This window comes from Adiantum capillus-veneris, chromosome 27, assembly GCF_014529385.1.
Source record: "Adiantum capillus-veneris isolate H3 chromosome 27, ASM1452938v2, whole genome shotgun sequence".
Taxonomy (NCBI): domain Eukaryota; kingdom Viridiplantae; phylum Streptophyta; class Polypodiopsida; order Polypodiales; family Pteridaceae; genus Adiantum; species Adiantum capillus-veneris.
In genome coordinates, this window is record NC_140957.1 from 57,829,236 (window position 1) to 57,901,324 (window position 72,089).

Sequence of the window (72,089 nt, forward strand, 5' to 3'; positions counted from 1 at the left end):
CGACTGGTAGCGGAGTCAAAGGGTGCCATCATCGCACAGAATGCTTTTGAGAAGTGGGGTCTAGATGCAATAGGCCCTCTCCCAAAGTCTACTAGTGGTAAGAAATACGTGGTGGTAGCCATTGACTACCTTACGAGATGGGTCGAGGCCAAGGGTCGAGGCCAAAGCAGTGAAAGAAGTAAATGCTAGTGTTGTGGCTCAGTTTGTGTTTGATAATATATGTTTCCGTTTTGGTGTTCCATGGGTGTTAGTTTCTGATAGGGGTCAGGGGTTTAGAAGCAAGCTCATGAGCGCATTAGTGGAAAAGTTAAAGATTCAGCATCGGTTTTCCTCACCCTATCACCCCCAATGCAGTGGTCTAGTTGAGAGTGCTAATGGTCAAATTGTCAAAATGTTAATGAAGTATGTGTACAAGCAGGAAGCTGAGTGGGAAGCAAATCTAGAGAAGTGTGTGTGGGCGTATAGAACATCTTATAAAGTGGCTACAAACTTCACTCCATTCGAGCTTGTCTATGGTAAGGAGGCGGTGTTGCCAGTGCATGCACAACTAGGTGCTTTAAAGGGTATGTGGCGTGTCAATGCCACTCAACAAGGGGTTCTACATGATCGAATAGCCAGTTTGGAGGATTTGCAGATGGACAGAGAGGCAGCGGCAGATTACTATGTGAAACAGAGGGAGAAGCGGGTTGCCAAGTTCAATCAGAACATGCTAGACAAGAAGATAGAGGAAGGAGACCTGGTCATGAAGTACGAAAGCTACCTGGATTTCACATTCCAGAAGAAGTTCAAGAAGAAGTGGGCAGGTCCGTATAAAGTGAAGAAGGCCTTTCCGAATGGGACGTATCAACTGGTAAGAACAAATGGAAGGCTTCTTAGGAACATGGTGAATGGTGTGCGGCTCAAACTGTATTTCGAGAGGAGTCTAGTGCTTGAAGTGAGGCAAATTATAGTCAATTGGGGTGGGCAACCCACCTAAAGCATGCAGTGTGCGAGAAAAAAGATGAAACTTTGTACATAGCCTATACATACAGTTATGGTTTTGCGAGTTCTTTTTATCGTCAGTTTGGTGTGCCAGTTTTAAAGTTGTGTACATATGCTTTTGGTCGAACATAAATGTTCGACGAGGGGGATGGGCAATGATGGTGCAACTAAAGTTGGTCGAAGCTAGCAAGTGGTCTATGACAGGCAAAGGGTGCAGTCGAGTGCAGTGCAGAAGGCTAGGGCAGGTGCCAAGGCCCTTGGCAACCAAAGGGTAGCGGGAATGCATGCTTGAAGCGGTTTTTTAGGCCAAAAGTGCTATGCAATGGTCCAGATGGGATGGCAGGTCAAGGTGTCCAAAATGCCAAGTCAGCATCCTGAAATGTAGTGCTCAGCGTGCTCTAGAAGCCGGTCCAGACGGCTCATCAAACGGAGCCCCGGTGCTCTAGATATTGCAGTTTAAAGAAAGAGTGTTTAGCAGATCCCAGACGGGCAGGGCAGTTGGGGACAGGTGGCCCGGGCTGATGTTAGTACATATATGTGTAATTCTCGAGTTGTAGAGCATGCCTGTCTTCTCGGATTGTGAATCGGAGCTCTGGATAGCAAGATATGGTCGGTTGAAGATTTTTTAGGGGCCGGGTCTGAGCTCATTTGCCCGCCTTGGGGAATGTGTCATTTGGCGTTTCCTAGGCCTTGACAAAGTCCAAGCAGATAGGTCACACTGTGTGGAGTCAGCAAGAAGTCGCGGCTCGTGATTCTGAGCCCTGAGCATCGAGTTACAGGGTGGAGGAAAAATGGAGCATTGGGCGGTTGAGTGCATTTCGGTTTTTTGGCGGCCTCGAACGGCGGACTCAGAAAAGTCAAAGGGTTGCCAGGTTTGCATCGCACTGGCCCGATATAGTAAAGATCTAGCATGGCTTTGCGACACGACCATTGGGTAAAAGAGCAGGGAATGGTAGGGTATCCGATGCAAGTAAAAGAGGTTTTTTTGGTTTAAAAATGGGGGGATTTTAGGAGCTTTTGGAGGCATCTCACGGGCAACTGCCACATGGCGCCCTATTGCCCCACATGCGGACACGAAGCTTCATAGCTCGGGGTATAGAAGCTGGGGCGTGAAGCCCATTTGATGTATAGGGAGGCGTGGAGAGCGTGGCTATGCTGTTGAGCGCAGGCGGCGCCAAGGGCGCTGCGCAGGCGGAGATGCCGGAGGTAGAGGCGGTTTTGGCGGCAGTTGGCGGAGCAGGGAAGCGGGGCCGGGCGTAGCAGTACCCTACACGGGCGCGTTCCCGCGGGCCAGATTTTGGAGAGGGAGAGAAGAGGCAATAGCGACATCGCTATTTCCCTTCCCCCCCATATAAGAGGGAGCTCCCACAAGGTCACTCCAAGGGCGAAGGCAAAGAGCAAAGGTCGCCCGGATAGAAGAGGACCAAAGGTGGCCAAAATGGACCAAAGAGGCAGTGAGAGAGAGAGAGAGTCAAAGCTCGAGGGTAGCAGAGGCCAGCCGAGCAAGGTTAAATGGGCCCAAACCAAGGGATGTCCGGCAAAGGCAAGTTCAAATAAAACCAAAGGCCAAAAAGGAGCAAGGAGGAGTCGGATGGATAGAGGGAGAGAGTCAAAAGTCAAAAATTGAGCAGTATAAGGCTAAAGCAAAAGACGATAAAAGGTGAAAAATAAAAAATAAAAAATGAAGAGCCTAGGGGGCAATAGCGACATCGCTAATGCCCCCCTCCCAAGTGCAAAGAGTGAAGAAGAAGTGGTGCCCCCTTTCCAAAAAATGCCAATTCAAGGTGCTAGGTGGACGAATTAAATTATAAATTCCCAAATTAAAGGCCCCCCCTATAAAAGTCAAAAATGGATCAAATCAAGGGTTTTTTTCTTGGCCTTTTGAGGTGCCGTTTGAAGCCTGCAAAGTGGAGTTCTCAAGCAAGCTAGCCCCTTTGTAACTTTTGCTTGGAAATGGCCATGGTGATGGCAGGGCAAGCCTGTGTATATGTTTTTTGAAGTGCAATCAAGCCACAGTGGGCTCCTGTGATGTTGTTTCCCCCTCCCCCCTTCTCTTTCTCTTGCTTTCATGATTCTCCTCGGTGTCGGCTATGTGGAAGTGTGTGCCTCCCCGGACCGACGGTGTTTTGAGTGAGAGAGTGAGATTGAGTGTCTGTATGCGTGTGTAAGGGTGGAGACAGGCAGTGGTAGTAGGTGTACTTTGTGTGGTGGTTTTGTGGAGTGTGTGAGCAGTGACAATTGAGCAGGCGGTGGTCTGCTAGTGAAGAGTGTTTCTTTGAAGGTGTTTTCTGAGAGGATAGGGGTGCTGTGAATACCCTGAGCTATAGAGAGGCCCTTGTGTTTGTGCCGGGTGTGTTCCCCCATTCCCCCTCTCCAACGTTTTATAGCATATAGTGCATCGGATGATTAGTGCAATCTATACATGCATCATGATAGACAATGCAATGGTGTGTCATAGTTCTAGTTTGTGCTAATCACTAGAAGTGTCACATCATGAGAGATAAATCTATCTTATGCTTGGTGCATAATAGGTGCTTCATATTTGAAAATATGAAGCATATGTGACATGCTCGCGGTTGGTGTTGTGATGGTGTGTGTGATTGTGGTGTTTGTGTAATGGAGAGAGGTTGAAGTTCCTTTTTTTTTGGGGTCATGACTACACCATGTGACCGTGGGTCGGCCATCTCTGCTGCATGATGCTTGTGATAATCCATAAAGAGAAAATAGTAGGGAAAGAGAGATGGAGAGGGAGTAGGGTAGAGGGATGGGTGTTTTTACAAGGTATGCTAGTCATAGCTAGCTTATTCGAGAGAGGGGCCTTTACAAGAAGTTGCCGAGGGTGCTTTCTTGTTGGAGAAGATAATTTTCCACTTATAGAGATAGTGGCTCTAATTCAGAGGTTCCTTTACTGGAAGTTACAGAGGGTGCTTTGTTGTTGGAGAAGATAATTCGCCACTTATAGTGGTAGTGGCTCTAACTTTGGCCAAGACCCGATTTAATGTGGTTTTGTCTCTCTCACTCATGCCCTAGATTTCAAATCTAGAGTTAAAAAAAATTACATGTACTGATCTTGTTTTTAATACAAGAAGAGAGAGATTATGTGGGGTGTAGGTGGAGTAAAAAGATGATTACGAGTTTTAATGTTGCCATTCAAAACTAATGAAAGATAGACATGGCCCACCTAATTGGCGCTTTTGTAACTCGATGCTTTGCTTGGGCAAGCCTTTCTTGCATCGTTTCATTGAAACTATTGAGGCAAGGTGCATATGTATGAGAGCGTGCACATATGTGTGAATGATGGTGGCGGTAATTTGACTGTTTTTAGCTTATGGGATGATTTCTGAGAGTTTTTGGTGGTGATTATGAGGGTGGGATGTGTGTTGATGAGTAGATTGTGTGTGCATATGTGTATCTGATTATGTGTGTGTGTGTGTGTGTGTGTGTGTGAAGGACATGGATGCTTGAAGAGGGAGAAGCTACATGCAGAGAGAGAAAGGTTGAATGAGGGAGAAAATGCGTGTTTAGTGTGTGTGTGTGTGTGTGAGTACACTTAGTACTTAGTGTGTATGTGTGTTTCTGTTTGTGTGAAAGGAAGCCATGGATAATGTTTTTTGCCAAGGAGAGAGAGAGAAAGGGAAGCTTGTGGGAAGATAGAGGAGGAGAGAGAGGGAGAGAAATCACCCTAGAAAGAGAGGGAGTGGGGGGGGGGGGGGGGGGGGGCTCCATGGATGGAAGAGGACAAGGTGGGGAGGGTAGTAATGAGGAGGAGCCCCTCATATGCTTTTGTAAGAGTGCTGATGGCCATGGTTGTACAAACCATTGAGTGCCCTTTTATTTAACTACTATATAGCTATAAATAATTTGAAAGCGGAGCCCTATGGGAAGAAAATAAAGGAGAGGAAATGATTGCTAATGGATCTTCCGGTACTTGGAGACAAAGACTCCTCACCATGCAAGATTACCTGCTTTAGGTGAAAGCATTTATGAGAGATTTTATTTTATCATCAAGTGGTCGTTCACATGCAGTGCTCTTGAGAATTTTATAAAAGGGGGGGTTGTATAGAAAAAGGTACCCACCAAGTTCAAAAGGCTGACATCATTAGCCCTCCCCTTTAAGCTAGAGGCATTTATGCCTCTAGCTTCGTGCTTGATACTTCTTCAGTTGAGATGGAGAAGTCTCCCTCCTTAGGAACATCCATCATTGGTGCTTGATCAAACCTCAATAAGTACTGTTTCTCCCTCCATCAATTGACATATATTTAATAAAGCCTACCATCTATATCCATCAATTTGTAATTGCCATTTTTGTAGCGCTTCCTAATGACAAATGGCCCCTCCCATCTGGGTGAAAACTTCTTATAAGTTCCTTGTTGAAGGTAAGACATTGTTGCTCTGCCTGTGCTGCATAATAGTTGATAGCATCTTCTGTGTCTAGTTGAAGCCTCTCTAGAAGGATAATGTGCTTGTGGAGATGAGCATTAGGGCATTCCATCTACCTAGCTAGCACCCCAAGACTAGCCAATTGCACTTCGATGGGTAAAATGGCCTCCTTACCATACACCAAGTTATAGGGTGTGAATCCTAGTGATGTTCTAAATGATGTGCGAGCGATAGGCCCAAAGAGAAACCATGAGATGCTTGTCCCAATCATGTGTGATCATTTATCTGCTTAGTGATGATTTTGCAGATCATATCATTAGCCTTTTCCACCAAACCGTTGCATTGTGGGTAGCAGGGAGTTGAGTGTCCACGTGATATGCACAACTTCTCCATCAATTCTCCTACTAGGTCTCCTCTAAAACCTAGCCCCCTCCTATCAAAAATGATCTCAGGAGGAGTCTCAAAACAACAACAAATATTTTCAAATACAAACTTTGCTACTTCCTTAGCTGTAATCTGGGTGGTAGCTATCACTTCAGCCCACCTAGTCATGTAGTCAACACCCATTATAATGTACAATTACCTGATTGGGTCCTTGGAAAAGGCCCAATAGCATCAATTCCCCATTTCTCAAATGGTCCATAAGAGATTACATCCATGTGCTGCATCACATAAGGAAACACCTCCTCCATTGTTAAGATTAGGAATGGTCTAGAAAGTAAATAAGAGCGAAACTTGGTGGTAGCAAATATTATTGCAAGCACCATGTCCTCCACTACTACGTATCCCTTCTCTGATGGAGTCATCATGCGACTAGGGAAGTAGATAGGATGCATGAAGGAAGTTTGAGGGTCCTTTTGCATCAATACAGCCCCAAGTGTGTCACTTCCCACACTAGGATTAAGATAAAATGGCTCATCCCACTTTGGAGGTGCAATGGTGGGTAGTGAGGTTAAGATTTGTTTTATCTTAGTGAACTGCTGCTCATTCTCTTTACTCTAAGTGAAGATCTCTTGATGGGTAACTTTCTGCAAAGGAAGAACCACTTGGGAGAGCAAGTGACTAAACCTACTAAAATGCCTTACCTTTTGAAGTAATGATACCAATTGTTTGGTTGTCGTGGGCGATGGTAAAGACACTAAAGCTTGATTTTTACTTGGGTTAGCTTCAATACCTTTGGTTGAGATTACATGGCCAAGAAGCATGACCTTACTTTCACCAATGTGGCACTTTTCTACATTGAGTTGGCCACCCAAAGCCTACAGTCTAGCTAGACCTTCATAGAATTTCTCTAAATGAAGAGGGTGGGAGCTATAGATACAAAAGTCATCAGTAAAAACACAAATTGATTTGTCAAAGAATGGCTAAAAAAAAAATGTCGCATAGCATTGACGGAGCATTGGTGAGAAAGGAATAACTATGTAAGCAAAACATCCCCATGGTGTGATGAGGGTTGGATCTTCTTTAGTGATGCTAATTGGGAAGTAGCCTGAGTAGCCATCACATATTGTGTAGCACTCATGTCTTGCTAGCTCATTGAGAATTTCATCTTGGAAAGGGAGTTTCCCCCTCTTCGTGGCTGCAAGCTTGTAATCAACACAAACCCTCCACTTACCATTCTTCTTTGGTGTGACTACCACTAGAGAAACCCACTCTGAGTCTACAACAGGATATATAAAACCTGCTTCTAATAGTTTCCTTACCTCCTGGAGCAAGGTCTCTTGTTGAACTACTCCTAGTTGCCTGAGCTTCTGCACTACATGTTTAATTCCCTCCTTGAGCTTAACATGATGTTGAACTACTATGATGCCAATGATTTTATCATATTCATCAATGAACAATGTGGTAGAATTACTTAGCATCAAAATATAGTCTTCACGCTCTTTGTCAAACAACTCACTAAAGAGCATCCAATGTAGCTTACAGGCTTCTACCAAAGGTTGTATACTTGGTGGCTCCCCTTGGTTTGAGGATGATGCATCAGGTTGCTCCATATTCTTATGATCATTGAGAATGACCCCATCACCTTATGGTGCATCAGGTTGTATACTTGGTGGCTCCCCTTGGTTTGAGGATGATGCATCAGGTTGCTCCATCTTCTTATGGTCCTTGAGAATGACCCCATCACCTCAGTGCTACTGTCACTTTCTTCAGTCGTTGTTGACTCCTCCTTTGAAGTGGTTGAAAAGTCAGTAAACTTATCTTCAGAGGTCTCTAGATCCATGTCACGTTGTTGACCTATCTTCATGTCATAAAGTATTGTCTTTCCTTTGGCATCCTTCATTTGGATTATGTCGGCGTCCTAGTCTTGCTTAGCCTTCATATCCATAAGCCAAGGCTTCCCTAGAATAATAGGATAGCCCTCCCCCTTATGTGGCATGACAAAGATGTACACATCCAGCTCGATGTTGAACGCCTTTACCCTAAATGCATTCACAATGTCAATACATTGAAATTTTACATTATTTTCCATCTTGGCTCAGCATGGTGCCAACTTACTCACTTCTAAGTCCAAATGGTGAATCATTTTCTCACTCATGAAGCATATTTGTGTGCCATAATTGATGTAGATATTGGAGATGTGTTTCCCTTTGATGTGAGCATCCATCATCGATAGTAGATTCCTCCGCGGGGAGAGAGAGAGAGAGAGAGAGAGAGAGAGAGAGAGAGAGAGAGAGAGAGAGAGAGAGAGAGAGAGAGAGAGAGCATTAGGTGTGTAGTCTTTGTACAGTCTGGAGGCTCTAGACTGTGCGAGGCTCATTATAGATCTGTTGTGAGAGTGTCTTGGAAGCTGGAGAAACCCGTGTTCAACAATCCCAAAGGCAGGAGGCAAAGAGAGATGAACGCTACCAGGTGGATCAATGCTCTTCAGAGCATAGTGTCCATTGCACCATTGGACAAGGGCAACGGCGATTAGGAGGCGAGGTTACTGAGGTGACGAGGTCACGACTCACAAGTGGCTAACTATGGGTTGTAGGTAGCACTGCCCGCACGGATTCTCATACTAATTCCCAACCTACCTCCTGCACCTATAACCTTTAAACCACGAAATGATCAACATAGTGCCCCTCATAATGCCGCTTCCAAGCATGCCAAGTCCCCAAAAACACTATCGTTGGCACTGATAGTAGACCACTATGAGCCGCCATCTACAAAATGTATGGTGGATAAGCAGTGACTCAATGCTCACAAGTTGGGCTCTCGCCTCAAGCCTGCTGTCATCACCATTTTGTTTTTTGCCACAGAATTTTGTGATGATGAGCTGCATCATCAGCTCCACGAGAGAGAGAGAGAGAGAGAGAGAGAGAGAGAGAGAGAGAGAGAGAGAGAGAGAGAGAGAGAGAGAGAGAGAGAGAGAGATCCTATAGTGCATTCTCTAGGAAAATTTCATGTGTATGGAGATCCTACTCCTATGCATAGTGACTCTTGGAGTCAATGTATATGCATGACTTCTCCTTCAAGTGCTAACCCCTCGATAGTGACCTCTCAATGCTCTTTTATAGGTGTAGGCTGCTTAGTTTAGTAAAAACTAATTAGGTTTAGGGCCCTAAGCCGGAGAGACAAAGCAAGCAACTGGGTCCCGGATGGTTGACTGGTGCTTTGTTTTGGGAGAAATAAGAAAATGATATTCTCCTAGGTGGGCCTTGGTGACCATCACCTAGAGAGAGGTGGAATATACAAATGGTTTTTTTAACAAAGTTTGGCTTTGGAAAACGGAAAATGAATTACCCTACGGATGTTTACTGAGGAAATGCATCGTGGATGAGATGCTGAGGAACCGCAAGCTTTACGGGCGTGTTGGTGTAGTGCGCTCATCAATTTTGCTGCCGGTTGGGGCATGCCTTTGGCGTCTTTCTTTGAATTTTTGTCGCCATTGCATGTTTTTGGTGTCGTTTGTCGATGCGGTAATGCCCATTTTTGTTGCTTCTTTTCCTTCTTGTGCATGCTGTGTGTGTGCATTGTTGGTGCACATGTGATTGTGTGCGTGTGCTTATGCATGTAGGTTATGTATGTTTGTGTATGTGAGTGTGTGTGTGTGTGTGTGTGTGTGTGTGTGTGTGTGTGTGTGTGTGTGTGTGTGTGTGTGTGTGTGTGTGTGTATGGAAAGAGAGAGATAGGGCTGAATTTACTCCTTGCCAACACATAATGAGAGAGAGGGAGAGATAGGGCTGAATGAGAGAGAGAGAGAGAGAGATGGAGAGAGAGCTAGAGATGGTGAGAGAGGTGTGTGTGTGTGTGTGTGTATGGAAAGAGAGAGAGATATATATTTTGTCATGCTTGCTATCGACACACACACATAGAGAGAGAGAGAGAGAGAGAGAGAGAGAGAGAGAGAGAGAGAGAGAGAGAGAGATGGGTGGTGTGTGTGTGTGTGTATGGTAAGAGAGAGAGAGAGAGCTCTAGCGCTTATGATAATGGATGAGAGAGAGAGAGAGAATTTTGTTTTGCTGATGATGAGAGAGAGAGAGAGAGAGAGAGAGAGAGAGAGAGAGAGAGAGAGAGAGAGAGAGAGAGAGAGAGAGAGAGAGAGGGTGGTGCCAAGGGTGGTGGTCCCTCTGTGAGCGCAAGGACAAGGAGAGGGGGGGGTATGGTGGTGGCGGTAGCCTGCAACAGGAAAAAAACATGTTTTCAATTCATATTAAGCTCCCCTCTTGAGGCTAGTTCCCACGGCCAAGGTTTTTGAAACCTGGCCATCATTAGCCCTCTCCTTCTGGATGCCTCTAGCTCTGCTTCTGATTTTCTAACAGCGGAGTTGGAGGGTTCTCCCTCCTCTAGAATATCTATCATGAACTCCGGATCAAACCTTAAGAAGTACCTTTTGAGCCTCCATCCATTGACTCTGGTCTTGTGAATTTGACCATCTACCTCCATCAATTTGTAGCTACCATTGGCGTATTGCCTTTTGACGATGAATGGCCCTTCTCATCTGGGCTAAAACTTCTTATCTTTCCCAATGTTGAATCTGTTGTCGTATCTCAATACTAACATGCCTTTCTTCATACCCTTTTCCTTAAGCCCTTGATTGAATGTGAGTCGCCATCGTTCTGCTTGCGTGGTATAGTAGTTGATCGCAACTTGCCTATCTAGCTGAAGCCTTTCTAGATCCAAGGTGTGGTTGCATAGATGGGCAATTGGGCACTATAACTGGCTAGCCATGATTCACAAGTTGGATATCTGCACCTCGATGGGTAGAATGGCCTCTTTTCCATATACCGGATGGAAAGGGGTGAAACCTAGTGATATTTGGAATGTCGTGCGGTAGGCCCAAAGAGCGGCCATGAGATGCTTATCCCAATCACTTGTGTGGTTATTCACCTACTTTGTGATGATCTTACAGATGATGCCGTTTGCCTTTTCCACTAGACCATTGCACTGTGGATAGTATGGAGTTGAGTGTCGGCGTGTGATGCCTAGCTTTTTCATCAATTCTCCCACCAAGTTGCCTTGGAAACCTGGCCCTCTATCAGATATTATCTCCAGAGGTGTGCCAAAGCGGCAACAGATGTGCTCAAGTATGAACTTCACCACTTCTTGGGCTGTAATGCGTGTGGTGGCTGCTGCTTCCGTCCATTGAGTCATGTAGTCTACACCAACTAGAATGTACAGTTTACTCGACTAGGCCGTTGGTAAAGGACCAATCACATCTATTCGCAAATGGGCCATATGAGATGATAGGAGTCTATGGATCATAGGTTAGTGTTTGATCACTGGATAGTTGACAAGCTCTGCATGTTTTACACCAATGATAACATCCCTGTTTAGACTAGGCCAAGAAAATCCTACCTAATCTTCCCACTAGTAATATCTAGAGCAAAGTGGCCACCACAAACACCATCATGGAAACTTGAGATCACCTCCATGATTTCACTAGAGATTGGTAGTCGCCTGAGGGCATTTTTTATAAGGTGGTATCTTGTTGCCTTTTGGACAAGCCATTGTTTCTAGACCTTGGCATGCCCTTTAGGACATTCTTCTGTATCTAAGAAGTTGATGATATCAGGCATAGCATCGCTACCCTGAAAGAGGGGCAGCTTCAGTTTGATTGCTCCTATGGGAACATCTTGTATTCTTTCCTTGGCTAGAGCATTTGCTTCTTGAGTTTTGTCCTAGGGACATGAAATAGCTGCACCGCTTCAAAGTTTCTTAAAAGATCCTTAACTTGGCGTAATTGGCCAAGCACAACCTGATTTTTACAAACCCAAGCGCCATTTATCTACTTTATTAAGAGCATGGCATCACCAAACACATTAGGCGCTGAACCCCTTGTAAAACACATTGTTCTAATCCAAGAACTAGGTCCATGTACTTTGCTTTGTTGTTGGAGTGGGAGTGTAGTAGCTGCCCAATATAGAAGACCTTTTCCTTTTGCTATTGACAATGACAATGCCAATTGCAGCTTGGTCCATTGTCCTTTTGTAAGCTCCATCAAAGAAAAGAGAGTGAGCTCCTTCTAGCTTAGGAACTTCTACCATTGGTGTCACTCCTTTTCCTTCTGTGTTGACCTTTAGCTTCTTTTCATAGTGATGATGAGTAGGAATACTTTCTAGACTAGCTCTGGTGGAGTTCTCCACTTGCATAGTGTAATCAAACTCTTGTTATCTAACGAGCCACTTAACGATTCTAGACGAGACTTCCATGTGTTGCATCACATACGGAAAGACTTCTTCCATTGTTAGAATTACAAAGGGTCAAGGGAAAAGATAAGAGCGGAACTTTGTAGTGGCAAACATTAATGCAAGCACCATGTGCTCTACTGTGGTGAATCCTTTTTTTGGTGGGTTCATGACACGACTAGAGAAGTAGATAGGACGCATGAAAGAGGTTTGGGGGTCCTTCTGCATTAGTACCGCCCCAAGTGTATTACTGCCTACAATGTGGTTAACGTAAAATGGCTCATCCCATATGGGGGGTGCAATGGTGGGAAGTGAAGCCAGGATCTGTTTCACCTCACTAAACTGTTGCTCATTTTCTTCACTCCATAGGAAGACATCTCTATGTGTGACTTGTTGTAAAGGGAGAACCACTTGAGAGAGAAAGTGAATGAACCTGCTCAAATGCCTTACCTTCTAAAGGAAAGAGACCAATTTCTTAGCTGTTGTGGGTGATGACAAAGATACTAAAGCTTGAACCTTGCTTGGGTCAGCCTCAATCCCTTGGGCTGAAATTACATGGCTGAGAAGAGTGACCTTGCTTTCACCAATGTGACACTTATCTATGTTAAGCTGGCCACCCAAGGTTTGCAGCCTAGCCCAGGCCATCATATACCTTGCTCAAATGGAGGGAACGAGAGCTGTAGATGCAAAAATCATCTATGAAAACCTGTATTGACTTACCAAAATATGGCTGGAAGACAAAATTTACATAGCGTTGGAATGTGGCCGGAGCGTTGGTGAGGCCAAAAGGCATCACTCTGTAAGAAAAACATCCCCATGGTGTTATGAAGGTTGTCTTTTTTTGGTCTCCTTTTGCAATGATAATCTGGAAGTAGCATGAGTAGCCATCACATACTGTGTAGTGCTCATGACCTGCTACCTCGTTGAGAATCTCGTCTTGGAGTGAGAGGGGAAAATGATCCCTCATTGTTGTTGGATTGAGAGGTTTGTACTTTGCACAAACTCTTTACTTACCATTCTTCTTTGGTGTGACCACCACTGGAGAGACCAACTCTGAGTCTTCAACGGGGTAAATGAAACCTGCCTATAGCAAATTTCTTACGTCTTTGAGCAATGCCTTCTGCTGAATTACCCCAAGCCTTCTGAGATTTTGCACTATAGGCTTACTTCCTTCCTTGAGTCTTATGTGGTGCTGCACCACTGTGATGCCTGTGATCTTGTCATAACCATCAATGAAAAGTGTGGTGAAGTTACCCACCAGCAGAGAGATGTACTCTTCTCTCTCTCTCTCTCTCTCTCTCTCTCTCTCTCTCTCTCTCTCTCTCTCTTCACAAGCTAACTCATTGGAGAGCATTTGATGTAACTTACTTGTATTCACCAAGGATTGCGTACGTGGTGGTCTCTCTTGGTCCTTTGATGGTGCTTCAGACTGTGTCAATCTCTTTGGATATTTGAGGATAACTCCGATCACTTTGATGCTACTGTCGCTCTCTTGAGTTGTTGTCGTCTCTTTTCCCGAGGTGGTCAAAGAGTCTCTGACAACAATACAGTGCACCAGAGAGAGAGAGAGAGAGAGAGAGAGAGAGAGAGAGAGAGAGAGAGAGAGATGGAGACATAGATGGAGGAGATGAAGACTCTTTGGAATGTGCAGGCAAACTTGATTCAAGATGGTATTTACAAAACCCCTCGTTTTGGTGAGATGGAGACCGCGGGGGGAGAAATAGAGAGAGAGAGAGAGAGTCTATAGTGCGTTCTCTAGGGATATTTCATGTGTACGGAGATCCTACTCCTGTGCATAGTGACCCTTGGAGTCAATGTATGTGCATGACTTCTCCTTCAAGTGCTAGCCCCTCAATATTGACCTCTCAGTTCTCTTTTATAGGTCCAGGCTGCTTAGTTTAGTACAAACTAATTAGGTTTAGGGCCCTAAGCTAGAGAGACAAAGCAGGTAGCTGGGTCCCGGATGGTTGATTGGTGCTTTGTTTTGGGAGAAATAAGAAAATGATATTCTCCTAGGTGGGCCTTGGTGAACATCACCTAGAGAGAGGTGGAATATACAAATGGTTTTTTTACAAAGTTTGGCTTGGCAAACGGAAAATGAATTTGTAAATGTAAGTGTAGCACATGAGTTTGGCCGAATGGGTTATTTTATATACCAAAGAGTTACAAAATTACATGTACAAGAGGGGTTTAAAAATGGAAAACTAAAAAAAAGTTATAGGTTTATGAAGGAAGAGGGGTCTTTTACTTCATGAGGAAGTGACCTCTTGAACACAGTTGCTATATGCATTTTTGGAAGGTGAACCCCTCGGGATTCTTCCTAGGTCGAATAGAATCTTCAAGTCCTTCCTTGTTTCCCCAAACTCATCCTCGCTATGGCCCCTCTGTTGGAATTGGTATTGTCTTCTAGAAGAAACTGAACTTTATGGTCCACTATCTTTCTGCAACTCTCAAGTCGAATGAGGAATTATTTAATTTGTACCCTTATATCCTTCAAACAAACTTGTATGTTGGCTTATTTCCTATTAAACATTATTTCCAGCTCTAACCCAAGACATATGAGATCAATTGTTGAAGGGTTTTGTAGATGAGGGTTGACCATTAGATCCTCTTTTGTAACACACCATTCAAGGAATCTTTTCAAGACTAGAATGCAACTTGGATGTGGAGGTAGCTAACATAGTTGCTGATTGTGGTAGCTGATTGATTTTTGGTCATTCACCATTCTCCTAGCTCCCACAAACAGCATTTGAACGAACTCTAGATCCGAGTAGGCCATGTCATCATGAAAGAAATTTTGAATCTAAAGTGTTTTTTGTTGTCTCAGAGTCTTATTTAAAGCTAGTAATTTGGTTGAATGGCCTTGGGTAGATTTTGAGTCTCAATTAGACTCTACTAGCTTGCATTTGCCTTTGCTTTGGTTCCCTGCTGTATATGGCACAATGGCCTGCTCTATTTCCACCCACTAGAAACCAATATGGCCTTGTGTTTTAGAGAATTCATGAGTCTACTATTGAACACGCTAACTCTGATGTTTAGTCTGGTCCTGATTTTGGTCAACTTGACTTGCTGACCTAGTCCCTTGTGTAGATTGTCCTCCAATTGCTGAGTCTAGAGGTGACTGGTCATCCTCATCCTCATCCTGATGACTAGCTCCTATGTCTTCCTCTTGGTCTTTTTCTTTGTCTTTGTGGTATTCTTTTTCATCTTCAATGTCCTCATTCTTCATGTATTCAACCAGAACTTGATTGACAAGTTCCCTTATATATTGTTTTAATTTTTCCTCGAAGTCCAATTTTATAGATTCAAGTAGATTCTGCAAATCTTCGATATTCAACGTAAGGTTCCCCTTTGGATCAACAATGTCAACTAAAGATTGATATACACATTTTTTTGTTACTTCTTGCATTAATTAGCGATCATGGACTTAAGGGCTAACTTCTTTTCTTCTAGTCGGACCTGCATCTTGGCAAGTGGCTTCTCAATAACTATGATTTTGGCATCATGATTATGCTGAATAGCATTCTCCAACATTTTTTGGCTGAGCTTTTTCAACTCACTCTTAGCCTTTTCTAACTTTGTTTTGGTCTTTTGCATCTCCATCTGGAGAGCCACAACTACTGAGCGTGGGGAGTTCTAATGGGCTTCGACCAATTGTCCCATAGCATTGACCATCGTATCACAACCAGACATCATCGTTGCCACACATCCATCTATTATGGCATACAATTCAATCTGATATGTTTCATATGCTAATAAAGTTGTAGGATATGACATGATGGTCTTATTTGGTTGTTGTACTACAAGCCTGCCATGCAGAGGCCTTTGTTACAGGTTTTTTAGCTGATCTAGCTGCCTCAACTTGACTGGGGGTGCTGGTAATGTGAGCTAGGTTTGAGGCACACTTGATACTTGTGTACTTAATTGTAGGGCTTGTGTGTCAGTAGCCTGCTCCTGTGTTTTGTCTAGAGAGGTCTAGGCTAGATCAATAGGTTGATATGCATAAGCCCCATGGACCACTGGTATGTACTGAAGGTTTGTTTGATGTGTTTTGTTTGAGCTTAAACTTAGTGAGTAGGGCTATTGTATTTTTCTTCTTAGATGGCTGGCTGGTGTCACTTTTTTCAGCTTCTGGTGTTCCTAGACCATCTTATGTTGTTGTTCTCTTACCAAAAGTGACAATTTCTAGTTCAACTTCTTTAGTGGCCTTGTCTTGCTCCTGGTTCTTGGTGGCTGATTCTTGTCCAACGACTTGGCTGGTGCCTGCTCCCATCCCTATTGCCTTAATCTCGATTTTTTTAGCATTGGGGTTGGGTGGGATGTAGGTTGCCCAATACAAAAAATGCCATCCTTTGAAGATGTTCTGGTTTTGAGTTTTTACCTTGGCCGTTTGCTGAACAAGACTACCCAAAAGAAAACTTGCCGAATTAATCTTGGATTTGGGGTCTTTCAATCTTTTCAGTAGCATTCCACATAGCTTTTCAATGACAAATGTGGGGTTGGTTTTTAAACTGATGGCTTTAGTGATGAACTTGTAAAATGATGAAGGTGAAGGTATGTGTGTAGGATAAGTAAGGCGTGCGACATCTTGAGTAGTATAGCTCAATTTCAAATCCTCTTAATAGAAATTCCATTCAGCGAAAGTACAAGCCACAACATCAACATGATTGATATCACAACTCATAAGACAACATAGTTAAGGAAGAAGGCTTGACTTCTAACATTTGTGCATCACTATTGAATTGTGTGAATGGAAAGAGTACTCTTTGAGGATTTTGGCACGGTCTTGTACAAGAGAGTTAGTGTGCAAAAATAACAAAATACTAAAAATTATAGGTTAGATCGGAAATTTGATTGTGTAACAAGCAAAGACACTATCCTAAAATCTAATATGATGTTGTTAGTAAAACTAATGCTCAGTTGGAGTCAGTGCACATGGTCTGCATGTCTCCCCTCCCACGCTCCCGTCCATCCTGCCCCGCTCTGCCTCGCAGTCTTGCGACATGTCCAAAAACCCAATTCCAGTCTGACAGTGGTCATGCCATGCTCTCATGAGCGTCAGCTCATCCTCGTGCCAATCAAAGCCACAGTCTGCACCCACACACACACACACACACACACACACACACACACACACACACACACACACACACACAGAGAGAGAGAGAGAGAGAGAGAGAGAGAGAGAGAGAGAGAGAGAGAGAGAGAGAGAGAGAGAGAGAGAGAGAGAGAGAGAGACCCATTGAGACCTCTTTCTCCTCACTGGCTCCCCTTTCACCCATAGCTTTTTTGTCTGCGCTGAGCCACACCCACATTCCCTCTACTGCTTAATATATTTACTATTCCCTTGCAAACTCAATACAAAACACACTGGTTTCTTGTGTCGAGAACAAGCACCATGTCCAATAGCAGCATCACCTCGTGATGTTGCCCTTTCTTCAGCTGGATACGTGCAGACGATGAGGGCACTTACGCTTTGCTTTTCTTGCGACACCCAAACATCAGCCTCCAAGAAGCGTAAATTCCTAGTAGGATGAGGGAGACAAGACACCCGAGAAAAAAAAAATCTTCTCCTCATTCTGAACGGCCACGTGCCCCCTTGCCTTCCCTTTCCCCCCTCATTCAAGAAAGGATCTTTCTTGATTCCTATGAAAACAAATGAGAAAAAGATTATAGGGACATATTCAACCAAGTTTTCTAAATGATTTTGAAAAAACAAAAGTAACTAAAGTGAGGAGAGAGCTTACCTGACTACTCTTTGTAAATCATTAAACTCTAAACAAGCTAAAAGAAAAATGAAGACTATCATCGAAATCATTTGGTTAAGCTCGATCAACTATATTGCATTAATACTTGAGTAAGCAAAATAAAGGTAATGATCTTAACCTTTATTGTTAAAAATTGTAATTAACAACTAGAAGAAATATAACAATGATTAATTTAAACAAGACAAAAGTGCGACAAATTTTAGGCCCTACAGATGAGTACATGACATTTTACAACCTTAGTTGATGAAAGAAATCACAAAAAGACCATGCAGTAGAGTGTAGCAGTAATTATAAAAATTGCAAAAAGTGGTCACAAACTAAGGGTACAATAGGAGCATTTGTAGATATGATCAGATAGAAATTTGCACTTGTCCTAAGTAAAAGCATTACCCAACTTCAAATATAATGCTAACAAGATTGCTAAAATGAGCAAAGGATTGGGGAATGTCATGCTGCATACTCATTGAAAAAGAAAGTTCAAACCTAAGACTCGATGGAGGAGTAGACTCCCTTACCTTGTTGATTGGTTTGCATCGTGTGGCTAGATCCTTTGATTCTTCTTGGTTTTCTTTGTCCCTCAAGGCTTGTTGTTTAGAAACTCTCATCCTGTCATAAAATCTAATATCTAACCAACCCAAATGATTTTCTCATATTAAATTGATCACTTAATGTGGGAGAATAAATGGGAACAAGTGTTAAGATATAGATATGTGCTTATAGATCTATCTCAACACGGGGCCAATAGTAAAGGGGCCCAAATGGGAGATGGTCTATCAAGAGCAAGGCTAACCAATGGAGCATAAGACCTTAGGGTTAGCTTCATTGAAGACCTCCAATAATGTGTGTAAAAGTCCTTTGACCATAGGTAAGCTAGGGCTGAGCTTGAGGTGGGAACCCGGCCCAAGCTCGAGGTGCTTGTCGTGCTTGAGGTGCTTGTCCTGCTTGAGGTGCTTGTCATGCTTGAGGTGCTTGATTAAGATGCTTGAGGTGCTTGACTTGGTGCATGATTAAGGTGCTTGAGGTGCCTTGAGAAGCTTGCCTGAGATGCTTGTGGGAACACCCCCTACTTCAAGTGCTTAGTCATGCTTGATGACTAAGGGGCTTGCTCATCCAAAGTCAAAAATATCCCTACAAGGAGGGGGGCGAGCCTACAAGGGGGGGGGGGGGGGGGGGATGAGAGAGAACACACACACACACACACACACACACACACACACACGCACACACACACACACACACACAAGGGAAGCCCCAACTTGAAGAGGCAACAAGGATACTTGTTAAGTTCCTCCCCATGTTGCCCTCATGGTGTGCCTGAAGCCTATTGGTTGGTCACCCAAGGGGTCCAATGATAATTTAGGATATTTAATTAATTGATTTTGCATTTATCAAGTCCTCTCTCTCAAAGGGGAAAGGGGGACACTTGTCCCAAGGCTACCCATGTTGCTTGTAATGGCTCCTGCTTGTGATTGGCTAGGCCTGGAGGGGTCCAATGAGCTTCAAGCATGAGCTACAAGGGGGGGTCGACCCAAGCAAGCTAGGGGGTGCTTAGGGGGTATACTCACCCACACACACTCACAAACACTCTCATTGTGTACTATGCAAAGTGCAAGAGCTCCCTCTCCTTCTCCAAGCAAGTAGAGGTTGAGAGCCTACACCAACACTCTTGGCTATGGAGTGCAAATCCATCCAAGAGCCATGCTTCAATGCTTGAGCTTGCCATCTATTTCTTCTTCATTACTATGCTATTATGTATGCTAGCACAAGAGTTATGATAAGTGAGGAACTAGCTCTTTCTCGTATGAAATGTTTCTTCTTCCTCTTCCCTACCCTCATTCCCTGCTAGCTCTCTCCACCTTTGAAGGTGTTTGAGGTCTTGGGACTGAGGCTTGGTATAGTTAAAGCTTTCTTCAAGTTTAGGTTATGCTATGATGGTGATGCATGAAGCTTTCCATCTTCATTGCTTCACCTAGGTCACAAGGAACACAAAGAATGTATTGTAACAAGTCTCTCTTTATGGGAGAAATCATAATACAAATGCCTATTGGAGGGGGGACCGGCTCCACATAAATCCGGTCCTCAACTGTTGTCATGTTCTCTAAATTCTCTCTCTTGCAAAAGTATTGTCCATACCAAGTTAACTAATTTCTATAATTATGTTGCTATCTTCAATTATGTCTACCCGCTATGCTCACAAAATCATTTCTTGAAAGTACTCTCATTAAATTCCGCTACTCTCAAATTGAATAGGCAAATTCCATTACATTGGTATCAGAGCATTTGGTTTCTCTTTTCTTGCTTAAGAAGAGAGGTCCTTAAGTAGCCTATAAATGGTTGATGTTGTTAATTATAATAGAGTAAGTGGAACTGGGATTCAATATCGGTTTTGTTAAGCCCACTATGTGGGGGATGGTGCACACCTCGGGAGCTTTGGACTTAATAATGGAGTCTTTTTAGACTTGCCTACGGCTTTACCATTATTGAGCCATAAGAAGTCCGAAAGGAGCTAGCCCTTGGCAACTCTTCTATGTTAGACCTACTCCTCTACTCTCTATAATTAACCACTTTGAGCCGTGGGTGTAGATACTTAAGAGCCGATTTTCAAAGGCTAAGAGGAGTGGCAACTAAGGTTTTGAACTGCCAAAGCATACACTAAGTATAAACATAAATTTTGTAAACATGGCTGAGAATAATCAAGAGAGTAGAATGAAAATTGATAGCTTTGATTTTGCACATGAAGGTGCTAATGATGATGCTCCCATGTTTGTGAATTATCTCGTCGCTAGGTTGCAGCAAGCTATGGGCAACCCTGCTTTGCAAGTCGAAGTTACTCAACAACTTCGTGCTTATGGAATTTCCCTTCCTCTCCCAGAGGAGAGAGAGCTTAGGAGGCCTCTTGAAGAGACCCCCAAAAGAAGACTCTCTCCCATTCGAGAGGAGGAATCCAAAGAGCAAGAAAGCAATGAAAGTTTAAGTTCCTCTGAAGAGGTGGCTCCACGAAGACGGCGGTCTAGACGATCGCCTACTCCTCCCAAGAGGAAAAGAGCAACCTATAGTTCTTCTCCTCATCACTCTGAAAGGCAAGAGAGGAAACAAAGGAAGAAAAGGGCTAGGAAGAGGTCACCCTCTTCTCCTTCTTCTTCACCTTCCTCCTCTTCCGATGAAAGTTATGGCTATTCTCCTAGAGAATACAAGAGGGGAGGACATCGCAAATCATTTCCTGCATGGCGAAGGTCACAAAAGCTAAAGAATTTCAAGGAGGGAGGAAAGAGTATCTCTTTTCTCACCTACGATGGCACCTTTGGTGCTACCGACAAAGTGTTGGCCTTCATCCAGCAATTTGATGCGGCCTTTGGGGACGAGGGCTTCACAGAGTCGTCCAAGCTATGCCATGTAGCTATGCACTTCCAAAAATCAGCTCGTCAATGGTGGGCTAGCCTTCGTGGCAATGGAGAAGCCCCAAAGACATGGAAAACTCTACGAGTTTCCATCATGAAGCAATTTCTTCCAAGCGATACTAAAGATAAAGTTCTTACCGAATGGCGCGGCTTGAAGCTTCTCTCTCATGAGTCTATCAACAAGTATGTAGACAAGTTTTGGGATTTACATCTCAAAGCTAATGTCTTTCAAAAGATATAATTTGTCGAGCAAAGACAGCAATTCTCTGCGGGATTACCTGAAGAGATGGCCGAATACATCAACTCTCAACGGCCTGGTACTATTACCGAAGTAATCCATCACACCATGGTTGCTTCACGCATCAATTTCCATCAAGGGGCTAGACGTAATGTCAAGCCCATGGAAAACAAAGATAAAAATGATGCAAAGGGGAAATCCAATGCACAAAATAATTCCCAAGGCACTTCCAAAAACAACAATAACAACAACAACAATCGGTCCAAGGAGAAGGAGGTAAAAACAAACTCTCTCCTGAAGAGCTTGAAGCTTTTCGCAAGGACCATAAATGTTTCAAGTGTGGGGAGCAAGGACATGGCTATCGTTCTTGCCCCAAGAAGAATACTCGCAATGAGACTCCTAGGGCTTCCACCATCGAAGCTCCAAAAGAGGATGCTCATTGCAAAGGATCATCACTCTCCTATGCTTGGGAAAGGTAAGAGAGCATGATGCCTTCATCTTGTTTGACCCTGGCTCTACTCTCAACTTCATATCAATAGAGTTGGCCACCAAGTTGGGCATTCAAGCTTTTGAGATGGGAGATATAGTAATAGCTGATGCAGCTTTCAAGGGACAACAAGCCTCCGTTACTCCCTTGATTGGGAATTTGAGGCTTCATGTCCAAAGCTATGTCGACAAAGAAGACTTCTTCATCCCTCCTCTCCAACATCAGGATGTTATCCTAGGGGCACCATGGTTTGATCGCATGGCTGCCAACATGAAGTTCCCTGAAAGGAGAATTTACTTCACCTACAGGGGAAAGAACATGTATATAGATGCTAGTGAGCGTGGTCGCACTATTCCACTTGTAAATCCTCTTTCTTTTGATAAATCAATGAAGAGCTCAGTTTCTGCATACATGATTTATGTCAAAGAGTCTCTAAATGCTAATAATGTTTCATCAAATGAAAATGATAGGAATCAAGAAGAGTTATTATAAGTGAGGAACTAGCTCTTTCTCGTATGAAATGTTTCTTCTTCCTCTTCCCTACCCTCATTCCCTGCTAGCTCTCTCCACCTTCGAAGGTGTTTGAGGTCTTGGGACTGAGGCTTGGTATAGTTAAAGCTTTCTTCAAGTTTAGGTTATGCTATGATGGTGATGCATGAAAATTTCCATCTTCATTGCTTCACCTAGGTCACAAGGAACACAAAGAATGTATTGTAACAAGTCTCTCTTTATGGGAGAAATCATAATACAAATGCCTATTGGAGGGGGGGCCGGCTCCACATAAATCCGGTCCTCAACTGTTGTCATGTTCTCTAAATTCTCTCTCTTGCAAAAGTATTGTCCATGCCAAGTTAACTAATTTCTATAATTATGTTGCTATCTTCAATTATGTCTATCCGCTATGCTCACAAAATCATTTCTTGAAAGTACTCTCATTAAATTCCGCTACTCTCAAATTGAATAGGTAAATTCCATTACACATCCACTATATTCACTAGCGTCAACTTTGGTGACATCCATTTCTTCTTCTACCTTGTGATACTATTTTCCTTGTTCTCTCTGGATGCTTCTTGTTAACAACACCTCATTCTTACTTAGAGAAGCAAAAATATGAGCAACAAAAGTGAGGGGGTGTCATCGATATAAGGATTCTACACCACAAGTGAGGTGCTCACACTCACTCACTCCTCTTGTTTACTAATTCCACATTATTTGACACATACAACTTGTATTCCTTCATTACTTTTTCTCATTGGTTTGTCCATACAACCCTTAAAAAAATGCTTAAACAATATCTTCTCAAATAGGGTCCAATGAGACAGTCCTGACTTTTGACTAAACATCTTATCCAAAGTTATAAGATTGGTACTACATGCAGAGTTTCTCTATCTAACTAATAGAGCCTTTGCAAAGGTTTCCTTACTTTCTAAATGGGAATAAAAAAATCCCCCCCTTTTCCTAACCGCTAAGGAAACTTGCAAAAGAGCAAAGACGTGATCGTATCTATTGAGAAACACAAGAACATTGAGGGGTGGAAATAAGCAATAAAAGGCATGATTGTTTTGGTTTCAACGAGTCTAAAAAATGTAACTATTGAAGTAGCTTTTGTTTATCAAGGGCTATAATAATATAAGCTAACACGGCGCAAGCGGCAAAGGTAGAAGGTGAGAGGAATGCAAATTAATGCTTGTCTTGCTTGCTACCCTCCTAACCACGTTGTTGTGCACAAAGCGCTCGTCTAGGTAGTGCCATTCCCTTGAGGTGATCACCTCAAACAAGGCGGCCATTTGCTCCAAGAAGCAATCCATTTACCATCCATGGAATGGCCATCATCGTCTTTTGCTTGCCATGTCCATCTGTTATTTGCTACTCATCGACATTCCATGACCTTAGACCTTAAGTCAACACCAAATAAAGAATCTTCGTGACAAATATAGATAGCAAGTGATTTTGGATGGTGTTTTTTTGCCATACTCACAATTGTGAGTTGAGATAATTTATATTAACCCGATAAAAATACAACAGCCCTCAAGCACAACATGTGCCTTGAGGGGGCTAAGGTTCCATCAGAGACTTGTACAGAGAATACCTATCAGATGAGTAACTCCTAACCTCTTGGGTGTTCTAAACAACTCAAAGTATGCATCCATCATCTTTGTCTTCTACCTCTCTTCTTGCTCCTACCATGTGAATGAGCTCAATACTTGATCGCACAATATCATCAAAGAGAGCTACCTCTAGTTTGCCCTCAAAGACTTGAAGGATCCTGGACTTCCATACTTGGTTCAGGTAGCAAAATTTGATCGTTTGAGTGCATATCATACCGGCCTTGCTTTGGATACCACGCCCTCCCAAGATCAAGTCATCCGCAAAAAAGGTGATCTTTCAAGTCCTCTTAACCACTTGCACACTCTGGTGGCTAGACTCCTAGCTTGCACCTTAACCCCACAACACCTTTATCATGTTGTGGCTGAACTAGAGAGGAGATTTTGGATGGTGTTTTATTAGAGGATATTTAAAGAGATACTCTTTGGAAAGGGAAAAGAAATTGGAAAGAAAAAGGCAAAATCGCTAGATGGTGGGGCAGGCAGCGAGGCGGGTTTTTTTATTTTGTACATGCAAAATGGCAAAGTTAGCAATGCACACAAGTGGCAGTAGGTGGCTAGCCCATAACATTCCCAACAAGGTTACCTGTGCTTGAACATTGCATTGGCCTTTGACATTTTTGAGTGGAGGGTTGAGAGCGTACAAAATTTGAGAAGATTCTGATTAATAAAGTGAAAACGAGGAGGTCATACTAAAAGTGTTATGGAAAATCTTCTCGGATTCATGAAGACTCTATTGGTTATGGAAGAAATTGTTTGCAAAAATCTTGATATAGGTATACAGAAGAGGAACTCATCATGGCACGTTCAGAAAGAGTCATCTTAGCCAAACCAGTTCATCATATGTCCATACGAGCTTTGGGTGTGAGACTTTAAGTATTTAAAAAAAAGAATGTTGTTGGCCTTCCACTCCTGCATTCTTGGGCTTTTTATATGTTCCCTCAGTTTTCCGAGCACATGCATGAATTGTTAACCCCCCCTGTCTTCCATCCATCCCTGCTTGCATTTCGCGTGACTCCGTTTTTGTCCTTGCTTGCCCCACAATTTAACTTTTACTTTTTAACCAATTGAAGCACCATCAATTCTCTATTTCTTTCTTTTTGTAAAGTCGTTGGCACATCACTAAAAGTGTTATCATATTATGTATTGCTTTTTTTTAAAAAAAAGCTCACTACTTATGTAGTGCAAGGACACTAAGAAAATTCTAAGACACTAAGAAAATTCTAAAAGGAAAATGAAATAGACAAAAACACAATTGTATGATTGTACACTCTATAGACTCTTTTATATGGACACAAAAAGTCTTTTGACTTTCCACTTTCAGGGTCTTTTCCTTTCAGATCTCACCTTCACTTAATATTTTCCAAGATTGGGAGACCTAATTTTCTTAGCAAGAAAACTTTTAATCAATAAGAAAACTTTTAATTATTGATTAGATATCTAAGTAACATACTATGGCGGAGAGGGGTGCACTTTACACGTGGTGCAAACTGTGACCTTCCAAAAGAGGGAGAGAGAAAGAGAGAGAGAGAGAGAGGTGCCCTCAGGCACGAGCGTGCTCTGCATCAACACTGTGTGTGTGTGTGTGTGTGAGAGAGAGTGAGAGAGAAGAGAGAGAAACACGATTCAAAGTTCAACGGTTGCGTGCTCTTTTGTCACGACGGCAGAGCCTCTGCACCGCTATCAATGTTTGCTGCTTGCCCACTCCACATGGAGAAGGTCACCCCCTCTTTCCCTATGCCACCACGGTACAGCTCATCAACCCCACCCAAAAAACTCCTCGCTTTCTTTACAGCTCTAATGCGGATGTCTCCTCTTCTATCTGAGCTCATACCTCCAATAGCTCCCTCCAATAGCTCCCTTCTCTCCTCGTAGGATCATCAAAGCTCATCTCTCCGACGATGAAAAATCCTCCTGCCTCATCGGCAAAGCTCATCTCTCCGACGACGATACCCGCCCTCCCTCCACCAAACTTCACAGCTCCAATGGAGAGCTCAGATGAAGAAGTGGGGTACTTTGAATTGATGATCAAGGTGTGCTTCAAGGTAGTTTATTCCAAGTTTCCAGATGGCAGCTTGATGTCTCACAGCATTTAGATTCATTTGAAGTGGGGGTAGGTGCTGTGGATGTGAAGGGGCCATTGGGACACATTGATGAATACATGGGGAGTGTGCAATACCATATTGAAGGGAAACCCTCCTATATGAGGAAATGTGCAATGGTGGCAGGAGCGATAGGCATTGCCCCCATGTACCTGCTCATAAGAGCCATATTGAAGAACCTCGACAACCAAATGGAAGTGCATTTGTTGTTTGCGAACAGAATGGAGGAGGATAAAATGTTGAGGAAGGAGCTAGATGAGTGGGCAGCTATGCACAAAAGATTGTAATAAGTTGTCTATACTATAGAGTGCAAGGGGATTACTTCATTATTGTCAAGCATGTAAGGCATGGTCACCTATATGTAGTTCCGATCCCTCTCCTTCCTGAGCTTACCTGTGTGAGTGCAATGTGATGGCTAGCAGAGTTGTTGACATGAAGGAGTACCCCAATTCACAGCTGGCCTCAAATCCTCAGACATTAAGGTGATTGTGGAGAGTGGAAATCTGTTGCTACTCTCATGGGAGCGGAAGGACGAGGAGCAACCAGCAGATGTGAAGGTGAAGTACTTATTGCTGGAGCGGAAAACTCTCAAATACATGAGGAAATTCAATTTTCCAAGTAATGCAAATGTGGAGAACATCTCAGGTGCATGCCCGCTCTCAAGGGAGTGAAAGGAGGAGGAGGAAGCAGCAGATGTGAAGGTGAAGTACTTATCGATGAAGCGGAGAACTCTCAAATTCATGAGGAAATTCACTTTGCCAGGTGATGCAAATGTGGAGAACATCTCAGCTGTGTGCCAGGATGGAGTCCTCACAATGATGACTGCCCCTAAATCCTTCCACCTGCTCCACGAGTCATCTCTATCAGTGTCAAGTAGTAGTTGTCTGAAGGCCTCCTTTTATCAGCTTAAACACCTAGAAGATGGCGTTTGTCTAGGCCTTTCAACTTTGTGGGTTCCTTTCACCAATGTTGTCTGGGCTGTTTTCAACTGATGCAAAGCGAGGGTGTCTCTCTAGATGCAACATTGTCTGATGGAGTGCATTGATTGGCAGATATTTCCAGCAGGGTCGGGTCAAGAAGAGAGTTGTTTTCAGCTGATGCAAAGCCTGATGCAAAGCGAGTTGTCTCTCTAGATGCAATGGAACATCTGCCAATGGGATCCTAGGACGTAGCTACATTCATGTGCGGACCACCTCCGTTGATTCAGTTTGCATGCTTGCCCAATCTCGACAAGATGAGCTCAGATCAAGAGGTGGGGTGCTCTGAACTGCTGATCAATGTGTGATAGGGTGAAAAAAGCTCCAGAGAATTGGAAGTATAGGGTTGGATTTATAACAGAGAGCATTTTGAGGGAACATTTACCAATGGGATTGCCGGACGTAGCTGCATTCATGTGCTGACCACCTCCGATGATTAAGTTTGCATGCTTACCCAATCTCGACAAGAATGTTATGACAAGAGCCGATGCTATTAGTTTTGAGATTTTTTTTTGCCAAATTTCTAGACGATAGATTGGGGCTTCCAGATTCTTGACTTGCAATTTGAAGAGCTCTAGATTATAATAGAGACTGTGTATGTGGCATACGCTCATGTGGACCTTGCAATTATAGCCATGTGTGATGATATGGTCTCTTACAGTGTATGCACAAAAGACTGCAATAAGTTGTCTATACTAGACAGTGCAAGGGAATTACTTCATTATTGTCAAGCACGTGAGGCATGGCCGCCTATATGTAGTTCTGATCCCTCTCCTGCCCAAGCTTACCTACGTGAGCGCAATGTGATGGCTAGCATAGCTGTTGACATGAATGAGTACCCCAATTCATAGCTGGCCTCAAATCCTCATACATTAAGGTGACTGTGGAGAGCGGAAATGTGTTGCTGCTGTCATGCGAGCAGAAGGATGAGGAGGAACCAGCTGATGTGAAGGTGAAGTACTTATTGCTGGAGCAAAGAACTCTCAAATACATGAGGAAATGCAATTTGCCAAGTAATGAAAAGGTGGATAACATCTGAGGTGCATGTCTACTCTCAAGGGAAGGAGGAAGAAGCAGCAGATGTGAAGGTGAAGTACTTATCGATGGAGCGGAAAACTCTCAAATTCATGAGGAAATTCACTTTGCTAGCGATGCAAATGTGGAGAACATCTCAAATGTGTGCCAGGATGGAGTCCTCAGGATGACTGTCCCTAAAATCCCTCCACCTGCTTCACGAGTCATCTTTGTTAATGTCAAGTAGTAGTTGTCTGACGGCCTCTTTCATTCATAGTTACAGGGGAAGGGGGGGACGGGCCCTAGGACCGGGAAACGGCCGTAACCGGGCCGGGAACGGCTGGGAACGTCGAGGGACGGACGGAAAACGGGCCGGACGGGCGGGTCGCAGGGGGGACCGGACCGGGGTCGGACGGACCGGACGGGGACGGCAGAGGTCGGCCGGGGTTGGATTCAAAAAAATGGCCGTTTTTGACCGTTTGCAACGGCTCTGTGCAGCCCCAACTGCCATATTTTTTAAGCCTTGGCCCTTGGGAGGCTATAAAAGGCTCCCTTGGGCCTCTTAATACTCATAGTCTCAATGCTCAATGCTCATTCCATTTCCCTCAAGCTCAAGGCTCAAGCTCATTCCATTTCCCTCAAGCTCAAGGCTCAAGTTTGAACTTTGAAGCTCTCCTCTCCCTCTTCTACCCACTTTGAAGCTCTCCTTTACTCTCTCTCCACACAAGCTCTCCTCTAACCCTTCTAACTTCTAAGCTCTACTCTCTCGAGTCTCTCCACCATCATGTCGTCTCAAGCCAACTCCACTTCTCAAGCCGCTTCTTCTCGAAGGAGGCCCGTCGTGCAAACGTGGTCGTGGTGGGATGAAGTCAACTTTAGCTCGCGTGGCAAAGGTGGCGGTGCAAGACCATGGACGTGCAAGCTATGTCCATACAAGAGATCGGGTGGTTCAAACAAAGTGCGAGCCCATCTTCTTCATGAACCCGGTCACGAGGTGAAGTTTTGCCCTCATGTAGCTCCCGAGAAGAGGTTGGATCTTCTTGAGAAACTCACGGTGTATGAGGTTGCGGAAGCGGCCAAGAGGGGCCGTTTTGTTGCCGTTGATCCCTCCGCCACGGCGACACCGCGAGAGCAAAGGGAAGCCAACCTTGACGACATCTCTCGAACCTTCAAGAGCCATGGATCTACACCGTCCTCTTCCCTTCCGCATCGCCAAACCACTCTCAACGAAAATTGGAATCCTAAATTGAAGGAAGAGGTAGATAGGTCGGTTGCCCGATTCTTCTTCCACGACCACATTGCCTTTCATGCTTCGCGGTGAGTTTCCCTTGGCATATGCACATTGCAATCTTCCATTTTGTATTCATAATGGGTTATAATTTCTCGACTCTCCATACTAACGCAACATGCTCTATTTTGTGTGGATAGGTCTCCATACTTTCGAACCATGGTTACGAAAATAGGGGAATATGGCTCCTCTTATGTGCCACCTTCATCGGAGAGGTTTCGCACCACCTTCCTTGACAAAGAGAAGCTTGCCGTGGAGCAAGCGGCCCAAGCAACAAAGGATTTGTGGGAGACCAATGGCGTCTCTCTTCTTGTAGATGGATGGAGCGACACCCGCAAGCGGTCCATCCACGGGGTGGTGGCCTACTCTCGGGGGGAGATGTACTTTGTGGAGTCACATGATGCATCCGATAGTGGCAAGGCCGTCGAGATGCTTGCTGCGGAGTGGACAAGCACCATAGAGATCACCGGCCCGGAGAATGTCTTTTGTATGGTTGCAGATGGAGAGGCGTCAAATAGGGCAGCCGGAGCTATCATTGAGGGCATGTATCCCAGCATCCATGTCACATTTTGCATGGCGCATTGCCTCAATAACCTCCTCAAGGACATAGGGAACTTGTCATGGATTTCATCCACCATTGGTGACACCTCTCGAATTGTCTCCTTTGTGCTCAACCATCAAAAAGTGCGCCATGAATTCTCAAAGAGGAGCCACTTGTCTTTGCTCAAATATTCAGAGACAAGATTTGCATTCAATTGGCTTATGCTAGGCCGCTTGTCTACATGTGGCGGAGCCTTAAGGGGCCTCTTTCTCAGTGATGAGTTCCAGGCCATGCCGGAGTCTACATCAACAGTAGGATTGAAATGCCGAGAATGGGCCGACGACGCCGCTTGGTGGGAGGAGGTGAAGACTCTTGACGCCATGGTCAAGCCTATTCTACACCTACTTCGAGTGGTGGATGGCTTGCAGCCATGCATTGGCAAAGTCTACGAAGCCATGGATCGGATGATAGAGGCACTTGAGAAGCTTGTGCCTGACCCTGTTCAGTATGCGGAGATTCATGGCTTGTGTGAGTTGAGGTGGAATGGATACTACTTTCCACTTCATGCGGCAGCTTATGTGCTTGACCCTGAGTTTCAAGGAAGGCGTCAAGAGACCGACAAGGAGGTGAGCAAAGGATGGCGGCTTGCATTGGAGCGCCTTGAGCCTAGCAGTGACATTAGGCGCAAGATTAGAGACGAGCTACTCAACTACAGGCAAAAGAAGGGCTCCTATGGATGTGTAGATGCACAGCTTGATCGCAACAAGATTGGCTCGGTTTTGTGGTGGGAGGACTATGGAGGAGATGGCCCACATTTGCAGCGCTTGGCTGTTCGTGTCCTTAGCCAAGCATGTACCACTAGTTGCTTGGAGCAACTATGGAGTGTGTACAGCCACATTGCCTCTAAGAAGAGGAATCGCCTTGGCGTTCAGAGGGCCAATGATTTGGTGTTTGTGAGCGCTAACTTGCGCATGCTTGCCAAGAGCGTCACACACAAGGCAGATCCTTTCACTGAGTGGGAGATGGCACAAGAGAATCCATCTATGGCCGATACTCTTTTGGAGGAGCTAGAGGAGGATTTCGAGCCTCAATGCGAGCCTCCCGAGCTGGAGCCCTCATACGTTGCTGACGACCTCGACTACGACGACGATGTGGAGATTCAGCAGGCGAGCACTTCTTGAGTTTGATGATCATTGATCACTCGACTCTCGAGTCTACGACTCTACCTACTACATAGCCCTTTGTACTTTTTGTTATCCTTGAGGCCTCAGGCTTGTCCTAAGTCCTTTAGGCTTTTTGACTCTTGAGCCCTTGTGGCATGCACTTCTCATTTTGTATCCATCGATCATCGATGGTTTATTAGCACATTTCAGCCTATATGACTCGTGTTCTTTGGTCTATTTAGTGTAAATTTATGGTCAAAGTGATGCTCTATGTGTGTGGCATGTGTGTAGGTCAAAAAATGCCAAAAAAACTCTTTTTTTTTTTTTTTGCCGTTCCGACCCCGTCCCCGTTTCCTGATTTTTGCCATCCCAACCCCGACCCGCCGTCCCATGTAACTATGCTTTCATTAGCTTAAACACCTAGCAGCTGGCGTTTTGTCTGGGCCTTTCAACTTTGTGGGTTCCTTTCACCAAAGTCGTCTAGATGCAATCACATATGCTCTAGGCTGTTTTCAGCTGATGCAAAGCGAGGGTGTCTCTCTAGATGCAACGTTGTCTCATGGAGTGCGTTTATTGGCAGATATGTCCAACAGGGTCAAGTCAGGAAGAGAGTTGTTTTCAGTTGATGCAAAGCGAGGTGTCTCTCCAGATGAAATGGAACATTTGCCAATGGGATCCTAGGACGTAGCTCCATTCATGTGCGGACCACATACATTGACTCAGCTTACATGCTTGCGCAATCTCGACAAGATGAGCTCAGACTAAGAGGTGGGGTGCTTTGAACTGCAGGAGCGATAGGTATTGCCCCTATGTTCTTGAAAGAACGTCGTGCTTGGCTCTACCTTGCTGTACATGTATGCTATATGTGGGAACTTCTTTAAGTACAAAAGTGTTTGAGGAGCTCCTGTCCGGGGTGTGGTCTCTTGGAATGCACTGATTGTGAATATGCCCAACTTGGGAAGGGCCAAGAATCTCTGGGCTGTTTTTGGCGGATGCAAAGCGAGTATGTCTCTCCAAATGCAATCACATACACTTGCATCATGAAGGCATTAGGGTGAGGAAGCTCTAGACTGTTTTCAACAAATGCAAAGTGAGGGCATCTCTTAAAGCAATCACGTACACTTGCAATTCTGTCCGAGATGTCGTCTAATGCACTGATTGGGGGTGGTGCCCAAGATGTTGATGTGGCCAAAAGGATTCACGACAATATTGTAAGCCAGTGGTTGTTGAAAAAAAACGTTGTGCTTGGCATTGTCTAGGTCGACATGTATGCCAGATGTGGTGCATTTCATAAAGCACAAAAAGTACTCGAGTAGCTTCCTGTCCCAGGTGTTGTCTCTTGGAATGCACTGATTGCGGGACATGCCCAACTTGGGAGGTCCAAGAAGCTTTGGGTTGTTTTCGGTAGGTAAGAAGCAAGGATGTCTCTCCAGATGAGATTACATAAGCTTGACACTGCCTTGGTCGACATTTACGCCAAATGTGGTGCACTTCATAAAGCGCAAAAAGTGCTTGAGGAGCTCTCTGTCCGGGATGTCGTCTCTTGGAATGTGCTGATTGTGGGATATGTTCAACTTGGGCAGGGCCAAGAAACTCTGGTTTGTTTTCGACGGATGCGAAGCGAGGCTTTTCACTCCAGCAAGATGTATGGGTTGAGCCACCAAGGGATGTTTGTAAACAATCAGTCATTGGAATGAGAACCATAATGTAATAGCATTCGTGGCTTGCCGTGGTTATACTGCCTTTATGCATAAATGACATGCATACTCAAAACACATGAGCGTGTGTTGTGTGTATGTGTGTGTGTGTGAGAGAGAGAGAGAGAGAGAGAGAGAGAGAGAGAGAGAGAGAGAGGCATGGTTCTTGAAAGAAAACATCATGCTTGGCTCTGCCTTGCTGGACATGTATGCCACATGTGGTGCACTTCATTAAGCACAAAAAGTGCTTAAGGAGCTTCCTGTATGGGATGTCGTCTCTTGGAATGCATTGATTGTGGGATATGCCCAACTTGGGCAGGGCCAAGACGCTTTGGGCTGTTTTTGGCAGATGCAAATGAAATCACATATACTTGCATCTTGAAGGTATCAAGGTGAGAAAGCTCTAGCCTGTTTTCAGCAGATGTAGAGTGAGGGAATCTCTCCAAATGCAATCACATACACTTGCAATCCTTTCTGGGATGTTGTCTCTTGGAATGCATTGATTGTAGGTAGTGCCCAAGATGCTCATATGGCCAGAAGAATTCACGATGATATTGTTAGTCAGTGGTTGTTGAAAGAACATGTCGTGCTTGGCATTGTCTAGGTCGACTTCATAAAGCACAAAAGTACTTGAGGAACTTCCTGTCCAAGATGTCGTCTCTTGGAATGCATTGATTGTGAGATTTGCCAAGGTGTCGTCCAAGATGTCCAACTTCGACAGGGCCAAGAAGCTATTTTTGGCATGTGTGAAGCGAGGATGTCTCTCCAGATGCAATCAAATAAGCTTGGCACTGCTTTGATTGACATGTATGCCAAATATGGTGCACTTCATAAAGCACAAAAAATACTTGAGGAGCTTCATGTCGTCTCTTCAAATGCACTGATTGCGGGATATGCCCAACTTGGGTAGGGCCGAGAAGCTCTGGGCTGTTTTCGACGGATGCGATGCGAGGCTTTTCACTTCAGATGCAATAACACACTCTTGCATCTTGAAGGCAAGGGTCACGGTCAGGAAGCTCTGGGGCTGTTTTTAGCAGATGCAGAAAGAGGGCATCTCTCCAAATTCATTCATGTACGCTCGCACCTTGAGAGCATGTGGCATTACACAAGATGTCGATATGGGCAAAAGAAATCACAATGAGTTGTTGAAAGAAAACGTCGTGCTTGGCATTGCCTTGCTGGACATGTATGCCAGATTTGGTGCACTTCATAAAGCAGAAAAAGTTCTTGAAGATCTTCCTGTCTAAGATTTCATCTCTTGGAATGCACTGTTTGTGTGATGTGCCCAACTTGGACAGAGCCAAGAATATATGGGCTGTTTTTGGCTGATGCGAAGCGAGGATGTCTCTCCAGATGAAATTACATACGCTTGCATCTTAAATTTAGGTAAGGCAGGTTGAGGAAGCTTTGGGCTATTTTTAGCAGATGCAGAGCGAGGGAATCTCTCCAAATGCGATCATGTACACTTACAATCCTGTCCGGGATGTCGTCTCTTGGAATGCACTTTGTGGGATATGTCCAAGATGCTACTATGGCCAAAAGAATTCAGAATGATGATGTTGAAAGCAAACGCCATGCTTGGGCCTTGGTTGACATGTATGCCAAATGTGGTGCACTTCATAAAGCACAAAAAGTGCTCGAGAAGCTTCCTATCTCTGATGTCGTCTCTGTGAATGCATTGATTGCGGGATATGCCCATGTTGGGCAGGGCCATGAAGCTGTGGACTGTTTTCGGTTGATGCAAAGCGAGGGTGTCTCTCCAGATGCAATCACATATGCTTGGCACTGCCTTGGTCGACATGTATGTCAAATGTGATGCACTTCATAAAGCACAAAAAGTGCTTGAGGAGCTTCCTGGCTAGGTTGTCGTCTCTTGGAAGGCACTAATTGCGGGATATGCCGAACTTGGGTAGGGCCAAGAAGCCCTGGGCTATTTTAGGCGGATGCAAAGCACATGTAGTGCTTGGCATTGTCTAGGTCGACATGTATGCCAGATGTGGTGCACTTCATAAAGCACAAAAGTACTCGAGGAACTTCCTGTCCAAGATGTCGTCTCTTGGAATGCATTGATTGTGAGATTTGCCCAACTTCGACAGGGCCAAGAAGCTATTTTTGGCATGTGTGAAGCGAGGATGTCTCTCCAGATGCAATCAAATAAGCTTGGCACTGCTTTGGTTGACATGTATGCCAAATATGGTGCACTTCATAAAGCACAAAAAATACTTGAGGAGCTTCATGTCGTCTCTTCAAATGCACTGATTGCGGGATATGCCCAACTTGGGTAGGGCCGAGAAGCTCTGGGCTGTTTTCGACGGATGCGATGCGAGGCTTTTCACTTCAGATGCAATAACACACTCTTGCATCTTGAAGGCAAGGGTCACGGTCAGGAAGCTCTGGGGCTGTTTTTAGCAGATGCAGAAAGAGGGCATCTCTCCAAATTCATTCATGTACGCTCGCACCTTGAGAGCATGTGGCATTACACAAGATGTCGATATGGGCAAAAGAAATCACAATGAGTTGTTGAAAGAAAACGTCGTGCTTGGCATTGCCTTGCTGGACATGTATGCCAGATTTGGTGCACTTCATAAAGCAGAAAAAGTTCTTGAAGATCTTCTTGTCTAAGATTTCATCTCTTGGAATGCACTGTTTGTGTGATGTGCCCAACTTGGACAGAGCCAAGAATATATGGGCTGTTTTTGGCTGATGCGAAGCGAGGATGTCTCTCCAGATGAAATTACATACGCTTGCATCTTAAATTTAGGTAAGGCAGGTTGAGGAAGCTTTGGGCTATTTTTAGCAGATGCAGAGCGAGGGAACCTCTCCAAATGCGATCATGTACACTTACAATCCTGTCCGGGATGTCGTCTCTTGGAATGCACTTTGTGGGATATGTCCAAGATGCTACTATGGCCAAAAGAATTCAGAATGATGATGTTGAAAGCAAACGCCATGCTTGGGCCTTGGTTGACATGTATGCCAAATGTGGTGCACTTCATAAAGCACAAAAAGTGCTCGAGAAGCTTCCTATCTCGGATGTCGTCTCTGTGAATGCATTGATTGCAGGATATGCCCATGTTGGGCAGGGCCATGAAGCTGTGGACTGTTTTCGGTAGATGCAAAGCGAGGGTGTCTCTCCAGATGCAATCACATATGCTTGGCACTGCCTTGGTCGACATGTAAGTCAAATGTGATGCACTTCATAAAGCACAAAAAGTGCTTGAGGAGCTTCCTGGCTAGGTTGTCGTCTCTTGGAAGGCACTAATTGCGGGATATGCCGAACTTGGGTAGGGCCAAGAAGCTCTGGGCTATTTTAGGCGGATGCAAAGCACATGTCGTGCTTGGCATTGTCTAGGTCGACATGTATGCCAGATGTGGTGCACTTCATAAAGCACAAAAGTACTCGAGGAACTTCCTGTCCAAGATGTCGTCTCTTGGAATGCATTGATTGTGAGATTTGCCCAACTTCGACAGGGCCAAGAAGCTATTTTTGGCATGTGTGAAGCGAGGATGTCTCTCCAGATGCAATCAAATAAGCTTGGCATTGCTTTGGTTGACATGTATGCCAAGTATTGTGCACTTCATAAAGCACAAAAAATACTTGAGGAGCTTCATGTCGTCTCTTCAAATGCACTGATTGCGGGATATGCCCAACTTGGGTAGGGCCGAGAAGCTCTGGGCTGTTTTCGATGGATGGGATGCGATGTGAGGCTTTTCACTTCAGATGCAATAACATACTCTTGCATCTTGAAGGCAAGGGTCACGGTCAGGAAGCTCTGGGGCTGTTTTTAGGAGATGCAGAAAGAGGGCATCTCTCCAAATGTAATCATGTACGCTCGCACCTTGAGAGCATGTGGCATTACACAAGATGTCGATATGGGCAAAAGAAATCACAATGAGTTGTTGAAAGAAAACGTCGTGCTTGGCATTGCCTTGCTGGACATGTATGCCAGATTTGGTGCACTTCATTTGGTGCACCCCTCAAATTTCAAAAATTCCCAAAGTCGTGGTTGTGAAATTAAATTTCTCCAAAAATAATTTTTTTTGTAGCTTTTCATAAGAAGATTGATTGTCTATCAATACAAGATGCTATAACAAAAATGTGAGTTGGTTATGTAGGCTTTGGAGATGAATTGCTTCATTATTTTCAAACATAATTGCCTTTTTTGAAGGATAATTTGTGATAAATTACATGCTAAGTACTCAAAAACAGATCTCAATTGTCAAAAAGGGATAATGATTAGAAAATCTTGATCAATCCAGTCAAAATAGATACAAGGGTGTTTTGGGGATTTTTGAAATTTCAGGGGTTTTTTGGAAATTTCTACAAATTAGAGGGGTATTTTGGTAATTTTTCCAATAATATATTAACGTCTTCAAGAGGCCAAAATGACCTATGAAACACAAACTGGTGAATCTCATATCATGTTTGGGTACGAAAGAAATATAAAATGAAACAAGAAGTGCTACTAGCAGAGAGAGAGAGAGAGAGAGAGAGAGAGAGAGAGAGAGAGAGAGAGAGAGAGGCAAAGAGCAGCAAGACAGAGCGCACGAGACAAGAGACAGATTGCACTGAGAGAGAGAGAGAGAGAGAGAGAGAGAGAGAGAGAGAGAGAGAGAGAGAGAGAGAGAGAGAGGAGAGACAAGTTGTGACTACAGACATGTGCGCACACTTATAGGGTCCATGTTCGTGATCTATATGAAGAAAGTTGTGAACTGGGTTGCTACTTGGAGGATATCGAGTTTGGACTTTGTAGAAGTTGTACACATGTTCCAGATTGTGAACTGGGCAGCATGACGAGGTCATGGCTTGGGATTCCTTATGTTTTATCCCTTATGTTTCTGATGATTACTCTCTTATCAAGAAGCCTCTTTTTTTTAACAGAACGATTGGCTCCTATCTGGAATGAAAACCATGTTGCTCTCTTTGTGTGTGTGTGTGTTTGTGAGAGAGAGAGAGAGAGAGAGAGAGAGAGAGAGAGAGAGAGAGAGAACCATGAAAAAAACTAATTAAGATCATACAAGCACAACTTATGAATACATGTGTGTATTAATTTAATTTGTGTCATAATAAGAGCGAGCGAGACCTGCCGGTAGGCGGGTCGCGCAAGCTAGTAGATTTAATGTGTATATGATAGGGACAAAGGTAGGGTATGTATACCGTTGTCAAACAAAGACCTTTGATTATTAACTATTGAGAGTGTATACATGATAAGGACATAGTAGGTATGCTTAGGGTAAGGGGGCCAATAAAAAGCCGCCCCCCCGAAAGGAGGATTGGTGTCCCCCCCACGTTAAGAGCCCCCTGAACCAGTTTTGGGACACCAACACTTAAATGGTGAGTTGGACAACGTAGCTCGAAACGGCTCTGGTCCGTCGGATCAAGGGTTCGATCCTTGTTGGTGTCATGGCTTGCTTTACTGGCTGCACTGGATCCCTATTCATGTTGTTTTTTGATACACACGAAAAATATCGCGGCATCGATCGTGAGCCCTGTTTCACTGCTTGCGCTAAGATTTTAGCTGCCGGTAGGGTTTAGCACGGGCTTCATTTTGCACCCCTGCACACAAGATTCTGTCCACTGTGTTGTTCGCAACCTGCTTGCTCGCTTAGGTGGCCTAAAGTTGGCCCCTTTACCCTAAGATAAAGACAAAAAGATGAACTCCATGGCAACAATCAAGAGGCCTTTTTGCATTCTCCATTTCTATGGGTTGTCTTATGATATGCTCTCTAAAAGGAATTATGATGGCTGCCTTAACTAAAAGACAATATAGGTTTCCATGCTTAAGAACAGGGAGTTTGACGACTCATGTAACAAAAGTAGATATCCTTGATAGCACTCCTATTATTGACTTTATCAAAAGGCAAAGCCCACATTTAAGTTGACTTAGAGAAGCACACCAATTGCCTACAAAATTTAACCTCACTGGAGCTAAATCAGCAGAGCCATTGAAAGGTTGGAGCAATGTATTGATGCCTATTTGTGAGGCTCAATTTGATTGTGAAGCTTGGCACTGACCCAAGAATAGACAGTTACTGACCACATTTAAGAATTGGATAGTTTAGTATGCATTTTGGTAGGGACTACTTCTTTCGATCATGTGCCAGAAGTCTAGGAACCTATGAGTCTTCAAAAATGACCTTTCGATGGCCAACTTCAAAGAGGTTATCCAAGAAAGCAGGGAATTGATCGTATCTATTCGAAAAAGCAACAATTTTGAGGAGTGGAAAGAAGCAATCAAAGCCATCAATGGGTATGATAACAACTAGGTTGTAGCACGAAATGTAACTATTGAAGTGGCTTACGGCTGGGGATGTACAACTTTAAAATGTATCTCAAGGCACCTACTATGCTTGATGATGATTGTACATTCCTTTCTGAGTGAATATAATACATTCACTCACAATTGTGTGCTTGGCAAAAACAAAAAGTTGACTTAGAGAAGGCTAAGCTCACACTTTACAAATCTTTCTTTTTTTGGCCATACTCTCAATTGTGAGTTGAGAGAATTTGTAATAACTTGATAAGAATACAATTGTCCTCAAGCACTACATGTGCCTTGAGGGAGCTAGGGTTCCATAAGAGACTTGCACACGAATAACAAGGATACCTACCAAAGATGTTACTTTTACCCTCTTGAGTGTCTAAGCAGCTCAAAGCTTGCACCCATCCTTCATCTTTGTCAATTTTCCCTCTTCTTGCTCCAACTATTTGTATGATCTCAGTGCTTAGTCGTACAATATCATCAAAGAGGACAACATTAATTTTTCCCTCAAAGACTTGAAGGTTCTTGGACTTCCAAACCTGGTTTAGGTAGTAGAATCTTCTCATTTGAGTGCACACCAAAACGTCTTGGCTTTGGATACCATGCCCTCCCAAGATCAAGTCATTCGTAGAAAAGATTATCTTCCAAGTCCTTTGTACCCACTTGCAAACCCTAGCGGGAAGTCCCTAAGAAGTAGGGAACTTGCTGAACATATGAAGGGGACAAGTGGCAAAGCCTCAATAGACAACAAGTGCACACGAAGCTTCCTCATATGTGCAGCCAGAGCAAGTGTCAAAGCCAAGTTTTTGGTTCGTCAACGAACATATGACGAACATATTGAGGCTTTGACGAACATATGTGCATCCAGAGCAAGTGTCAAAGACAAGCCCTATATCTTACATCTTAATCCCAATGGGCAAGGCTTCCCATAGCACCTTCTAGACAAATACCTTTATACAATCCGGCCCTTTAATCTCCCATATGGTAGTAACCCTCTTTTGCCAGCATTCTTTTGACCAATTTTTCTTTCAAATTCTATTGAGTGGGGCAAACCAATCCGCTTTGTACACCATCAAATTATAGGTACTTCGGGTCTTGGGAAGCAAGAACAATTTGTCTTTCGGCCAATGTTAGGCTCTCCAATCTATTTGTGATCCGCATAAAGATGAAAATGAGGATGTCAACACTTCCAAGAGTCTACTAATCAGAAGCCTTTTGTATATCCCCAATTTATACTTCATCACCATGAGCTCCACATCCTTCTAGCAGAAGCTTCTGTCATCCCAAAGATGAGAAAGTTTATAGATTCCTTTGTTGTTCACCAGCCGTGCAACTTCCCTCCAAAAAGGGTCCAAGGAGCCCCTTCCAAGTTAGAGCCAGGGGGACCAATTGCAGGAGGATTCCTTGAAGTATCTGAGATTCTCTCCCCATTTGAGAGTTGAGGTTGCTTTGTTACACTTCCATGCAAGCTCCCCTATGTAGCCACCAAGATTGAGTGATGTCCAACAAGGTGCTAAAATCTTGTCCGGCACAATGGCCATCTTCCACATTCCCCCTTTTGAGGCAAGCTTTGTGTCGTTTATCATATATTAGGCCATAATAGTCCACTTTTGTTTTTGGTTTGTCAAAGAGACAACAAGTTTGGCACACGAAGCTTCTGCATGCACCATGGGGTCAATAATCCCTATTCTGCCCTAATTCTTAGGTCTTGCTACCCATTCCCATCTCTCCCATTGCCAAGGGGTTGTGGCTTTCATGTTTTTTTTCCATAGAAACCTCATTGATAGGCTTCAAGAATTATTTCCAATTAGGTTTTCTCATTTTCATTAATGGCGATACAAATGAAATGTACAATAGCATGAAAGCATTAATCACCGTGACTCTACTACGAAAGGGGAAGAGCACAAACATCCATCTTCTCATTTTGTTGTTAACTTTGATCAAGAAACAATCAAATCTTTGTTTATCCGTAATGCCAACTCCAAGAGGAGCACCAAGGTGCCTGAACATAGTGCCCTTGCCTAAAATCTCTCGTGACCATTTCGCGGGATCGAAGGCGCCACTTTCTAAGAGAGATAACAGTCTTCATTTCTCCATACATGCTGCACATTGATTTGGAGACAGAGGCAAAAAGTTGAACAATCTCAAGGGCTCTTCTTAGAATTTTTATTTAGCTTTGAGAAAAAGCAAAGAGTCATCTACAAAGAGCTTTGCAAGCAATTGCTTTCCTCCATGCGGTGAAAGACCTTGGATTTCCCCTTCTGCTGCATTGTCCTCAAGTGAAGTCACTAGTGGGTGAGAGCCAATAGCAAAAATCAGCAGGGAAAGGGGGCAGCCTTGCTTGATTGAGCGCTTGACCTCAAACCCTCCCACTATCTTGTTGTTGAAAAGGAGCTCATAGTAACTTCCTTCCCCCAACGTGCGGACAATAGCACACATTCTAGGTCCAAAGCCCAAAGCCTTCATGACTGCCTCAATGTATGACCATGAGATTCTATCGTAAGCCTTATATAGATCAAGGTGGAGGAGGATACATTCTTACTTGGTGAAGGAAGTGTATTCAATACCAACCATGGCAGCCAAGATGTTGTCACGAATTGACCTACCTTTTATGAATCCATGCTGTGGGGAGTGATGATTCTTTTCAAGGTTGGAGCCAGTCTTAGAGAAATCACTTTAGCAATGATCTTGTACATAATTGTCATCATAGAGATAGGTTGCTAGTGCTTCAGCAAAGAGCAGCATACCAAATTGGGGATAGGTTTGATCAACCCTCTTTTCAAGCTTGCATCCAATCGCCCCTCCAGCAAAACCCTGTTAGCAAGTTGTGCTATTGGGATTTCAAGATCCTCCTAGAACTCTTTGAAAAATTTGGGAGTTAGTCCATCCCACCCTGGGGACTTTTCCTTCCCCGTAGCCTGCAAGGTAGTCCATCATTCATCAACATCGATAGGCCTCTCCAATGCTTTTGCTTCAGAAGGCAATATCTCACATGTAATTGTACTAAGTAGCAGGGCTCTGACCTTCCTTATCCCCTGAGCGTAGCCTTCCGGCTGATTAATAATTTGACTAAGATGGAGCTTGGCCATATCATTCTGGTCCCTTACAACATTCGCCCTTCCGTTAGTAATTGCTATAGTAGATTCCCTTCTTGTTTTAACTTTGAGAGCTCTGAAGAAATGTGCATGGTCAATGGGCTCGGGACCGGGACCAGGACCAGGACCAGGGATTTAAAATTCACGTAATCACTCAAAATGACATCAGAGTGAACATCTAGTTGGTAAGGTGAATCTTTTGTTAACGTTAACAAAGTCATGCATTTATACTATTGGATGAAGGAGGAAGAAACCAATTTTGAAAAACCCCAATTTATATGGTTGTTAACGTTAATTAACCTTTGTGATCACGTAAAATTTTGAGTGATCAAGTAAATATTAAATCCTTGGCTCGGGTTTGAGGGCAAGTTCTCTGGCCAACAGTCGGGTCTTATTGGTCTCCTCATCTTGCAACTCATCGAGACATGCTTTACAAATCTTAACCCACATTGCACTTATAAGGCTCTTTATTGTGCAATCATGATGTATTGTTGTGCAAATAACTTTGTATCTCACACGGTGAAGAGCTTAACAAGTTTTAAGTTGCAGGTTCTACGATTCCCTTGGTGCAATGTCTCCTATGTTGTTTTTTTATTAATGCAAAATAGAGAATTTGGGAGAAAGAATTTATAGTGGATAGAAAATATAAAAAATGTGAAAAGCACAAGAAGCCATAGCCGTGAAAACAGAGGATAGAAGTTTAAAAAAACGAACTCTTGAGAACCAACGCATTAGAAAACTATTCATGAAAAGATATTCGTAGCCCCTTTTTTATTGTCAAGATATGCTAAATTAAGGGATCCAAAGGTAAGTCCACTAAGAATAAAACATATAAAATTTTCAAATGTATGCCTTTTGGGGATTATAAGTAGAAATAAAAGACCTCACCTGCATGCAACAAATACACCTTTTTCACCCTTATATATGGGATCATTCTTTGTAAAAGATACATTTCCTTCCGGTTATTGTGAATGGATCCACTGTGTGTATGCCTCTCTCATTTTTCATTTTTACTATTTTACGATCTTCACAATTTTGAGTGAATTAGTTAATTAATTAACCCAAAAAGGAATGTACAAATATCCTCAAGCACATCAGATGCCTTCATATACACAATTCAGGGTTCCATAATCCTTGAAGAACCAGAGCTACTTAGGTAGTTACATTTTGATGATTGGACGATGCTAGACCCAAGAAGGCTTTGATTGCTTGACTCCAATCTTCACAGCTCCTATGTTTTCTAATAGAGATGATCACTTCCCTACTTTCTTGGATAATTTCTTTGAGGCTGGCCATCAAGAGGTCTTTCTCAAAGATACGCCAGTTTCTAGCCTCCCAAAATTGTCTCAAGTAGCACAACAACTTGTGTGCATACTAGGCTCAGCTTCACAATTGGCATAGGCAAAATGTTGAGATCATTGACAATTCTATTGATCATTTAGTTTTGCATCTCGTGATGTCCCAATCCCCCTAATTCGTCCAAGTGAGTGAGACCTTTGTTATTGACTTTTCTGGCAATTTCTCTCCAAAACGGATTCAACACTCCACTTCCCATTCTTTAGAGAGCTAAGGTGAACAATTAATCATGGAGTTTTTAAAATATCTAGTTGCCTCTCCCCATTCTAGTGTCTTTGCTACTCTGGTGCATTTACATACCAGCTTGCCCATGTTGCCACCTAGCTTTAAGTTAACCTAGTTAGTTGTCATCACTTTTTCATGAACCCTAACCTCGTTTCACTAGCCCTCTTGGGAGTTGATCTTTGCCTTGTTGATCATGTCACATGTCATGACAGCCCATGCTTGGTCCGGTTTTGCAATTACAACCATAAATTTGGCACAGTGGGATTTAGCATGCACTATAGGGTTGATGATCTCAATAGCGCCTAGCTCCTTGGGTTTGGCAATGCATTCCCATTTAGCCAATTCCGGGATATTGAATCTTTAGTGTTATTTTTCCATAGGAAATTTTCCATGGGTTTCAATAATTCCTTCCAATCACATTTTTATATCTTGAGCAAGGGCCCAATGGAGGAAAAATATGGGATTATAAACGATTTGATCATCTTCATCCTTTTATGGAATGGGAGCATCACATATTCCCACCTTTGCATCTTGTTTTGAACTTTTCCCATGGCCCACTGGACCAAGATGGTTGAAGACCTTTTCTTATGAGACAATCTCAAAAGGGTGAAACAAATTGTTTTATGGTAGAGAAATTAGTCTTGACTTTTCTCCATTGCACTTAGATTGAGAGGTTGTGACAAATGATTGAACTATCTCTAGAGCCTTTCTCATCACCTCAAGGCTGGATTTAAAGAACGATAGTGAGTCATCAACAAATAAATTTGCCAGGATTTGTTTATTACATGGTAGCACGAGCCCTTGAATTTCCCCTCTTGCAACACTTGCCTCCAACATGGTGACCAGGGGATGAGAACCAATTGTGAACAATAATGGGTCTTCATGACTCTCTTAATTCTTCTCTACGTGTTGTTTTAAAAGGCCAAAAAGACTTAGCAAAAATTCTTCTAATAAAAAATCTAAATAGCACCAAGCTTTCTGTTAGTGGGTCATTGCGTCATCGCGACGAATGTCTGTAGCATAGCTATCTAGCACTAACATAATATGTCAATACTTAGGAAAGTGACTCCGATGGGGCATGAAGACTCTTTGAGGTTGTCAATCCTCCAAAAAGTGAACCTAACAAGCAAACACATCAACTCAACAAGCAAACCACCACTCAATGATTGGAAAATCTACCCTTGTCCTTTCTCACCCCTCTCAGTCATCATGTCATGTTGATGACTAAACGGACTTGGATCGTCATGAAACTTTTAGGGAAGCTTTACTAGGCCTAAAGGGACAAGTCTACAAAGCTTGGTCGCATTCTGAAAAGTACATGGATTGCAATCTGTTATGACCCAAATCATGAAAATTATAACACAATAGCAAGTAGGTTTCCCTAAGGTCTAATAACACTTTCCTATGGTCAAGACTTCAAAAAATGGTATTTAAAGCACTCAAAATTGAAGATTAGGTTTGCAGACGCTGTTGGGCAAAAGAAAAAGTTGGACACCTCTATAGCTTTATAGCCCAAGAGTGTTAAAACTTCAACCTCAGCACCAAAAAGTATACCAAAGAAACTCTTAGTAAACCCCAACCAAAATACCTATGCTCCCTTGGGAATTTACAATCACACATCCACCCAAAGGACCATAGCACAAAGGAGCAAAACGTGTACATCACATGCCGACCAACAATGCTTATGACTACAAGGGCCTCCCCTTTTACAATCGAATATCATAGACCCACAATTTTAACATCAATTTCACAATTCATAGATACGTGCCCTCCCAATTTGTCTCCGTGTGATTTGCCACTCGACTGCCATAGCCATAACCCTGCAGAGACCTAGTTGTAACCTAAAGAGCATAACTCCAAGAGAAATTTGAAGATGATCAAAATTGATTTTACATGCTGCTATGTGCAAAATTGACGCGAATAGAGAGCTGTCCCGGTACAATACATGTAGAGAAGGCAAGGCAAGGGCAAAAACTGCATCTAAAAGCATCAAGGAGGCATACCGACCCAAAACTTGAAAATTTCTGAACTTTGGATGAATTGTTTTTAGTTTTCACCAGAGTTTTAGTTATATACAGGTCTCACTTCAAAAAAATCACTAACGGGCACTTATAGTAACCCAACAGCTGATGCTACACTAGTGACTTGCCCTGCATGTACATGTGCTTGCTAAAGAAAGCTAAAAAATCCATAAAAATAAAGCCACACACACTTTTGACATTGGGCGTCATGTCCATATGTACAAATTTACAAAAGAAAGGGTGTCAAAAATGCGCCCAACATAGTTTGCCACACCCTAGCCTACTAGATCATTCATAAACAACAACAAAAATAAGATCTATAAACTAGATGAGGGAGTCTTCATTTTATCTTCATAATCATCCACATGATCATAAAATTATTTGAAACAAGGCTCATCCTCAATCACAGTCATCAACCTTGCAACATACTTCCGATAACATATTGCTATACACATGTGCTTTATGTGGGGTACCATCCAAGTCAACAAGCTGATATGTGCCATTTGAAAACCTGTTTAAAACCAAAAAAGGACCTTGCCACTTGATTCAAAACTTATTTTGAAAAGTATTATCAAGCTTGCTATTGTAGCATAGAACCATGTCACCCTTCTTGATGTCTTTATCTTTCACCTTCTCATTGCCTTCGCTTGATTGTTCTTCAAGACTTGCTCATAATGATGCACGAGAGAGTAGCCGCTTTTAGTCATATGCTCCAAAACTCAAAAAACTTGAAAATGATAATTGTGTCCTTTCAGACTTACAAACATTGAGCTTTATACCTAGGGATTTTCTTGGCCAGTGGAGGTCGGCTTTACAAGGCTTAGGCTCAAAATCAAACTCTACGACTCAGATTTTACGCAAGCTGGCTCAGAGATCATTTGGCTAAAATAAAAAACTCTCATATAACTACAAGGCTTTTCTAGAACAATAATTTCAAGACATCAAAAATTTGTGGCACATGATGAAGGGGTTTACTAGGACAATGCCCATCTGGTCCATCTGCTAACATTCCCCCCTTCCTAGTCTCTGCATGCCCTCTTGCAAGCTTTGTCTTCTTCTTTGTCTTTGTCTTTGGCAGCAGTTGATCTTTAGGTTGATGATTGAGTCTTTAGTAATCAAAGGTTCTTTTCTCCAGATTCTTTGTGAGGGGTCATAATTTCTCTACTTGAGCTTCAATCTCTCCTTGGACTGCCAAGTCCTTGAATGGATTGTTCATTAATGTGCTTTGGTAGGCTATGTGGCGGGCACACAAGTCCTTTGTCATGGGGTTGAAGATGGTAGAATCCATCTCAAAGAAACCTCTCATGAATGCCTCTTCAAATGTTTGCAGTCATTGAGAGGGTAGAAACATGACTGTGGCATATAACCCCATGATGACATTCCGTCTGGGAATTTTTGTTTCCATATTTTAGCATATGGGTAGAAGCATGTTAACGTGTCACTGAATATGTTGTCTCGGATAGTGCTAGTTACTTGTGCTTGTTAGCATCATATACTGAAAATGGATGGGCAAGTCCTTTGAATTTCAAATGTTCCATAAAAGAATTATTTTCCCTCCTCATGTGCTTCTATTTTCAGTTACTAAAGACGACATGGGGAGTCTCTCTCTCTCTCTCTCTCTCTCTCTCTCTCTCTCTCTCTCTCTCTCTCTCTCTCTCTCTCGTTCCTTGCGCCGGGCATCCTGCCTCAAAGATGGAGTTATCAAAGCTGAGCTCTTTCTCTTGTTCTGACATAGACCTACAAAAATGGAGAACCAACAACCAACATTATTGCCACTAGCTCTAATGATGGAAATGGAGCCGTACTGTAATGTGATGGTAAGCAGATTTTATGTGTAGTCCACCACTCCAAATGAAGTCATTGGTTTTGTTGGTCACATCTATAGTTTTGTGAGGGCATTTGTTCATAGTATGTGTGTATTACAACATCAAGTGTTAACAACTATACATTTAAGTGATTTTAAGTAAGTAACATATTGTGCACGTCTATAGTTCTCAGGAAAAAGAAGAAGAGAGCCACTATAGACAATGAATTACAACTCCCAAGATCCAGCTCTTTCTGTAATCAGGGAATATGAGAGAGTAAGAATGAGGAAATAACGGGAGCAAAAACAAATGAAATTTGAGCGACAACATCATGCCCTCAATGATGAGGAGAAAAAGAAAATCTCCTTCGAGATTGTGAGAGCTTTTAAGAGTAGGACTAGAGGTTTTAGTACAGAAGCAAAGTGGGAAATCTGGAATCTTGTTGCTCGACATCTGCATGTTCGGGTGATCCATGATGAGTCTTTCAAGGAAGAGACTGTTGTACAGACCGCAATTGTCTCCAATGTCCGCAGGCACATTGGCTACCGTCAAGCATCCAAGTTCCAATGAGGAGTTGTTTTTGAAGAATGCAGCATTGTAGATGATGTTGAATTCAAAGGAAAACATGCCTATTGCAAAAATTGCCAGGTTCCTAAATGTCAATCATCACACCTTACACAAGATGAGATCACGACAGGTGAAGCCTAATGTTGATGGTCGATTGTTTTCATTGGTTGCATGTCACAAGCAACACCGTCACAGCCCTATCACAGATGAAATTAAGGAATTGGTCTACACATTTTGGAAAGTGGAGATTCACGTTTCACCAAACAAGAAGGATGTTTGTCAAAAGAGGATGGGGAGGAAAAGGCACATAGAACACCCTGTGCACCTCGTAGACGAGCCTCAAGTGATCAATCAAATACTTGTACCATAAATTATGCATTGCATCTTTAGTGCATATTAACTTGTATATGCTGATCAATAGCATACTGATCTATAGACTTTCGCTAGTTAGCATATGGACTGTGCTAGTTAGCATATTGACTATGCTGGTTAGCATGCCTTGGGTTCTAAATAGCATACAAAGCTAGTTGGTTAACACAATATGTATGCTAATTAACATACCTGGTATGCTAGTTGACATACCTGGTATGCTAGTTAACATACCTAGTATGCTCAATTGCATGATAAGTACACTGTCTAATAGAAAGTGATTATTCTAGTTAGCATATGGAGTTTTCTAGGTAGCATATGGAGTATGCTAATTAGCAGGACTTGAGTTCTAAATAGCATATAGAGTTAGTTGGTCAATACAAAAGGTATGCAAGTTAACACCTAGTATGCTCACTAGATGATGGGTATGCTATTTAAGACAAGGGTTATGCTAGTTAGAACTAGCAGCTGGGTTGGGTATGCTAGTTAGCATATGGAGTATTCTGTTTAGCATATGGAGTATGCTAGTTAGCATGCCTTGTGTTCTACCTAGCATATACACTTAGCTAGTCAGCAGAAGATGTATGCTAATTAACATCATTTATGCTAGTTAGCACCTGGTATGCTCAATAGCATGATGGGTGTGCTAATGCGCATACTAGTTAGCATAGTGAGTATGATAGTTAGCATATGGAGTATGCTAGTTAGCATATGGACCGTGCTAGTTAGAATATTGACTATGCTAGCTAGCATATGGACAATGCTAGTTAGATGGAGTATGCTAGTTAGCATGCCTTGGGTTCTAAATAGCATACAAAGTTAGTTGGTTAACACAATATGTATGCTAATTAAAATACCTGTTATGCTAGTTACATACCTAGTATGCTCAATTGCATGATAAGTACGATTTCTAACAGAAAGTGATTATGCTAGTTAGCACATGGAGTTTGCTAGGTAGCATATGGAGTATGCTAGTTACCAGGCCTTGAGTTCTAAATAGCATACAAAGCTAGTTGGTCAACACAAAAAGTATGCAAGTTAACACCACTTATGCTAGTTAACACCTAGTATGCTCACTAGCATGATGGGTATGCTATTTAAGACAAGGGTTATGCTAGTTAGAACTAGCAGCTGGGCTCGGTATGCTAGTTAGCATCATAAATGACAATCACATGACAAGGGTTTTTCCTTCCTAAGAAACCCATTAGAGTATACCAGATGTAGTATAGATTCAATAAATCTCCATTCTATCCTAACCTGGCTTAGTAGAACCAAATTACCAAAGGTAGACATAAAGCATTTGTTAAATATAAAACAAGGTGAAAAGAATCCTAAAATTTTGTTGGCAAAGACGCAATGAACAAAAATTCCGTGCACACTTTCCTCATGAGATATAAGATGCATTCGGCCAACTCCATTACACAATACTTGCATTTAAAAATCCAACAAGTGTTTGACAGGATAGCTTCTGCCTCTCCCTCTAATCATGCTTCTCGCTTTCCCTCTCTCTCCATAAGACTCAGCAGAAGAGGAGGTCCGAGTCAAAAAAGATGTGTAAGAAGAAGTGGGGGAGATTAGAGAGTTGGGCTTTTTAAGAGTAGGGGAATCCTCAACATCAATTTTAGGTTTTAGCAAGCCAAGGAGAGTTTTAATACCAAGATAGTTACCATACGTAGTCAGAAGTAGCCCGGGCTTTTTTGCAACCAGCTCTTTGAGAAGAGAGAACATAAGGGAGCAAAACTGAATGAAAGCCATTTGAGCTAACACAAGTTTCCAAGTTGTTGAGGGCATACCATATAGCATAATCAAACCTGATAATGCTTGTGATAGCCGACTTTCGAAAATCAAGTAGAAAAAAAAGAAAAAAAACTCATTACACCCCCCCCACTCTCAGTACCCCCCCACCGTAACTTATTTTTTCCCCCTCCCGCCCTACGGGCATCGGATAAAACCCTCGCACTCTCTCCCCCCCATTTTCCCTACATACCCCCTTCCCTAATATCTCTCTCCTCCTGATTCACCCTCCCCGGCCAGGCAGAAACTCAGAGAAGGAACCCCCAACCCCTCTCTCGTGCTCCCTCGGTGTGAGCCGCGTGAGAACCCCCCCCCCCCCCCCCCCCCCCCCCCCCCCCCCCCCCCTCACACCTACACTCACCCTATCCCCTCTCCCATTACCCTCTACCCTCATCCCCCCCCCCCCCCCCCCCCCCCCCCCCCCCCCCCCCCCCCCCCTCTCTTTGGTCCGCCAATATTCCCTCCCGCCGACCCCTCCTCCCTCTTCCCCACCCGCTCCGCCTCACTTTCCCTCGGCTCATTCACACCCCCCCCGGCCTCATTCCCCCCCCCTCTTTGGCCTGCAGATATATTCCCTTACACCCCCCCCCCCATTGACTTATTTTCCCTTCGTCCTCAAGCCCCATGCAAGACAACCCCCCCCCCCCCCCCCCCCCCCCCCCCCCCCCCCCCCCCCCCCCCCCCCCCTCACCCACACATCTCCCATACCCCGCCATTCCCCCTTTCCCCTAACTCTCCCTCACACTCTCTCTCTATCTCTTATCCCCTCACCCCTATCCCCTCCCCCTCTCCCTCATTCTCCCTCTCACGGCCACGCCAAGCTCCCTCTCTCTCTCTCTCTCTCTCTCTCTCTCTCTCCTCTGTCTCTCTCTCTCTCTCTCTCTCCTCTCTCTCTCTCTCTCTCTCTCTCTCTCTCATCCGGATACCGGAAGGCCACGCCAAAGCTCTCTCTCTCTCTCTCTCTCTCTCTCTCTCTCTCTCTCTCCTCTCCTCTCTCTCTCTCTCTCTCTCTCTCTCGCGGCAGCGCTACACTCCCTCTCACTCACACACACACCCCACAACACCCCCCCTCCCTCTCCTCTCTCTCCCCATGCGCTGTGCGCCGCGCGCTGCATTCGATACACACACACACACCCCATGCGGGCAACAGCAAATACGCCAACACAACACACACAAACACACACTCACCCACCCACACACAATCACACCCCCTATCCTACTCCCCCCCTCCCTTTCCGCCTTGTGCAGAAGAGTAAGCCACTGGCCATCCGCAAAAGGAAAATAAAAAATAAAAAATTATATATATACATTATATATATATATAGCCCCCCTTCCCACGCACGCTTTCGCACACACATACCTATACAAAAGACACACACACCCGCCTCATGCACATATACGTACACACACGTATATACTCACCGCACCGCAATACGAAGGAAAAGGCTACGACATCAACAAACAAAAAGAAGAAGGATCCAAAGCACACGCCGCCAACAACAAAAAACAGAAATGCGCCGAAGGCATGCCACGGCCGACTCCGAAAAGAAGTACGCTCGACACCGACGCACCGGCAGCACTCCATTCGCCGGCAACACGCAACCACGACGCCATCCCGATAATTTTTAGGTTATTTTACCATTATCTTCAGTTTTTCACCCGAGCCATTGTAAATTTCCATTTTGTAAATATCCTCTCTCTAGGTGATGGTGACAAAGGCCCACCTAGAGATTCCCATCTTTTAATAACCTACCCCAAAACAAAGCAAGGGTCAACCACACCGGGCCCACCACTTGCTTTGTCTCCCTGATTAAGATTACCCTAACCACACTGGGATTACCATAATCCAAGCAGCCAACACCTATAAATTGGCATTGAGAGGTCACTATCGGGGGGGGGGGGGGGGGGCAACTTATGTGGAACCAAGCATTGGGTAGAGTGTAGTAGGAGGGATTGACACCATCACCATCACGGGGAGGGGGTCTTGTGTGTTGGGTTTGCCTTGGAAATTGCACCATGCGAAGGGAACCACATCCACCTCTCGACTCCAATGGTCGATGCACACATGTATGCACGCTCTTGGCAATGAGTATTCACCGTCATTGAGTCGCCCTAGAGAACACACCAAGTAGGTTGCACCATCTGCTCTCCCTACCTCTCTACCATCACGGCATGCCACCTTGTAAATATTGCAGAAAATAACTCACCCTCCCCGAGGTTGTTTTCATCAATTGTAAGTATTCTCTCTCTCTCTCTCTCTCTCTCTCTCTCTCTCTCTCTCTCTCTCTCTCCCCTTTTCTCTCTCTCGGTGTGTAGGCTTGCGGTGTTCATATCACCGTGGGCTTTGCTTCCTAGCCGCTCAAAGCTAGGTGGTGCCCCCTGTTCGCTTTACCGTGGCAGGCTCGAGGCGAGCCATTCGGACCCGGCGTTTTAGAGGCCGTCGGGGTTCGTGGTCCGCTTTGCGTCCGTCATTTGGTTCCCCCACGGAGGAGGGCTTTTCTAAGACCCTTCAGTTTACAATGCTGAAAGTGACGCCCACTATCAATCATGGACGAGTGGCTAAAGGAATTTTCTAACTTGAGGACGGAAGAAGAAGAGACGAAGGAGGCCCTAGCCGCCTTCATTGAGGTGCTACTACCAGGCTGCAGTGCCATCAACATTCAAGAGGTAAATTCTCCATCTCGTGTCGCTCGTTCTAACTATAAATCGAAAGGCATCAGGTGGGAGATTGGTGAGGTACCATCACTGTTGTCAACCAAGGCACACGGTCGATGAGTGCCAGCAACGAAGGCAGCGGAAGGGCTGAAGTCTTCTACATTGACATTCATCGCAAGGAGGTCATTCACATCAAGGAAGGAAAGCAGACGGTGAGGCCTCTTTTCCCTAAAGAAACTGCAGTCAAAGATAAAACCCCAAAGTGGCCTAAAGGGGCTGCTCAAGCCAAGGGCAAGGAGAAGATAGGCTAGCCTGGAAACACATGACCCCGAAGGGAGAATCATCTGGCCAAGCAAGTGCTTCAAGCTCAGAGAGCCGGGTTGTACCCACTTTGTCAAAGAAGAAGTCATCCGAAGCTAAGCGGCGGAAGGTCGCCTACCGATTTGCATGACGCATGCGAGTGCTACCAATCCACTTCGACAATCCAGAAGAAGAAGTGGTGAGAAGATTCCCATGTCCTAGAGAAGAGTGGTTCGGCTACTGCTCTCGTTGTTTTGGGAAGCGAGTGGAGGACCTTCCTCCCCTCCCTGTACAACTTATCTTGAAGAAGCTCTCTATCACGGGAGAGACCCAGTGGGATGGAGATGAGCTGCAGCTGAATGGAGTAGAATTCATGCAACACGCCGATTACAAAAATTACCTACAATTACTGTTAGCCAAGAGACTGGGAGTGGTCAGACGCGTCGCCATCACCCCGCACGTGCTAAGCAACGAAGGAAGGGTAGAGCCCATGAAAGGTGATGACCTCTTGTGGATGTGCCGACTCATCAACACTGGCACGGTAAGAGTATAGGTAAGTATTTCACCCTTTGTGCATGATGGAAAATGGGCCGACGACATTCCCGTTCAGATTCCTGCAGCATATCCATGTGAATATCTATGTAGATAGGAAAGTCTTCTACCATCAGAAGATCGTTTACCTATTCGGTGCGGCAGTACTAGGAGAAATCCTCAATTCCCCGAACCCTATCATTCTCCCCATACTAGATTACCATCATTCCTTTAATGTCTCTATTTTTATCCTGTTTTAGCCTATCTGTTCGCCCCTGTAAAACCGCTATGAGCCGTTGCTGTTGATGTAAAAAAAAAAAAAAGAAGGTTTGTAATTTCTCGAGTCACCACCATGGCAAGTGTTTCTTTCCCCACGTTCAGTGGAAAGAAGGGTGAGGATCTCACCACTGATTTTTTGGACGATTTTGACATTGCTTGTGTCGTCTCCAACAAAGATGACGACGCTTCACGACTCATAATTTTTCCTCTACTGATCAAAGTAGAGGCCAAGTCCTGGTATAATGCATTGCCCCAGGCTACCAAGAATGCATGGGATGTGCTAAGGGCTGCTTTTGTAAAGAGGTTTGGTGGAGGCACAACCTCAGAGAAGCTATGGCAGCTATTGACAGAATTAAAGCAGGCAGGCCTGCTGGAGTACGCCACCTACGAGTCAAAGTTTGTGGACTTATGGGAGAGGTGGGTTGCCACACTGGAGGAAGGCAAAGGAGCGCCTAATTTCCTGAAGAAGGACCGTTTCATTGCTGGTCTATGGTCGCCGCTTAGAGAGAAGGTGAAGGGAAGGTTTCCTGCAACATATGAGTTGGCAGTCGAAGTAGCCCGCCTTAAAGACAAGAAGCTGCGCATGCAAGCAAGAGTAAACGAGTCAGAGGAAACAATCTCGGCCCGACCAACCCCAGTGGCTGCAACAACCAATCATAGAGTCCAACCACAGGAGACAACAGAGGAACAACAAGACCTGCTGAGTCGCCCAACTAGAGAGTTTATCTGTGCATCTGGTGCAGCACGGGCATGCATCTGGCAGAAATACAGAACAAGGAAGAGCACAACGAAGGCAGAACCTAGAATACCACTGTTACAACTGCGGGGAAGACGGCCATGGAATGTACTACTGCCCACACCCAAGAAGGCAGAATTTCAATAGAGGGGGGAGACAAAATCAGATCTCTCCGCCAAGAGTAAGACCACCACCAAGGCAACCAGGACCAATCCCAGCAATCCAAATCCTGCGACCACCTATACAACAACAACCACCACCCCAACCTCTCATTCCGCCACTACCCCCACCACCTGCGGTAAACCAAGCTGTGAGTGTCATTAGCTTAGAGGCTAAAGGGAAGGCGAAGGTAGAAGAGTCAGCTCGAAAGAAGCACAAAGGAAAAGAGAAGGTAGAAGAAGTGGATGCTATGGGAGTGAAGCGTGCGAGGCACAAGGAGGCATCTCAAAAAGAAGAGAAGATGAAAGGGAAAGCCGAGTCTAGCAAGCCAGCAGCTAAACCGCGGCGGAAGATAGACATCGTAGACTTCTCACTAGGTGAGGAAGCACAACCCTATGACTTAGTTCAGGATGTGTTAATGCAAGGCCCGAAGATAACTTGGCCCCAATTACTCCACCTTGCACCCAGAATGAGGAGGCAATGGACGAAAATGGTAAGTACTAGGAAATCAAAACCACAGATAGTTGGGGCTATCTCTGGGAGGGATCTCGATGACATCTTGCCAACCATGGACGCTCACATCAAAGGGCAGCGGATTTCAAACGTCTACATAGATGGTGGCGCGCAAATATGCGTCAAGAGTGAGAAGATGATGCACCACCTAGGTCTAGAGGTAAGTAGGCCGGCACCCTGCCGAGCCAAGATGGCAAACAATGTAAGAGTAAAATGCGTAGGTATTGTAAATGCGGTCAAAGTAAAAGAATTCAATACGGAAGTGGAAGTAGACATCTTCGTCATGCCACACAAAGGGGAGGGCTACCCCATCATTCTTGGAAGGCCTTGGCTTATGGCCATGGAAGCCAAACAAGACTGGAGCACAGGGATGATCCAGATGAAGGATGCTAAAGGGAAGTCCATATTCTACGACATGAGGACTGGAAAGCAGCGCAATATGATCTTGGAGGCTTCAGAAGACGAGTCCACCAGCGACTCCTCGTCTACCTCAGGAGAAGACACAACCACCACCGACGGGAGTGACAGTAGCATCAAAGTAATGGGAGTCAAAGACCCAAACAGATTAACACAATCTGAAGCAACCTCAGCAAACCAAGAGGGACCATCAGGTAAGCAGTCATTGGAGGATGCAGGTAAGCTACAAAAAATGCTCTCAAATGAGTTAACCAATGAAGAAAGGAAGGAGTATGTCTCCATGTTAGGCAACTTCACTTCTTTGTTCATTGATGGCTATGATAAGATCACAGGAATTACAATAGTGCAACACCACATAAAGCTCAAGGAAGGCAGTAAACCCGTAGTACAGAAGCTCAGAGGACTTGGAGTAATCCAACAAGAGGCATTGCTTAAAGAAGTAAGGAGTTTGCTACAAGCAGGTTTCATCTACCCCGTTGAAGACTCATAATGGGTCTCCCCAATAGTAGTCACACAAAAAAAATATGGTAAATGGAGAGTCTGTGTGGATTATAAACCTCTCAATGCAGCCACGAAGAGGGGCCATTTTCCCCTCCCATTCCAGGATGAAATACTCAATGAAGTGGTAGGTCACGAACGCTACACAGTATGCGATGGCTACTCAGGATACTTCCAAATTAGCATTGCGGAGGAGGATCAGAAGAAGACAACCTTCATCACATCTTGGGGATGTTTTGCTTACAGAGTGATGCCATTTGGCCTCACCAACGCCCCAGCCGCATTTCAACGCTATGTGACATTTGTTGTCCAACCCTACTTTGGAACATCAATACGGGTTTTCATAGATCATTTTTGCATCTATAGCTCATGAGCCCTTCATCTAAGCAAAGTCTATGACGGCTTAACCAGGCTACAAACCCTGGGTGGCCAACTCAATGTGGACAAGTGTCACATTGGTGAGAGCAAGGTCACTCTCCTTGGTCATGTAATTTCAGCAAAAGGAATCGAGGTTGACCCCAACAAAATTCAGGCTCTGGTATCTTTCTCATCTCCCACCACCGCCAAGCAGTTGGTTTCTTTCCTTCAGAAGGTAAGATATTTAAGCAGGTTCATTCACCTGCTATCTCAAGTGGTCCTTCCCCTACAACAACTCACCCAAAGGGATGTTTTCTCATGGAGTGAAGAGAATGAGCAGCAGTTTACTGAGGTAAAGCAAGTCCTATCTAAGATTCCCACTATTTCACCTCCTAAGTGGGATGAGCCATTCTATGTGAACCCTAGTGTGGGAAATGATACTCTGGGAGCAGTGCTAATGCAAAAGGATCCCAAAACTTCTTTCATGTGCCCTATTTACTTCTCTAGTCGAGTCATGACCCCATCAGAAAAGGGATTCACCGAAGTAGAACACATGGTTCTGGCACTAATGTTTGCTACCACGAAATTCCGCTCCTATCTCTTGCCTAGACCATTTGTCATCCTGACAATGGAAGAGGTTTTCCCATATGTAATGCGACACATGGATGTCTCATCTAGGATCTCAAAGTGGTTAATTAGACTACAAGAGTTTGATTACACCATACAAGTAGAAAACTCCACCAGGGCTAGTCTAGCAGGAATTCTCACTCATCGCCACTACGAGAAGAAGCTGAAGGTCAACACGGAAGCAAAGGAAGGAATACTAGATAAAGAGAGCCCTAAGCTAGGGAGAGCTCACTCTCTTTTCTTTGACAGAGCATACAAGAGAACAATGGATCAGTCTGCAGCAGGCATGGTCATTTTCAATGAACAACAGGAAAGAGTATTCTCCATGGGGAAGTTATTACACTCCCACTCTAACAATGAGGCAGAGTATGCAGCCCTAATCCTTGGGCTGGAACAATGTATTTCACAAAAAATTCAGTGCTTGAATGTGTTCGGCGATGCTTTGCTTTTGATTAGGTAGATAAATGGCACCTGGGAGTGCAAAAATCAGGTTTTACTTGGTCAACTTCGCCAAGTTAAGGACCTTCTGAAGAAGTTTGAAGTAGTAAAACTCTTCCATATTCCCATAGCAGAAAATCAGGAGGCAGATGCGCTAGCTAAAGAAAGAATACAAGATGTTACCATAGGAGCAATCAAGTTAAAACTACCCCTCTTCCAAGGCAGTGACGCTATGCCTGATATCATCAGCTTTCTGAATACAGGGGAATGTCCAATAGGACACACTAAAGGCCAAAAACAATGGCTGGTAAGGAAGGCTACTAGGTACCGCCTTATAGGCGATCACTTGTATTGTAAGGGCAAGGATCAAATTCTCAGGCGGGTACCAACCTCCAGTGAAATCACAGAGGTAATTTCAAGCTGCCATGATGACGTCTGTGGTGGTCATTTTGCTCTAGATATCACTAGTAGGAAGATTCTACAAGCAGGATACTTTTGGCCTAATTTGAACAGAGATGTACACCATTGGTGTAAAACATGTGGGCTTGTCAAGTGGCCAGTGATCGTACGCTAACCTACGAGCCACAAACCCTTATCATTTCATATGGTCTGTTTGAGAAATGGGGAATAGATGCAATTGGTCCCTTACCAAGGGCCCAATCAGATAAACTATACATCATAGTGGGTGTAGACTACATGACGCGATGGGCAGAAGCAACGGCCACCACCCGCATTACAGCCCAAGAGGTGGCAAAGTTCATTTTTGAGCATATCATTTGCCGTTTTGGCACTCTTCTTGAGATAATATCAGATAGAGGACCAGGATTCAGAGGTGATGTGGTAGGAGAATTGATGAAGAAGTTAGGCATCACACGTCGGCATTCCACACCATACTATCCACAATGCAATGGTCTGGTAGAGAAGGTAAATGGAATGATTTGCAAGATCATCACAAAACAGGTGAACAACCATACAAGAGATTGGGATAAACATCTCATGGTAGCTCTTTGGGCCTACAGAACAACGTTCCGAACATCACTAGGTTTCACCCCTTTCCATCTAGTTTATGGGAAGGAGGCAATTCTACCCATTGAGGTACAAATAGCCAGCTTACGAGTCTTGGCCAGCCAGACCCACCGCCCAATCGTAAACCTTCGAAACCACATCTTGGATCTAGAGAGACTCCAACTGGATAGGGAAGAAGCAATCAATCACTATGCAACACAGGCAGAACGACACCGACTCACTTTCAATCAAGGGCTTAAAGAGAAAGGACTGGAAAAGGCATGCTAGTGCTGCGATACGACAACAGATTTGATACCAGGAAGGATAAGAAATTTCAACCCAGATGGGAAGGGCCATTCATCATCAAGAAGCGCTACGACAACGGCAGCTATAAGCTGATGGAAGCAGATGGGAGAATTCACAAGACTAGAGTCAATGGATGGAGACTGAAGAGGTATTTCCTTAGGTTTGACCCAGAATTCGTGCTAGACATTCCAGAAGAGGGAGAACCCTCTAACTCTACAGCTGAAGAAACTCAAGAAGGGCTAGAAGCATGAATGCCTGTAGCCAAAAGAGAGAGGGCTAATGATAGCCGACTTTCGGAAATCAAGTAGAAAAAAAAGAAAAAAAACTCATTACACCCTCCCCACTCTCAGTACCCCCCCACTCTAACTTATTTTTGAGCCCCTCCCGCCCTATGGGCATCGGATAAAACCCTCGCACTCTCTCCCCCCCATTTTCCCTACATACCCCCTTCCCTAATATCTGTCTCCTCCAGATTCACCCTCCCCGGCCAGGCAAAAACTGAGAGAAGGAACCCCCAACCCCTCTCTCATGCTCCCTCGGTGTGAGCCGCGTGAGAACACCCCCCCCCCCCCCCCCCCCCCCCCCCCTCCCCCCCCTCACTCTTACACTCACCCTATCCCCTCTCCCATTACCCTCTACCCTCATTTCCCCCCCCCTCTCTTTGGCCCGCCAATATTCCCTCCCCCCGACCCCTCCTCCCTCTTCCCCACCCGCTCGCCTCACCCTCCCTCGGCTCATTCACACCCCCCCCGGCCTCATTCCCCCCCTCTTTGGCCCGCAGATATATTCCGTTAACCCCCCCCCCCCCCCCCATTGACTTATTTCCCCTTCGTCCTCAAGCCCCATGCAAGACAACAACACCCCCCCCCCCCCTCTCCCGCTCACCCACACATCTCCCATACCCTGCCATTCCCCCTCTCCCCTCACTCTCCCTCACACACTCTCTCTATCTCTGATCCCCTCACCCCTATCCCCTCCCCCTCTGCCTCATTCTCCGTGTCACGGCCACGCCAAGCTCCCTCTCTCTCTCTCTCTCTCTCATCCGGATACCGTCAGGCCACACCAAAGCTCTCTCTCTCTCTCTCTCTCTCTCTCTCTCTCTCTCTCTGGCAACGCTACACTCCCTCTCACTCACACACACACCCCACAACACCCCCCCTCCCTCTCCTCTCTCTCCCCATGCGCTGGGCGCCGCGCGCTGCATTCGATACACACACACACACCCCATGCGGGCAGCAGCAAATACGCCAACACAACACACACAAACACACACTCACCCACCCACACACAGTCACACCCCCTATCCTACTCCCCCCCTCCGTTTCCGCCTTGTGCAGAAGAGTAAGCCACTGGCCATCCGCAAAAGGAAAATAAAAAATAAAAAATTATATATATACATTATATATATATATAGCCCCCCTTCCCACGCACGCTTTCGCACACACATACCTATACAAAAGACACACACACCCGCCTCATGCACAAATACGTACACACACGTATATACTCACCGCACCGCAATACAAAGGAAAAGGCTACGACATCAACAAACAAAAAGAAGAAGGATCCAAAGCACACGCCGCCAACAACAAAAAATAGAAATGCGCCGAAGGCATGCCACGGCCGACTCCGAAAAGAAGTACGCTCGACACCGACGCACCGGCAGCACTCCATTCGCCGGCAACACGCAACCACGACGCCATCCCGGTAATTTTTAGGTTATTTTACCATTATCTTCAGTTTTTCACCCGAGCCATTGTAAATTTCCATTTTGTAAATATCCTCTCTCTAGGTGATGGTGACAAAGGCCCACCTAGAGATTCCCATCTTTTAATAACCTTCCCCAAAACAAAGCAAGGGTCAACCACACCGGGCCCACCACTTGCTTTGTCTCCCTGATTAAGATTACCCTAACCACACTGGGATTACCATAATCCAAGCAGCCAACACCTAGAAATTGGCATTGAGAGGTCACTATCGGGGGGGGGGGGGGGCAACTTATGTGGAACCAAGCATTGGGTAGAGTGTAGTAGGAGGGATTGACACCATCACCATCACGGGGAGGGGGTCTTGTGTGTTGGGTTTGCCTTGGAAATTGCACCATGCGAAGGGAACCACATTCACCTCTCGACTCCAATGGTCGATGCACACACGTATGCACGCTCTTGGCAATGAGTATTCACCGTCATTGAGTCGCCCTAGAGAACGCACCAAGTAGGTTGCACCATCTGCTCTCCCTACCTCTCTACCATCACGGCATGCCACCTTGTAAATATTGCAGAAAATAACTCACCCTCCCACCCCCGAGGTTGTTTTCATCAATTGCAAGTATTCTCTCTCTCTTTCTCTCTCTCTCTCTCTCTCTCTCTCTCTCTCTCTCTCTCTCTCCTTTTCTCTCTCTCGGTGTGTAGGCTTGCGGTGTTTATATCACCGTGGGCTTTGCGTCCTAGTCGCTCAAAGCTAGGTGGTGCCCCCTGTTCGCTTTACCGTGGCAGGCTCGAGGCGAGCCATTCGGCCCCCGGTGTTTTAGAGGCCGTCGGGGTTCGGGGTCCGCTTTGCGTCCGTCACTTGATTCACAAGAGGACTTAGGATCAAGAAGCCGACAAGCGCATTTGACATAGGGCCTATAAATGTTCCAAATAGACTTAGTGTAGTATTCAGAGTTACTTTTGGAGAAATCCATCAAGTCCTTTGTACGCACATACAAACCAGTGTTGGAGCCACATTTCTTTGTATCAAGAAACTGCATAGTGAAAGGGGCTTTAATAAGGTCATCTTTATCAAGAGACTGGATGCGTCTTAATACTTTGGGTCGTGCTTCTTCCATTGAAGATGCCGGAAGATTGGCTGGAAAAACCCAGGTTTTGATAGAGATAGGAGCTAGAAAGCCTTTGTATGGAAGGTCCCAAAGGTGATGGTCCACACCAACGGATTCAATTTCAACTTGTTTGGAAGGCAAGAAGGGAAAAAACCAAGCAACTTTAGGTACCATTTCCATAAGAGAGGTCTTACAGAGAGAACACATCTCTTTCTGAAAGGCCTTGATAGAATCTATGGCCAGGGGGTCCCTACAAAATAAACTGTTGGTACTGTTTGTACCAGAATGGATGGACCTGAAACTAACACACAGGTGAGACCACATAATTTGCATAAATAATTGGTCAGTTCAGCACCTTCAAAAGAGAATTTGACTAACTCTCCTTTGTGAGCAAGTGTCAGGGTGGGAATGTTTCAATGAATAAGGATAAATCTCCTACCCCTTCCTTAGAGTTGTTTAGAGAGAGAGAGAGAGAGAGAGAGAGAGAGAGAGAGAGAGAGAGAGAGAGAGAGAGAGAGAGAGAGAGAGAGAGAGAGAGAGAGAGAGAGAGAGAGAGAGAGAGAGACCACACTGTAGAGTTGATGCAGCCAGGAAAGAGCCACTGCATCATCAAGCAGATGAGGACAAGGTCTACAGAGTCACGTCAGCCCGCCCAAAACCCCATTATCCCTCTTAACTCTTAAAGTGTTAGGTACCACCCACTAATTTCCAATTTAGAATTTCACCTAGTGAAGTCAAACCATTTTCACAAGAGATTTCCCAGGCCAATACTAGTTACTGAGACTAGTCCCCAGTTAATTATACCTAGGAAGTGGCAACAAGCCACTCCTATATACCAGAAGGAGTTAAACTGCATATAAGCAGTAGCATATGTGTGTGTGTGTGTGTGTGTGTGTGCATTTGCCCCTCCCTAAACCTGAGGGTAGGATGCACAAGGTGGGGCCACCAAGTGGAACCCTACTCCCCGCCAAATGATATACCTATTAATTTAGTTTTAAAACTATTAGCATGGAAAATCAAAAAGACTTAAAAGAGTTCCTTTATAGAAGAAATAAATGTAAGTATGGTATCTTCAAGTGGTACAGGTAGTGTAGAATAGGTGTAACCATCATTTTGCATCACAAATTCAACAAAGGTATGGAGAAAAACCTTCTTAATGATCGATAGAGTCTTGCTTGTTAAAAATTACTTGTCAATCTCAAATTCATGGGCATGGGGGGTAATTGAAAACACTACTTACCTCACCAAGCGCTTTCGCTCAGTGAGATTCAAAGAAGACTTAAATGTCTCAAAAATCCTTAATAAAGGGCCCCTTATTTTTTATAGGACAATTGTTTGTGTGGTACCATGGGAGTCAGGTTTTGACTCCATAGAGTCTCTCCAGGGGATTCACCTTGCTTGGATTGAGTTTGTGGGTTTGCCTAGTTGTCTCTAGGATAACATCAAGTTGCTCGCCAGTCAATTGGGAACCCCTTTGTTTATTCCTAACAATAGGAATCTAGGAAGGACCTCCAACCAGGTTTGTATAGGTTGGAATGTTGCTAGGATTCCACCTAAGAGCATGGTGATCAATGTTGGCACAAGTCAGGCTCGTAACAATCCCTCTCAATTTCAAAACCTACTTTGGGGCTTGCTTTGAGTGAAAAATATTTGGTCACTTTGCCAAGGATTGTGTTGGAATTAGTGTTGCAATAAACACAAACAGCTTGGAGAAGATGAAGGAAGCTCAAGGTACACAACAGAGAGTGTATTACTTAGTGTGAAATGGAAAGATAGATAGCCCTAGAATGATGGGCGTATATAAAATGCACGGGGGAAAAACCCTCCTACGAGGGAAAAGATGGCCCGACGGTCCTAAGTGTGTTCACACACATGACTACCATATGTATATGGTAACAAATCCCCCCTAGAGTGATGCAATGAATGAGAGCTGGCACACAGAGTAAAGGGAAGTGTCATGACATGAGGACATGATCAATCCACAAAGGGGAGTAAGCCCAAAGATTTGTGGAAAGCTTCAAACTTCTCACCAGACAATGCCTTTGCGAAAAGATCTGCAAGGTTGTCATGTGTTGGCACATAAGCCAATTTGATCTCTCTTGCTAAGAGTCTCTCCCTAACATAGTGGTAATGCACCTCAATGTGCTTTGTGCGAGCATGAAAAATTGGGTTCCTCGCTACTACCAATGCGCTCTGACTGTCAGTGAAGATAGTGTTGGCAGTGTCCAGTCCAACACCCAAATAAGCCACAATGCATCTGAGCCATATACACTCAACCATAGCTGTGAAGACTTCCTTGTACTTAGCCTCACAACTAGAAATGGCCACAGTAGGTAAGCTTCTTGCTCAACCATGATATACATGAACTGCCAAGCATGAAACAGAAACCACTTGTGGACACTCGCATGTCAAGACAACCAGCCCAATCTGAGTCCAAAAAAACATATCAGTCTGGTGGCAATGATCCCCCTTTGGGATAATACAAGCCAAGAAGTGAAGTGCCACTCAAGTAGAGGAAAATACTCTTGATAGCGTGCCAATGCTTAGACCCTCGGCTATGCATAAATTTGCTGATCTGTGAGATTGCAAACTGAATATTTGGCCTTGTGTTGCATACATAAATGGGGCATCCAACAGAAGTTTGGTAAAGAGTGACAGCTACAGGATCACCAACATCACGAAGACTCAATTTCAAACCTGCTTCCATGGGAGTGGCAATAGGTAACTTTTTTGATAGAAGGCATTACCACCATCACACTGCTTAAATTGTATACCCTAGTAATGATGCAATAGCCCCAAATCTTTCATCTTGAAAGTATCATTCAAATCAGCTTTAAATTCAACAATATGTCTCTCATTTGGTCCAGTGATCAACAAATCATCTACATAAAGAAGCACAATGAGAAGTACATCACCCTCACGCTTTACATACAATGTGCTTTCTGTCGGACTGTTACAAAAGCCTCGTTTGACCAAATGAGTGTCAGCCTTCTCATACCAAGCACAAGGAGATTGCTTCAACCCATACAAAGATTTCTTACATCTACACACTTTATCCTCTTGTCCTTTCTCGACAAAATCGTGAGGCTATGTTACATAAAATTCCTCAAATATGTCACCATTCAAGAAAGTAGTAACAATGTTAGATTGATGTACATCCCAACCAAAATGAGATGCCAATGCACATAGAAAATGTACAGTAGTCATACGGAAAGTGGGGGCAAAAGTCTCTTCATAATCTATGACTTTCTGTTGTGAATAGCCCTTTGCAACAAGTCAAGCCTTATAGCAATCAATCTCACATCTGGCTTGCGTTTTAACTTGTAAACCCACTTTGTACCAATGGCCTTTTTGCCAGGAGGCAAATAACATAAAGTCCATGTGCCATTTTCTACAAGTGCATCATATTTAGATTGCATGGCAGCTATCCAATTTTTTGAATTCTATGCTTTATCGAAAGATAGAGGTTCCTCAACATCATGTAAGCTAGACATAGCCAAAGCATAACAATCTGATGCATAATATGCATGGCAAGCATGAGTATGACTAAACAAAGGTGCATCCAATTTACTATCACACAATGTATTCCCTAGCCATTTTGGCATACCTCTAGCGTGCTCATTTCAGCCCTTTCCTCGTCAACTACAACATGTACATTTGCATCAATAATAAGCTGATCTATAACATATTCAGAAAGACCCATAGGCTGTACATTTGCCTCATTGGAATTTACATTTGAACTTCCATCACAAAAAAGAGACAACAAAGTGTCATAAATGTCATGTGAGCTTACATTACTATCTCTAGTACATGACAACAAGGTCTGAACAGAATCTTCTACAAACACTACATCATGTGAACCAAGAATACACTTTGTTTGCAAATGATACAACTTGTAAACTTTTCTTTCAACACTATAACCAACAAAAATACATTTGACAGCCTTATCATCCAATTTTTAGCGTTGTGTTTGTGGCACCAAAGAATATGCCAAACAACCAAAAACATGCACGTGCTCAATAGGAGGCTTTCTATCATTCCATGCTTCATATGGAGTAATAGACTGCAAAGCTTTTGTAGGACACCTATTTAGTACATAATTGGCACACATGATGGCCTCAAGCCAAAAATGAATGCACCAAAGATTGACTTTTGACCATACATTGTGCTATTTTTGTAAGTCATCTAATTTTCCTCTCAGCAACACCATTTTGCTGAGGCATATAAGGCACTATACATTGGTGTTTTATCCCACGACTAGCTAGAAATGCATAAATTCATGAGACATATACTCCCCCTCTCGATTAGAACAGAGGGTACCCATAGTACATTTCAAGACATTTTTAGCCATAGCCAACAATTGTTTGAAGAATATAAAAAGTTTGGATTTCACTTTAAGCGGATACACCCATGCATGCCTGGAGTAATTGTCAATGAAATTCATGTAGTAAAGGTAATTGCCCAAGGACGGAGTTTGCATGGGCCCACAAACATCACTATGCACAAGTTGTAACATGCATGTGGCCCCAACTAAAGCATCCGCTGGAAACTTTTAACACTGCATCTTACCCAAAATATAGCCTTCACAAACATGTTTGACAGGTGCTTCAAGAGGCGGCAAAGAAGCGACCATATCAGATGAGCTAGGGCTACAAGCTTCCAGATTGTATCAACCTATCTTTAGTTAGAGCTCCCAAATTATTGGGTTTGGCCACAAAAACCTTGGCTAAGGTATAAAAGCCAATTTCTGTAAGTATTTTATAAGTTGTTGGATAATAGAAACACAGTGTGAGTAAACAACACTCACTTCTCTCCTCTCGCGCTTCCTACTCCCTTCCCGGTTGTCACATTGCAGAGCCGTCTGTTGCATTGCAACTGCAGGTAAGAGCTCTACGCATTGACGTAAGCATTTCATGCTAGTACGTAGCTTTTGGCGTTAACGAACCGCGGCCTAATTTCATCATAAGTAGGAATTTAAGCTTCAAAATCATAAAATAAGTATAGGAGGGGTATTGGGGCATCATTGGTAAGCATTTAGATGCATTCAGGGTCGAAAACCACTAGATCAAATACTCATTGCTGTTAATAATTGTGATTTTTGCACTTGACCTAATGTGAGACACCAGTGTGCTTAGGTCTTATAAACATGTCCTAGAAGTTTCGTAACGTTTGGATGTCGTTTGATGCTGTAACGGTTGTGATTTGTTTGCCGATTAACGACTAGCTTTTGGTGATTTGAGTGAGTTAGATGCAAGTAGTTTGTTGCTTTTCAAGATATTGACAATGTCTTGTAGCCTCTATGCACTAGTTGAGTTAGCTTCGTCCCATGGATTGACAATTATATTCGTGGTTCTCGCTATGTCTACAATAAGATAGGAGTGAGGTTAGACACCTGTCCCACATTTGGCGCCGCTGTCGGCGATCGAAGAGACCTAAACTAGGGAAAAACACGAGCGTCTTGTGTAGTTATCGTTTAACTTCCTCTAGGATCACCTAGAGTCAAAAATTTCTATTTAAAACCGCATAGCTTAAGATTGTCGTCTTTTGCTTTGTAGAGGTAGCTTGGAAGTAGGTTGCACTTGCTAAGTACCTTTTGGGATTATAGAACTGTAGGATTAGATTAGGATTTTGAGAATGATTGATGGACGAGACAAGTCTTAAGATCAAGGCTCAAAAAACCATAAATCCGAGGTGGCATCCCAGAACATTGCTCACTCCAAAAGAATCATTTATGAGTTGTTTATGTGAAGTTGCAGAATTTCAGGTCTACGTCTAGAAATAGCAACAAAAGGCTGTCAACCATAGAATCCGGCTGGAGATTATGCTTTAAAAAGTTGTATGAACCAGTGGGTAAGCTTAAGGACGCATTTGAGGTAAAATTTCAAGAGTTTGCAAAAACTCAAATTATTTACTTTTTCTTGACATTTTAGGACAAATTAATTTTTGACTTGACTCAGAGGCTTAAAATAGCTCATCAAAAGACTGTTCACTGAATAAGTTGAAAAAAGTGCTCATTTTAGGCTGAAAGTAAATAATCGTGACTTTCAGCTCAAAAGTGACCAAGGGTGATACCAGAGACTCTATGCATGTGTACAAACACCTTTTCTAAAGACCCATAGAATTTGGATCACCAAACTGACCAAAACCTTGGTAAAAACTGAAATCTGTACTGATTGTCGAGAACTTGTCTGTAAATTGGGAAAATCTTGTTCAAACTTAGTGAAACTTGACTCATAGGCTTATAGTGAAATGTTAAACAAGTGTACATGCTCAGTTGACCAAAGAGATGCAAAAATTTACCAGAAGTTAATAATTGCAATTATTTATTTTTGTCCCATTTTACAACTTTTTTGACCAACCCAACATACCACTAGTTTTAGCATGTTATGTTAAGCCCACAAATCAAATTTGGTAAGATTTGGATCATTGAAGTGATAATTGTGGCCATCTGCAGACAGAAGACTCTTGACCATTTGAACAGGAATTATCAAAACTGGATTAAACTTGGCTAGGGACCTTAAGTTGAGCTGCTTAATCTTCTGTGTCAACATTGTGAGAAAAACTTTTGCATAAAAATACTAGAAGTAAATAATCGCGATTATTTACATCTGCTACAAAATTGGAATTTTTTTGCACATTTGAGTATATCACAACGTCAAGCATATCAAGTAGACCTCATAAATCAAATCTGGTGAATTTGGATCACAAAATGAGACTTAAGCCAGATTCTTGAAAACTGGGTCTGCGAACACGAAACAGTTGATAATTTGAACAAATTTTGTTCAAACTCAATGAAACTTGTCGAGAGACCTTAATAAGTTGAATACTTGGCAAATCAAGCCAAAAAGTGCAAAAAATTGAGAAAAGTAAATAATCGCAATTATTTACTTCTGATACACAGGGACAAATTTTTTGACTTTTGAGCTTGTACAATGTTAGAACAACTTAATACAAGGTCACCAGTCAATTTTGGGTTCAGTCGGTCCAAATTAGTACATGTTCACTCAGTTTCTAAGTTGCAGATTAGTCCTTTGGCTTTTTGCAAAAGTAGAATCTGAAAGTCTCAAGTGCTGACTCGCTTAGCTCAAATTGAAGTGATACACATAGACCAATCACAACAGTTAGCAAAAATTGTATAGTCTTTGTGAAAGAATAGCTAACTTGATTAAAACTGATACAGGAATCAGATTGCATACAAGGAATCAAAAGCTTGACAGGAGTTGCAATCAAGTCAAGTGGAAAAATTGATAACAAGTCAATCCGACGGTAAGTACTCTATCCAGGGCTTCACAAGTCTATATGAACCTTAGATCTGGTCGTATACTAGCAAATCAAGGCATATTTGGAGAGAACGCTAGTAGAGTATCCACCGAAGAGAGTGTGAATCAAGGCGATCAATTGGACACTATCTTTGAAGAAGTCTCAGACACTTTTTTAGAATCAATCGACTCATGCAAGAACCGGAACGACAGTGCGGTATAAGCACATACTCACCTTTTATAAGACAAATGGCCATGGAGCTCAGGTTTACCTGGATCCTAATGAAGAGTATGCTATTCGCATTGAGGACCATGACATAGAGTTTGAAGAGGAAATCAGGGCAAACAAACAAGGAAAAATGTACATGGATAAAAACGGAACTCAGTACTTACAAGTTGAAAACCCTGATGTGATAGACAAATGGGGGTTAGAAGTAAATACCATAATTCCATATATGGAAACAAACTAAGGACCACCGACTTCAGAATTTGAGGGATAGGATCAAGTTGATTTGAAGCCTTTGAAACGGCTTAGCACAAATAATCCTAGGAACGGAGTCTATTGTTGGGAGGATTGAAATGTCAAAGATCTTCTATGGACTTCACATGCCAAATCAAGATAGGTAACGCCCATGAAGATCATCTATATCTTCAAAATCAAAGACAAGGGTTCAACAGATCTACCAACCTACCTATTTAGGAATTTCTATAACAATAACTTGGTTATAATGAGTCCTGAGGAGGTGGAACAAACCAAATACCGAGGGTACTCCATAAGGGATTGGATATTGGGCCAAGGACTAGAAACTATTCCAAGAGATGAACTCCGTGAGAGATCTTTTTAGAGCAATGTTAGAAAACTTGAAACTACCTCATCACGAAGAAAACCAGGTGACGCTAAAGCCAGTCCAGGGCTGCATGACTCACTATTTCCAACAGACTGGTTCAGAGGACTCGGAATAGGACCAACTGCCAGAAGACCGGGAGTTGAACCAAATAGATTTTTCAGACCATTTGATTTTCAAAAAAGGGTCAAAAAATATAATGGATCTAGGGATCCATATGACCACTTAGGAAGCTTTAACCAAGTGCTAAGAGCAGAACGCATATTTGATTCCATACTTAGTTTGAGGGATTTGGAATGACATTAGAAGGAAAAGCACTGACATGGTTCCAAAACATTCCACCAAGGTCAATCATGGACTTAAATACATTAGCTCAAGGATTTGTAGTTGCATGTTCAAAAATGGGGATCAAACACAATATTGTAGCTCAAATCTATAGCTTCAAACAAAAACAAGGTGAGTCTGTTAGGGATTGTGCAACTAGAATGAAACAGTACATTGCAAGATGCCCAGAACAAGAAACACCTGCAGAAGAAAGATTAGTATCATTGTTTCTAGAGGGACTGCTAAACAAAGAACTTCATGCTCTATTGTATGGCAAGAAACATATGACCCTAGAAGAGTGTGTATCAGATGCTATTGACTTAAGAGACAATTGTGATTTTTTCAATGAAGAAGATGTCCCTAAGGATAATCAAAGTGAGAAGACAACATCCACCAAATTAGCACAAGTGGGAAGTGTTGCTGCAGCACTGCTTATAGCCATAGAAGACATGCTCAAAAGGATGAATAACATGCAAAAAGCACCTATGAGGGGACTTGGGCAAGGGATGCCTCAATAGGGACAACCAATGAGGCCACAAAAATGGTGTGCAATCGAGGGTAAATGGACCAACCATGAGACCATTGAGTGCTATTACTGACCAAAGTATGATGGGAATGTTCAATATGTGCTTATGAGGCCACAAGGATAGCTCATGTACATATATCAATCTAATATGGCCCCAGCTCAAAGACCACCGATGGGTATGGAAAGACCTCAACCCGTGTTGGGCATTAAGAAAAATATGAACCCCAAAATTGCCCTTTAGCTTAAGGGGCGATTAAGCATGGACCAATAGGAAGAGGGTGGTGGCCACAACTATACCCTCTCAAAAGGTAGGGAGTAAGGGGCATGGGTGCCTATTTGTTCCCCTCATTATAGCTTGATCGCCTAGAAAGAGAGAGAAGGGGGAAAAGATGGGGGAGGGGGTTCCCTCCATTTTCATGGGCGTCCATAAAGTAACTCTAAAATTTCTTTTCTTTTTTTGAAAATCCCTAAATCTCACTTTTCACTCTCTAAAAGCTCTCCTAACCAAATACATGGTCAAAAAACTATTTTCTTTAACCAAAATTTGCAGTTCTCAGTAGACGTACCCTCTATTCTACCTCTTCTCTCTTCTCTTTCTCCTTCTGCCTCCAAGCTTTCCATAGCTGCAACACATGAGGAAGCTTTCCATAGCTGCACCACTTGTCTCCCCCTTTCATCCACACCATCCCTTTGAACTAGTTCTTCTTCCCTTGCTCCCTATTAGCCACTTCTCCCCCTCCCAACAAGCTTTCCGTAGCTGCATCACAAATGGAAGCTTTCCATAGCTGCAAGACCTGTCTCCCCCTTTCATCCGCACCATCCATTTGAACTACTTCTTCTCCGCTTTGTTTCCCATTCAACCATTCCTTCTCATTTCATTCCTGAAGCAACATGCCTCTCTCTCTCTAACACCACAACTCTTCTTCTTTTGGTGCTACCATGTCAACCCCCTCCACTTCAAGGAAGCCAAAGGATGAGATAGAGGTGGTTTGCTTGCATAACACTAGAAAATCTGATGGGGAATGAGTGCCACAGGTGTTATCTAAAGGATCTTGGATCTTCATGCAACCTGCAGCTATCGGGCCTCATCGAGTTCAAAACCGTGGCAACCTTGACCAACATTGGAAGGGGAGACTTCTTGGTTTCAAAAACCATAGAGTCAATGGAACAATGGCCATTGTTCAACACGTGTACTCTTGGCGTTCCATGCGCTTGAGGAATGGAAGCTCAAGAAATTTCCTGATACAT

At 43.8% G+C, this 72,089-nt stretch overlaps 2 protein-coding genes and 1 pseudogene across 3 annotated transcripts; 2 read left to right on the plus strand and 1 right to left on the minus strand.

Annotated features, from left to right (window-relative positions):
• Positions 1-24,769: 24,769 nt before the first annotated feature.
• LOC147422036 (uncharacterized) lies at positions 24,770-26,483 on the plus strand (annotated as a pseudogene).
• A 379-nt stretch (positions 26,484-26,862) lies between these two features.
• LOC147422037 (uncharacterized) lies at positions 26,863-31,630 on the plus strand. Of its 2 annotated transcripts, none has more exons than XM_086503828.1 (2): positions 26,863-27,325; positions 29,493-31,630. In XM_086503828.1, exon 2 carries the CDS (start codon positions 29,512-29,514, stop codon positions 31,072-31,074), a length of 1,563 nt encoding a protein of 520 aa, XP_086359954.1. In that variant the 5' UTR covers positions 26,863-27,325; positions 29,493-29,511; the 3' UTR covers positions 31,075-31,630. The 2 variants fall into 2 exon arrangements, with proteins under 2 accessions (XP_086359954.1, XP_086359953.1); XM_086503827.1 differs by lacking the exon at positions 26,863-27,325 and adding an exon at positions 27,968-29,381.
• Positions 31,631-31,636: 6 nt separating this feature from the next.
• LOC147422038 (uncharacterized) lies at positions 31,637-36,876 on the minus strand. Its single transcript, XM_086503829.1, has one exon. It carries the CDS (start codon positions 32,815-32,817, stop codon positions 32,203-32,205), a length of 615 nt encoding a protein of 204 aa, XP_086359955.1. The 5' UTR covers positions 32,818-36,876; the 3' UTR covers positions 31,637-32,202.
• Positions 36,877-72,089: the final 35,213 nt, after the last annotated feature.

Excerpts from the sequence above, each read along its gene's own strand:
- LOC147422037 (XM_086503827.1), top strand. The coding sequence starts at position 28,849 with ATGTCGTCTCAAGCCAACTCCACTTCTCAAGCCGCTTCTTCTCGAAGG. Across the intron at positions 29,382-29,492 it reads ATTGCCTTTCATGCTTCGCG|GTCTCCATACTTTCGAACCA; the intron begins GTGAGTTTCCCT and ends TTGTGTGGATAG.
- LOC147422038 (XM_086503829.1), bottom strand. The coding sequence starts at position 32,817 with ATGTCATTTATGCATAAAGGCAGTATAACCACGGCAAGCCACGAATGC.